The sequence below is a fragment of the Parasteatoda tepidariorum genome, chromosome X1, assembly GCF_043381705.1.
Source record: "Parasteatoda tepidariorum isolate YZ-2023 chromosome X1, CAS_Ptep_4.0, whole genome shotgun sequence".
NCBI lineage: Eukaryota > Metazoa > Arthropoda > Arachnida > Araneae > Theridiidae > Parasteatoda > Parasteatoda tepidariorum.
The window spans coordinates 54,420,578-54,484,830 of NC_092214.1; the positions used below are offsets into that span (position 1 = coordinate 54,420,578).

The following is a 64,253-nucleotide window of genomic DNA, read 5'->3' on the forward strand; positions in this document are numbered from 1 at the left end:
TGACTCATTTATAACGATTATCGCTGACAGAGAGTTCACAAACGCAGAATTGATGCTTGAAAGTTGTTTTCCAGCTTGATCACTTAATAAGAGGAGAAATAATTTTACAGAATACTAAAATGTTTCTAGAAAAAAAATCATTTAAGGAATCACAATTGTATTTCTAGGAATATAAATGATTTAAAATTATTCTTTTTTTGGACCTATAATTACAGTACAGAACCCGTTATCCGGAAATCAGAAAACCGGAAAATCAAAAAACCGGAACGAAATTCGATAAATTTACCTGCCATTTTTTAAAAAAAAATTTTTCTCTTCATAAGATTTTAGGATTTTTCTTTCTATTTTGAAAGATGTTTACCTTACCATCATTTTGAAAATAATCATTGGTGTATTACTTCATCGTTCTTTCTTCTTTTTAAGATTATTCCTAAATAGTTTTTTTTTTTTTTAGTTGGGTTTAACAATAAAAAAACGGCTTTTTGTAGCGATTCAGAAAACCGGAAAAATCAGTTATCCGGAATAGCGATGGTCCCGATCGTTCCGGATAATCGGTTCCCTACTGTATTAAACTGGAAAGAAGCGTCACGAAATGTTTTTTTAAGTATTAATTTGTATTTTGCATGTATGAGGAATTTAATTCTGAGGTACACCAATTATGTCAATAGTAAACTAAACTAAAAACCGTGAGGGCTCAGGTGATAGAGCGTTCGACTTCCAAAGAAGTGAACCGGGTTCGAATCGCAACGATGGTATGTCGGTACGAATTCTCGCATGGACCACAGTGCTGACGTAAAATATTTTCAGTGATAGACGGAGCATGGGTTAGAGCTGCTTTGCCGTCAGACTGAAACGTGGGAGGTTTTGTGGTTTTCCTCTCCGTGTAACGCAAATGAGGGTTAGTTCCATCAAAAAGTCCTCCACGTAGCCAAATTTCTCCCAATACTCGATCCTGGAGTCCCCTTGTTTTCTAGATTGATTTTAAAATTACAAGGCAGCGGAGTTGAACATTAGTAGTCGTAAACCCAAAATTGTGTCTGTTGCTCACACAACGATGATTATAAAATAAAATAGTAAACCAAACAGATAAAATCCAAAAAGGGGTGATTTCACATCACACATCCTACTAAGGTATTTGCAATATTCATTAAATAGTAAATAGTTATATCAGATTTTTTTAAAGAGAATTTGGCTAATTCAAATAAATAAGCATTTATTAATTTAAGTCAAACTTATTACCATAAATATTGGGATTTGGCACAGATTTATCTCGCCATGAAAATATGAAGAATCCATGCAAAGTTGGTCTGTTCCCATTTTTATTCTGGTATTATAAAAGTGTTGCAAGAAAATCATTTACGTAATCAAATGTCATCCAAAAGGGAAAATTTAGAGATCTTGATTTATTCAAAAACATTACACCATTCATACTACAGGGAAGTTTTGGGATTTTCTTAATGAGTATATTTGCAAGAATTATTACCCATTAACTTCAGATGATAATCTTTTAATTGGCATCTTTACTTTTTATGGTTATAGTTAAAAAACGATTTCTACGTCTTAAAATAATTAATAAGGGAATATATATATATATATATATATATATATATATGTAAAGAGAGAGAGAGAGAGACACAGAGAGGGAAAGATTAAATTCATATGAAAGTTGCTAAGAATTAAAGTACTTAAAAAAATCATTTAATGAGAGAAGTTTTAAACTTTTCCTAATCGAGTTAAAGAATTTTATTTAGTTTCAATAAGAAATCTTGTTTGGAACAATACAGTGAGAGAGTTAACTCTTATGATGGGTCTGAAACCAAGAAAATAATTCTCCTAAAGAAGCAGCATCTATTTCATACAGATGAAAACAAAAAAAAAACATCTTGTTAAGAGTTTTTGGAACTCCAGAAGTTTTCTAAGCAAATTAATTAATTTTTGTAGAGTCTCTGTAAAGGTCACGTTTTCTGACACAAAACATATTGTTGCTGACACGTCCAATAAAAAAATAAAATTTTTACTGAGAACAGATGTCACGGAAGAATTATAAAAGACTGAGGGATTTCTATGGTTTCACCGGATCCCCTATAGATTCTAATTTTGAGTCCTATAATGACCTTGAAACTAAAAAAACTGCGGTCACAAGCGAAATATCCTTTTGAATAAAGAAGTAACCCTATCCTGAAACAACAGAAGAAATTATTTTTAGAAATAGGCGACATACTCACAAGAAAAGCCATCAACCAAAGAAAAGAAGCATTTTTATTTTATTTATTGCCTGATAATTAAAAGCAGTGTAGCAATTTTTATTATTATTTTTCTTACTCTATTTCTTAGACTTCTGAAATTCGTATATATTTGAGATTTGCGCGTATATATATATTAGGGGGACCGGAAAGTAATATCGTTTCGGTGCATTTGATATTTGTTTTCAAGATTTTATTTTTAATCAATAATATATTCACCCTCGACCCTTCAATGAAGAATCGAAATAGATCGAAAAAAATGAATCGTGTTTTAGGACTACTAACGAATATTTGATGAGCAGAAACGACATTACTTTCCGGTCCCTCTAATATACATGTACTCTACCCCTACATAATGGAAAAGACAGTTTAAGTTTTTGACTTTTTTTTAAAATTTCTCAATAAATACTAAGGGGATTATTTTGTAACTTAAGAGGTGTTTAGCTTATGTGAATTTTCTCGTTTAGCAATAAAGTTTAAAGCTTTCAGAGATTTGAGGGACCTACGATAAATTACGAAGAAAATCATGTATTTCTAATCACCTTATGCCAGCTAATCAAGCAATAAGCTTGTAACTTGTATCAATCACTTTGATTGTTATTTGCAATAGCAGCACAAAATTTCGTAAACTTAGCTTAAATATTTTTGGAGATACAGACATTTTTATGAAGCATCAATTTTTTTGTGTTACGCTATTTTGCTATAATTTTCAAATTATTCAATGCAATTACACAAAATTTTTGGAGAAATTTAAAGCATCTTCCATGGGATTCACATTACTGGATACCTCTGAACACTGATATCTGAACAACCGTCACTCGTTGCTTGCATGAATTTCGTATCAGGGTGTATCTTAGTCTTTTTTTTTTTTTTTTTCTTTTTCTTTCAATTTTTCATCTCCTTTCTGCAATAATTTTAACTGATCCTTCGTAAACATATATTCGCCCATCGGTCATCGCATTCAAGTCATTGTTAACTTTTAAGCCTTCATTCAATAGTCAGTGATAGAGTAGACAGTGCAGTTGCGCCTACTACAGATAAGCTGCATCTTTCATAGGTGGTCTGCAGGAATTGCAGGAATCTTGTTTGATTGAAATTTTTAAACATTCATACAAAAGTGAGTCATAATTTGAACTGTTCGATTTCGCCTTCCACAAAAAAAAAGGGGTGCTTCTTTCATGGGTGGTCTGCAGGAATCATAGGATTCTTGTTCTAACATGCATAATAAACGGTAATTCGGTAATTCTTGACACGTCATAGGTCTGCTTTCAGTTTCAGTAGTTCGGGAAAACTGTCATCTCTTGCACGAAAAATTGTGTGCGCTAGCCTGAACAGAATTAGTTAAGCGATTTTTTCTCATTTTTTTATTTACTTTTTCATTTTTTTTTTCTTCATGTTCTAGAAGACGCTAGAAGAGCTGATATCTGAGTAAGAACTTTAGTAAATAAATGATCAAAACATGAGTGATGAGTTCCCTACATTCCTACATTGAAAGATGAAATAAAAATTTTTAGTATAATAAAAAGAAATTAAATCTCGAAAATTAGCTTCGCAACATGACTGTGGTAACACGCAAACAATTATAATTTTTTTAAAGTTATTTTTTAATAAATTATTGCAATAATAATAAATAGCAAGTAAGTTAACTATTCATTTGAGTCTTCTAGTTTGTAATTACGCACTTTTTTTTACATTTTTGTTGTTTGATGTAGTTTGTGTGTGTGTTTTTTTTTCGAACAACTAACTCATTTATAACTCTGAATTTCTGGGATTTTACTGTGCGTGTATTTTCTATCTCATTAAAAATTAAACGTATAGTTTGAATTTTTTTTCTACAAGACAACTTGCATCCTTCTCATGATTAAAGATTTTTGTAAACTGTTTCGTTGGAATTTTTTTTTAAATTAATTTTTTATTTTTTGAGAAACTTTGAACAATGGACACACGAGTTAGAAAAGTTCACGCAAGCTTCTTATTTTGGTGCCTGTTTTTAACGGATTTTATTTTTTTATATCAATTATGATATGAGACAAACATCTAAACTTTCCCATTTATATTTTTTCCATATTGTCTAGTATTTCTTTCGTCTATCTATTTTTAGTTAAAAAGTGATCAAAACCAACTATCAAAACAAAACTATGAAAATTAATATTAGGTCCAAGCACTGTCCTCATATTAGACCATAATTTATCCCACAAAATTTTGCACCTGTATTGAAATTAGTGATTTTCAGACTATAATTTAAGCTGAATTTAACATTTTCCAAATTTTATTGGTAAAAAATGTACAATTCTGAAAACTTTACTTTAATTATCATTTATGTAAGTTTATATTTAAGTTTTTAACAACAAAAGTTTTGAAGTCAAACAAAATGTTTCTTTTAGGAAATATAACATTATTCAAAGTATAACTTTTTCTTATTTTCAAATTTTGAATATGCTTAATGTGATAAATTGAGCGATATGCAATCTAAACCCTTATCTGATTTTATTTATTTAAAATTTAACAAGTTTTACAAACTGGTCTACGCATTTTATAACGCTTTGAAGCATAATATGGTTCAAATCTGCAGCAGCCTTAATATGGTATTAAGTTGAACAGCATCATACTTCTTAAGTTTGACTGATTGATGGTTTGGCCCAACTTAAACTGAAACATGGTTCAATTTATCGCCTTATTAAGATTACAACAAATTTGAACCTTATTATAATTTAAGGTACCGATATGATGATTCAGAGTCGATCCGATTTAACTGAGAGAGTACTTAAAAATAAAGCTATTATTTTAAGGGATGTACACGGATTATAAGTATGTTGTCAATTTTACATAACTTCTGATATTGTTAACTCTATCAGAAAATTTAAATTAAACAATATAATAATTTATATAATTATATCTAACATTATCCGATGTTATTTAAGGTATAATTTAAGGTACCGATATGATGATTCAGAGTCGATCCGATTTAACTGAAAGAGTACTTAAAAATAAAGCTATTATTTTAAGGGATGTACACGGATTATACACATGTTGTCAATTTTACATAATTTCTAATATTGTTAACTCTATCAGAAAATTTAAATTAAACAATATAATAATTTATGTAATTATATCTAACATTATCCGATGTTATTTAGTCTGCGACTCGGTTAATGGTTCGAGGATCTGAGGCCGACCAATCATCAAGCATGTAGCATTCTTATTTTATTTTTTTAATTATTTTTATTTATTTACTTTTTGAGAATGGTTGACTACTCGTTATATCTCTGAGGAAATTTTCAGTGCACAGCTGTGAAATTACAAATGAAAATTAAATAACATGCTATGAGATAAAATAGGAGCTTGAAAAACACTATTTTGAGAAAATTTGGTTAAAAAAAAAAATTTAAATTCTTCTTTGGTGTGTTTCTGGAAGAAAACTTTTTAAACATAAACGCTTGAGCGCAGCTTGTCCACTGTACTGTGTTGACACGGCTTTAAATTCTAATGTGAATATTCCGTGTCGTTGCCATTTATCCTTAATAATTACAATGAAAGCTTTCAATGCAGTGCAATATTTTGAAGCAAATAATGAATATTTAAATGGTTTTCTAAACTATAATAAACTAAGCAAACTATTTCAAAACTATAATCAGTTAGAACAAGCTTTTTTTGCACCTTATTATTTTTTTTTTTTTAATCACCGACGTTGGACAGACTTTACACAATCAATGAACAATGTGAGAAGAGGGGAAAAAAAGCAACACATTACAAACTGTTCATATAATGATGTGATTTTCTCGTTCGGTCTTTCTTTATAATTCAAAGGCCTAATCTAAAATATGGTAATTAATTAAATAAGATGATATTTTAAGTTACGAAATCAGATACAAAAATGTATTTTGTTTTCTGAATAAACGTACCTTTCTTTGGATGAGTTTGAACTGGATGGGTTTATCCTCAAATAATTATTAAAAATTACTTTTTCTGCAAAAAATCATTTTTAAATTTACTTATTATTTTTATTTAATAAAGGCCAAAAAAAATTTCGAACTGTGCGGTATACATATTTTTACATCATTTTGAAGAATGTTACATTATAAGGTAAAATACAAATCTCAACGAAATCGGTCAATCAGTTCCTGAGTTATAAAGTATTTAAAAAAAAGTCGCATATTTAAACTTTTGGCATTCCTCCACGGAAAAAATCGCCACTACCACACGGCCGAGCACCCATCAACTTCCACGTAGTTCCTTTTTATTTTATTTTTATGTTTTATTTTGTATATTTTTTTTAAATCTTAAAATTATTACTTAAATTCTATATCTCTAATATAATCAGATTTTGCAATGAAAGAAAAGCAGATTTTTAAAAAAAAATTAAAGCCTCTCATACATTTGAAACAACTTATTTAAAGCCTCACATAGTTTAAAACAACTTAAATGTATAGTACATCTCTATGATACAACTTAAATGTATAGTACACCTCTATGATACGAGATTTTACATTAATTCCATAGTTTTATTCGATCTTCATTTACTCGGAGGAAACATAGTTTACCGGGTATTACAAAAATTGATCTTAGTATTTTATTTTACAACTGTTTTGAATTTCTATTTAAAATTCATGTTATGGACTGTTTTTGATTCCATAATTTTTTTTAAATGTTATATTTCGATGAAAAAATATTGAAATATTTCGCCCAGATTCACGTAAAAAGAAGCTCTCCTGGTCTTTGGCTTTATTTGGCGCGATTATATCTCAGAGACAGTCGCCAAAGCCGGCTTTTCCCCCTTCACTTCCCAATCATTTGTCACTTTTTGCCTTGTTCCTCCTAAATTCGGAAGTAACTTTAACGTGCTCTCTACTTGGCTTAATTCATCGATCGTTATGACTCGGAAAAAAATCTCAGAGGTGAGTTTCTGTTTTCAAAATTAGTTTAATCAGTTCTAATTAACACTTTTATTTTAAATATAATCAATAATTTATTGCACACTTCAATCAATATTTACTGTTTCTTAAGCGTGCTCTCCGATGACATCTAATAAAATTAAATTTGTTCCTTGCTATATAAGATATTATACTTTAAAATTATATTGAAATTATTCCTATGTTTGATTTTTGAATAAATACAAATATTTCCCTAATTTTAAATGCACACAAATAAAACTAAACACGTGTTTGTCTAATTTTTCAAGTTCATGACGTTTGTTTAGAAAGATTAATCAACAATGAAAATCGTTAAAACTGAATTTTTAAAATCATTAATTTTTTTAGTTCAATAAAATCTGAATTAAATATATGCAATGAAAATAATTCGATTTTTGTGTATTTTATATTAAATTATTGTAATAAATATATCACATGTAAGTATTTTTGTAAATCATGATAGATAATTGGGAATAACTAAATATTTAACTTACCATATAGAGTTATAAAATTTTGTAATTGCAATATATATCAATTATTGAATAATCTAGCATTATTTTTAATAAAAATAGCCTTTATAAAGCTTGTGAATCATTTTACATAACACGCTCCTTCGCTGCATGGCTCATTAATATTTTCCGTAATTTATTTAAAATTGCAATGTTTTTGTTGATCTATTTATGAATATAACTAAAATTTCAATAGAATAATTTATTGGGAAAAGCATTTTCAATCGAGTGTTGCTATATTCAAGTGGATTTTAGTAAATATAATAATCAATAATTAAAATATTCGATGCAATAGTGAATAATTTTAAACTCCATAAACCTTTAAGATTGTGTGTTTTATTTTAGATCTAATTTGCTCATCGTCGTTGAGCTTTAAAAGACAAGTTTAACGTGAGTTAAATTTGTGTTAGTATTAAATGAAAGTTTCCGTTGACTAATCGATTAACTCCACGCGCTGAAGTTTTTTTAATTTTAAAGCACTCAATTGACTCCTAAATATGTAGATTCAAAGCAATTTTTTCTGCTTATCAATATCAACTTATTTAAATAGACAAAAAAAAATTATAAAAAATTATTTATTCCAAAAATTTTAAAATTTGTTATTTCAGCTTATTATTTATGTTTGTTATACATAATCGATATACATATGTTATAATCGATTCCAAATTTAGACACATGAATAATTCTGTTTTTGAGTATTAAGTATACATTACATAAAAGGCAGCATGATTTTAAAACAGCTTAGATGGGACATGAAAAGATAGAAAAAAAAGGTGGTGCATTCATGCAAAATAGCCTAAGCATTTAAACAGGAAACTACTATTGGTTATAATCGATTTATTTTTAATTATTTTTTCCTTATTTCAGAAAATTATATTTTTATTGATATTTTTTTCATATTGATACATAAAAATGCATATTCTATAAAATCAGCTAACTTTTTACAAGAAATATATTATGTGATTAATTTTCGAACTAGTGGTGATAATTTCTGATTTAAATGTCGCTAAGTTCACAACATATTTTGGAGCAATTACTTTTTTTATCATTATTTTAATTTACATTATTATACGTTTTTAAAAATATTCTAATATCAGGTTTAATTATTTTGATAGCACAATTGAATCTTTTTATTTAACCTTAAAAATGCGAAATAAATCCTAAAAAAAGATGTGCATATCGTGAATTTGAAATAATTGTGCAAGAAATAAAGCCAAAATTTCATCATTAATAATAATAGGAATTTAAATATATTGTTTTTAACACTTTATTTAGTCGCATTTTCTTTTTGAGAACATTGTCAAGTGCCGCTATAAAACAGTGTAAGTAAGCAAAAATATTTTGTTTAATTCGAACTTTTTTCTTTGAGATTATACATGCCATCAGATATTAAATAAATCCTTTACTAGTGTCTATTATGTTATTATTATTTACATTACATGATTAATTAAATAATTTAATAGCAATAAAATATATTATTCACTGGTGCCATTATAAGAACATATACTTGTTAATTTTTCCTAAATCAGTAAAGTCCATTAAATTCGAGATATAAGTGGAAGCCTAAGTTGAAAGAAAAAAAAGAAAAATCTTATTCATTTATTTTTCAAAGAGGCTGCTTCGCAGTAACCATGTTTAGATAGTTTTGAGAATTCCAAAAAAATAAAGCAATAAATCTGTGATGAGCTGACTTTAACCTGACTCACGCATTCTATGAAGAACACATGTTTCATAGAATCTTGCTTTTGAAATAAATCTCTCAGTTTTTTGAACATTTTCTTTGTTATCTGCACGAGTAAAATTTTCTTGCTTTCTTTCTAAAAGAAACGAGTGAAATTTTCTTGCTGCTTTTTTTCCAGAGAAAATTGTGAGCAATTTTCTTCCAAACTTTAATTTTTGCAGCTAAAATATTTCTATATTTTTAAATGAATGCTTCTTTATACATTTTTACAGTAAAAAGAAAATAAATTAAAAATCCCGATTTTACTTAAATTTGCAACTCCGGTAAAACGAAAACAATAGAGATAAGAATTATTGATCTTTTCGGCCTTCTGAATATCCCTTTTCTTATAGGGCTCTCTGAATAAAAAAGTGAACAACAAAAAATAAATTCTTAGTAAATTAACACACCTTCATCAGTCCTTATCTTTTTCTACTATGAATTGTATTGTAAGAAATTGCAAATCAACAGAGAACAAGGTTAAGAACTAAGCAGTTTTCGTTGGCACAATTGGGCTAAAGAGCAATCACGATATTGAAACTATGTAAGATATTCACTTCTTCCAACTCCTTGAGGGGGGAAATTACGTTGTACTGTCCCCTATTGTCAGTTAGTCTTACAAAGAATACTGACTAGCCACCCTCACGCATATTTCTATTCTGACATAGTTGCCAAAACCTGATTTGAAGAGAAAGTGGAGGTTGCTAAGCCGCTTACGTGTAAAGATGCTGCAAGTTCTTACATTTAAAAATTGCAGTTTCTTATTTTCAGAGTAGTAAAGGAGATGTTGCTTTCTCTATCCACCACCTGTAACCCTTTGACACAAAATTTTTATTAAATATATTTTTCATACTTTTCTCATTATTTGTATTAATCTAGATCAAAATAAATGGAAAATATTATATTTAGCATTTTAACAATTTATAGTACAGCATGAAAAATTAGCGTCATTTTCGGCATTCGAGGTAAAATCTTCCCAATACGGCTCACTTCTAAACAATATTTTTTCAAATTTGCACTTATTTAGATCTAAGAGAAACAGTTATTCATCGTTAAGATTTCTTTAATTTAATAAATCAATTATTGATAAATTTTTGAATATGAATGAAAAAAATTTCAAAATTTTTTTTGGATTTTATATTTTAGTACAAATGCAATTCCGATAATCTAACATATTTTTAGTAACTATTAGACTGCTTTTTATAATTAGAAAATACCTACTTGTAATTAGAGCGTCAGAGAAAATTTTTATTTACATAAAGGGACACCGGTGTTCCATCCGCGTCAAAGGTTTAAGGTCGTTTTTCTGGTAGAACGATGGTTTTCATTTTCTTCCTTTTTTAAGTCATACAATTTAAGCTTTTAATTTAAAGTTCAGAAAAAATGATTTATTAAAACTTTTCTGACAACGTAAATAAATATTTTTAAAAAAATGCGTACCAGAACAAGAGGAACAAAGCGAAAAAGATGTTTGAACGATATTCAGCTCAGTAACTTCAGAAAACAAAGAAACTACTAAATCAACCACACTAAAAATAACTTCTGAATTGCTTTTCAGAAAAAGTCATTTTCTTCGGAAATCTTCAGAAATTTTGAAGATTTCGCTTTTTCTTTAAAATATCTTCAGATTTTTCGTAGATATTTCATAGTCATTTTGAAGGTTTTAATTTATTTTTAAAATATAAGATGATTTTTCATATTTCTTGACGACATTTCACTTACATTAAAAATTAACATAAAGATTACTTTAAGAATTTGTCACCCAATATTTTTCAGATTTAACAGGGGGAATTTTGGGAGGGGGAATGTGTTTTTTCACATACATGTATTAATGCTCTGTTATTTGACTTCCCAAGACAAAAATACAGATGTAGTTAACATGAGTGAAAAGATTAAACTTTCTATATTAGATTATAATATGAAGTGAAATTAATGTGCTTTCCAAGAGTAAAAGAGAACAGTAAACGTTACCTCCTCCTTTTTTTCTGCTGCTGCTGCATTCTTTTTGTATTTTAATTAGTGTGTTATTTCTCTCCAATTAAAATTTTGTGTTATTTTTCTCCAATTAAAATTTTGTGTTATTTTTCTCCAATTGGGTATAATATAAAAAAAACACAACTACTTCCACTTAGTAGGAATAAATGCCACTATCCACATAAATCAATTATTAATCAAAAATCGAATATCAATGACTTTTCTTTATAATGCAATAAAATCTGGCGAGCAGCTATTTAAACGATCAAACACTTCGTTTGTTTATTTGTGGCTTGAAGTTAGGCTCGCAGAAAATGCCGTTCATGGGTTAAATTTAGTAGGAATAACACAACCTGTGGCGTAGGCTATAGTATACCCAATTAAAATTTTGTGTTATTTCTCTCAATTTAAAATTTTGTGTTATTTCTCTCCATCAAAAATTTTATGTTATTATAGTTATAGAGCGATCTAAATATGTTTATTTTTTTAATAATTATGAAAGACGTTCCGTTGTGTGAAAAAGTACACAAGTCAGCCAGAATGAAAATGTGAGGAAAGAGAAAAATTTTGAAATTCAGTTAAAATGTTGTTTCTTTATTAATTAAGAGTTTTCTTAAATTACAAACTTTCAAAGACTTGTTAAACTAAACTGGAAAAAGAAGTATAAGGAAAGACTTAAGTGGTACTCTATTTTAGAGAAATCTAAAGCCCACCAGGGGCTGTAGATCTAGAAGAGGAAAAGATTAAACTGATGCTTTTTGGATTTTAGTACTAAAACTAAACTAAACTCAGTGGCGCGACAGCCCATCGAGGGCTGAGGCCTACTGTGCTCATCTCAGTTTTCTTAGCCTTGGGCTCTAGGGTGCAGGAGCAGATGTTCCGGTCAGGTGGTCAGCCGAAAGCGCGGAACACCCAGTGTTTAGCTCCCAATCTTATCGACCCACTGAAGGGATGAAAGGCTGAGTCAATCTTGCCCGGCCCGAGGATTTAATACCACATGGTTAAAAAATATGATTGCCTTTATGATTAAAAAAATTAATATCAGTGATAAAGTTATATATTAAAAATTATTCTTTACGTGGAATTAGGTAGATTTAAAATCTCTTGTAAAATATTTTTTGTTAGTACTATAAGTCGTCCAGAAATATGACAAAATAAGAAGAAATAACGCACACAGTAAAAATAGCATTAAAGTGTTTTCTTCCCTCCCGTTTCAACTATCGGGGGCTTATTTTTCAGATTACGGCTAATCCCGCTTTTCAATTATGATGAGATAACGAATTACTTTAGGATGTCAATCAAACTTCTGACCTTTTTTTTTCATTACCAATCGATAAATCAATCGAGAAGGACAATATTTTCTTAAAAACTTTGTCAGTGAAAAATATTGAAGCTTATGAAAATTGATACTAGCTATTTTCAATACACTTGTTTTAAAATGTATAGATTGTTTTGAGTATGTGCTCCCAATGTATCTGATTCACATATTTTTGTCATCCAATTGCCTTACTAGTCATCTTCAATTTTGGAATTGCATTTCTGTTAAGGTTTTTAAGTTTTAAATGTAACTGTGGTTCATCGTCTGAATACATGAAACCTTGGTAGATTTGATCAAATCAACGTTTTATATGCGTTTGAAAATCACGTTTTGCTTCAAAACAGGCCAAGTCCTGTAGACGGTGAGTTGCAAAACCGGCCATGTCCATGTTCGCCGAATGTTGCTTTTAATCAAAAATTATTACTTATTGTTTTACGATATTTTATCATATTCACTAGTGAAGCTTGTAATTTAGTTTTCTGTTTTCCCTCACCCTACTATGAAGAAGTTTATGGCGACAATCATGGGTGCCACTTTTCAATCCTGAAGACTGAAATCAGTCTTGAGAAAAAGCCAGTGAGCCGAATTCCACACAGGGCGCTGGGCACATATCCAAGAGGTCGTGGGTTCGATCCTCACCGGCCGAAGACTCCCCGTGTAGTAAATGGTGACTGATGCACGTTAAATCTGTCGAGTCTCAAAGTCCTCCATGTTCCCACAACAAATCAATACCTCTGGGGGTACTGATCCAGGAGTTTCCTTGTCTTCTGGATTGGTTCAAAATTGCAAGGCTACGGAGTTGAACATTAGTAGTCGTAAACCCATGAAATTGGGTCGGCTGTTCAACGACGGTTATAAAATAAAAAATAAAATAAAATCACTTCCCAAGGGCCGGGAGAGCACTGGGCCCATGTCGAAGAGGTCGTGGATTCGATCCCCGCAGGCAGAATATTCCCCGTGTAGTAAATGGTGACTGATGCACGTTAAATCTGCCGGGTCGCAAAGTCCTCCATGTTTTCATAACAAATCATACCTCTGAAGGTATTGAACCAGGAGTTTCCTTGTCTTCTGGATTGGTTCAAAATTACAAGGCTACGGATTTGAACACTAGTATTCGTAAACCCCAAAATTGGGTCGGCTGTTCAACGACGGTTATAAAATGAAATATCTTCCCAAGAGCCGTTTTGGCTTAGGGGATAGAGCATTGGATTCCCAATGAGGTGAACCAGAATCGAATCCCAGTGATAGCTAGTCGATACGAATTCCGAACCTGACTCGCATCGACTACAGTGCTGAAGTAAAATATCCTTAGTGGTAGGAGGATCATGGGTTAGATTCCCCTTGCCATCTGACTAACCTTGGGAGGTTTTCGTGGTTTCCTTATCCATATAACGCAAATTCTGGTTAGTACCATCAAAAAGTCCACCATGTAGGCAAATTTCTCCCAATACTTGATCCAGGAATTTTCTTATCTTCGGGATTGGCTTCAAAATTACAAGGCTACGGGGTTGAACCTTAGTAGTCGTAAATCCAAGAATTGGGTCTGCTGTTCAACTACGGTTATAAAAAAAAAATCTCTTTCAAATATGTTTTCCAAATTCTTCAAAAAAAATTTCCCTAAAAATTTTTCAAATATTTTTGGTTAAAAATATTTTTTATCGGAAACATTTTTTGAAATTATTGCGAAATAATCAGATAATGATGTCAATAAAAGAATTGGAATAATAAAACTTCGACGTCTTCAGTGTTGAATCTGCTTAAGTTTTTTTTTTCCCTGATTTTTAGAATTGTTGAGAGAATCAAAATAAAACACTCAAATTTAGATTATTTTTAAAAAAAATATAATAATAATAAAATTTGTAGAGCTAGGACTAAAAATTTATGTTGAAGTGAAAAATATGCAGAGAGGAAAATCCATGCCCATGAGGATGGCTTCAAGAAAAAATTGGTAGTTTAATTTTCAGCAAATGGTGTAAAAAGAGATACCAGGTTTCGTTTTGTTTGCTGTAAAAAATAATACAGTTTTTTAAGGAAAAAATAAACGAGTCATTGATAGAATATTGATAGAAATAGTCATTGATAGAATATATGGGCCATTCTCAAGGAAAGATGCTTTTCGTGGTCATTGAGAAATATACTTCTGAAAATTCTATTGAACAACGCTAGACTGTGTTAATTAGTAAAAAAATAAGTTCAGTCTTGAAAATCGTTTGGAGTGGCATCCATGGCGACAAAGTCTTCTAATAATATGAGGACATAAAAGTGATCCCACCTCATGAAGTTCAATTACATGTACTTCAAAAATTAGCCTGCTACGATCTTTAATATTTTTAATAGCCTTAGGAGAATCCGGCTAAAATTTGAAAAAACAATCCTTTTAAAATACCGAATATCTGGAGTGATCTTTTGACAAAAAGGAGAGGAAAAACTGCAAACCAATTTTTTGTTTAAAAAAAAAAAAATTGACATTTTCTGCACTCTCGTACAGATACCTCAATAAGAAAAGAGAACAATGCAAACTTATTTATAGTTTATCATGTTAGTGTCAGCCATCTTTTATAAATACTTCTCTAAATTTCCAAAAATTTGACAAGTTGTATATACCTGTCTATATGATTTACGAACTTTTACTGAATCTATTCAAAACTTTTTCTTTGTGATTCTGAGTAAGCAATAGTTACACACTCCACCTATTCAAAGTCTCATTTACATTGTTTAAAATAAAGTTACAGCTTTGTTATTATAGTTCTTTTGAAATGGGCACGTGTATGTTTGTTAACACGCAGGCATAGTGTTATTCCATTGTAATGAATAGGGGAGGACGGAGGCACAGTGGACCACCCTCTTTTAAATCTATTTCTATCCAACTCTTTTTGCTCCTATGAAGTTTCGTAAGGGATAACATGGTACTAGTTATATAAGTAAAAAAAAATTGCATAGGAAGTACCACAGAAGCCATTTTGAGCAGATTTTATGTTTTGCGCTACTTTAGGTAATTATTTCACCTTGAAGTTTTTTTAATTTTGAAGAGATTGAACTACTCCCTATAATTACTGAATAGTATTTCTAGAAAAGTAAAGTATTGTTGTTTCCATATTTTTAAAAATTATTTGAACATTTGTAGTTCATGTAAAATTTCAGTATTATTTCTTTTGCTTACACGTGGTACGCAGCCACCATTCAATGTGCCTAAAAGTACAAATTTAATATCGTATTTATTTTAATTAAATTTACATGTACAAAAATTTTAAAAAATAATTCATAAAAATAATAAATAGCTTAATATTTTAATAAAATAATAAGAGGCCGGGATAGTCTTGTCGGTAGGGCGCTGGGCCCATGTCCGAGAGTTCGTGGGTTCGAACCCCACCGGCTGAAGACTCCCCGTGTAGTAAAGTGACTGATGCACGCTAAATCTGTCGAGTCGCAAAAGTCCTCCACGCTCCCATAACAAATCAAAACCTCTGGGGGTACTGGATTAGAGATCGATCGTTCTCTGATTCAGGTCAAAATTACAATTTGTGGATGTATGAATGGGTCCGCCCTATAAACGGTGGCAGAAGTCGAATTCTTGGCCATAGATGGCTCCACTGAAAAACAAGAAACGCAAAGTCTGCCTTAAATTTCAAGCAAAGTCTGTCTTAAATTTACCTTAAATTACCAAGCAGGCTTGCCCGTGTGGCAGGTGGCATTAGAAACAACAACATAAAATAATGAATTTCTAAAAATAATAAATATTAGAATTATATATTTACAAAGAAATAAAAACAATATAATAAATTAATATATATATATAAATAATTACAATTTATTATTATATTGTTATGTAATAATTATATTATGGTTCTTCCTGATCTATGCGTGTCCTCAGAAAATTCGAGATCGTCATTTTCCTGTTAGTCTTTGAATTTTTCATTAACAAATTTTAATATTCGATGATTTTGCTTTATTTTCGCTTAATAGAATTTCTTAGTTTCATTTCATTTTTGAATTGAATATTCTGATTAATTTTACTTTTTGGTAATTTAATTGCATAAAATACCCACTAGAAATACTCATTTCACTAGAATAGTAAAATAAAGTAATTTATGTTTCTTTAGTACAAACCACTAAGGTTAGTCCACTGTACCCTAGAGGTGGACACAGTGGTCCATTTCATGAGTGCACAGAATGTTTTTTTTTACCAATGATGCATTACAATGAAAAAATTAAGACATGATAAGAAAGGTTTGAAGAATGTTTCATAACTTTTTTAAGCATATTGCTTTGTTACTTGATCCCTATTCCATGTAAAAAATTCCGTTGTATCTTGAAAATAGTTAGTTTCCTTCAAACCTTTTACTCTTTGACACAGATGGGACATATTTATTTATATATTTTTTCTGACTCTCTAATTACAAGTAAAAATATATTTTGGTATTTTTTAATNGTATCCTGAAAATAGTTAGTTTCCTTCAAGCCTTTTACTCTTTGACACAGATGGGGCATATTTATTTATATATTTTTTCTGACTCTCTAATTACAACAAAAAATATATTTTGGTATTTTTTAATTATAATTAATCTAATAGTTAGAAAAGAATTCTGTTACATTATCAGAATTATATTTGTACTAAAATATAAAATCTAAAACAAATTTTGAATTCTTTTTCCATCCCTATTCAAAAATTTATCAATAAATAATTTTGTAAATTAAACAAAAATTAATGATGAATAACTGTTTCTCTTGATGTAAATAAGTGCAAATTTGAAAAAATATTGTTTAGAAGTGAGCCGTGTTTGGAAGATTTTACCTTTAACACCGAAATAGACGCCAATGTTTCATGTTGTATTTCATAACTATAAATTGTTAAAATACTAAATATAATATTTTTCACTTATTTTGACCAAGATTAATACAAAATTATGAAAAATGTATGAAAAATATGTTTAATAAAATTTCTGCGTCAAAAGGTTAAAAGGTTCTCTATAACATAAATCTTTTTATTTGGGAATTTTTAATTTTTTTAAAGCATTTGGAGGTCTAAACAGAAATGACGTTTCGTGAGATAGGGTAGATTTTATTTTTTAATAAAGTACTGCTTTTATTAAAGAGAAAAATAATCATGAGATTACATTAGTTTGATTTCTTATTTTGCACCAGGCTTGTACTAATAATAAAAACTATCCCTACGTGTTTCAAAAAAATATTTAATCCATTTCTGTAAGAGAGAATGCTATAAATACCGAATGAATTCTTATTCACATCTATCTCACTTAGGCGCACAATAACTAATATCGATCGTTCTTGCACTAATCGAAGTTGTGTTTTTCCCCAGCTCTTAAAACAAGTAACAAAAATTAGCTACGACTTATACTTAATTTGTTATTGCACATCAAATGGGAAGACAATTTTGATTCATTCTGTATAGATTTGATGGTTATCTGAAAGTTATCAGACTCAGGTAGGACTATGAATTATATTAATTCCCCGTTAATCCGAAAAAATTGTAACCATTGTCTGTTTGTTTCAACCAAAGTTAGGATTACCAAAAATTCTGATATAAATAAGTTTTTTGATATCCTATCATAGAACTTATCCTTGATATAAACTTATCACGCGCGTTTATAAACATATAGGAGTATATTGGATATGTTGCCTGCGCTGCTTCCCTTTTATCAGAGATATCAAAATACTTGTCTATAATTTTTCTTCAAATATTTTCTGGATTTTCTTAGGAGAAATTATATCTTCCGTTAATGAACCCTGCAGAAAAGTTTTTATGGTTAAAACGGACCTTTGCCAAAATAGTATATAGTTAAAACGGACAGTTTTNTTTTTTTTTTTTTTTCTCCCCTATGAGGAATTCAAAAGCGAACTTTTGTTTTGCGAAGGGTTAGTTTTTGTGATAAAAATATTTTATCACAAAAGCGAACCTTTCACTAAACTTTTCTTTTGAAAGCAAAGTTAACTTCTTTAATTTACAATTTTGAAACTAAAAATACTTGAAAGACATGGTTGTGTTCTTTTTTCAGAAAAGCAGGTCCTTTTCTAACATATTTATAATATGATGGGTACATATTATAAATATGTTATATATATGTAAGATATGTGATACACATTTATAATATGATTTCCCAATTTCACAAAAGTTAATCTTGCACAAAAGTCTAGAATAACATTATCTTTTAATATCCAATGCAAATCTTTCTCAATTTCTCTCCCTCTCTTTCCTTAATTACTAGATTTAGTAGCGTCTGTTAAATTAATCGATACAACCGAATTTACTCTTGCTTTGTGATATATTTAAGCAAATTTTTACTCTTTGGTTTTGTTACATTAAATTAGTACTAATACTTGTTTGACTCTTCTGCCATTGAAGTATATTCCAAATCGGCTGAACTCATCATATTCAAATTCAGTGGCGTATATAGACTTAGGTGCGAGATTTATAAATAACCTATCACTCTTTTTTTTTTAAATTTTAGTATCAAATATTTATATTTATTTTAATTTTTATATTTTAATTTATATATTTTAATTTAAATTATTTTCATTTTAATTAGTAAGGAAGTAATAATTGTGATGGAAAGGTGGAATTTAGAAAAGTACTAAATTAGAACATTGTATACACTTAACAACTTACCACATTTAAATGAATTTCATCTTAATACCAGAAAACTATTCACTTCATTACAATAACATATTCAGAGTTTAATTAAGGGTTATTATTATTTGAAAAATGAATTAAAAAAATATCTTATAAAAGAAAAAAAAAATTTTTTTTGTAATTCATACAGTGCGCACAACCCCTTCTTGAATAAGGGGCCGCATGCCCAAGTACCTGAAAATGCTGACGGCAATTAAGATAAATTTAGCATAAATATCAGTGTTTCAGATGCAGTCCTTTTTATCAGGCGACTTAGTAAAATGTTTGCCTAAAATTAAATTCTTTTAAATAATTAAAAACTTAAATTTTTTCTTCTTTTCATCAGTCAACTTAGTTATATATTTGCATGAACTTAATTTGTTTTATATGTTAAAACTCATTTAAAACTGAAAAGTACCAAATTGATACTTTTCAAAAATAAAATATTTCCTTCTTATCAAAACACAGATTTATCGGAAAAATATAAAGAAAGTAATGGTTTTTTCATCATATCACGTAATATCAAAGTTAATTTTAAAGCAAATCAACTCAATATTCTTAAATGAAAGTAAAAAACGAAAAATAGATAAATATTTTGCTGTGCAACATAAATGCAAATTATATTTTAATTAAAGAAATTGCATGGGCTCTAGAATTTTTTGAAATAAAATCATCGCATTATAGCTCTAAATAAGGTTAAGATGACATTCAGTTCAGTATATTTTTAGCTTTAGGACATTTATATTTCGTGAATTAGAGATTTTATGAATGTTAAATCTTAAAATAGTGCTTTAACCTCTTTTTTTAAGTTACAAAAAATTAGAAACAAATTTCAAAAACAGTAAACAATTTAGAAACCCACTTTCTAATTTCGCGTGTTATTACAATATTGTATTAAAAGTATTAATATTAAAAAAAATTTGAAAATATCAAACAGCAACTAAAAGAAAACAACGATTGAAAATTAACTTGGATTGACGATAAAATCGGCTTAAATAAAGAGCGTCAAAAGGGATGCTTAAAATGCCTGATTCGAAAATCGCAAGTCATTATAATAGCAGATTAAAAATATCAAGATTTTCGAAATCCCGTGAAAAGGCGTAGCAGTAACTGCTGGAAAAACGATTAAAAAAGACTCTTTAGATTTGTGTGCCTTTTATTTGCGGCCCAATAAAGGGCACATTTAAATACGCTATTCAGGTGTCATATTAATGCGTATGAAAGATATCGGGATTTGCAAAATTTTGTAGAAATGCTTAGTAATAGGTGCTGGAAAAAATGCTCCGAGAAACGATCCTTAGAAAAACGAATATAAGTCAAAACTTAGTTATGAGTTAAGCTTATTTATACGTACTTGGAGGAATGATACAGAAATAGTACCTAGTGAGAGAGAGTACTTAGAAAATACAATATTGACACAAATAAAACACGTCAAAAGTTATTACTATTTCAAACTAGCGAGTGATTATAATGTATATATTAAAAAGATCGGGATTTTAAAAAACACGCGGAAATCCTATAATAACCTCCAAAAACACGATCAAAAAGTAACTGAGATTATCTGTAAACTGGACACAAATAAAGAGCTTTAAAAGCATGGTTCAAATTAATACCATATTAAAGATGCAGTTAATTAGAACCATACACACTCCACATTTTCAAGAGTGTAAACTGTTTCATATTTTTCAGTTGTGTATAACTGTTAAATTGTATAATGGTATGTAAATTTGTTGTTTTCTATGTTAGAAAGGGAAGAAAAAAAATTGTAGAGGTTATTATTATTATTTTTTTCAGTATTGTTATCCTTTTAACCACATTTAAAAAATAAAAATAAAAATTTGGTTGTCCAATTAATTACAACTGTATTGAAATTTCTATTTAAGATTGATATTCAACTATAATGATCTTTATAATTTGCCTTATTTTTCAATAACGATGTCTTATATTTTTTTTAAGCAAGGGACGGTGGCTTAAGAAAAATAAAAACTACCCAATACTCTGCAACAGAAATAGAATTTGAAATAGAATTTTCAAAACAGCTTTAAATGAACCCACATCATTGAAAGTTTTGCCGCATCTTTCCTTAAAAATAAATTTTAGTCTTGGATAAATCAAAAATCTAAATTGTTTCAGGAAGAGGTATTATAATATTATAAGCAACTCGATTGATAATTCAAAAAGGTTGTACCTATTTTTAGAAGAGTAAAGTGTCTAGATTATCGATTTGATGCCACCAGTTCTTCCGATTTTGATTGAATTTCCTGAGAAAAATATTGATTATTTTTTACCGTTATTTGAATCATTTTTGTGACTTATCATTGAGAGTTATTTTGTTTCGAAGTAAGTGTAACAATTATTTGTTTAAAATTCGCATGAATTCTTTCCCCTTCTCAGGAAATAAAATACTCCCAGAACAATAAACTACGATTGTGGTGCGATTAGGTTGTTAAATTTAGTTAATCATTTGATTTGGATCGGTTAAAAATTATTTAGCTTGGCTACGGTCAGTGTGCGGGTGGGTGACAACTTGGATCAATCTGCGTAGGGACCGAGGGTGTGCGGTATTGGTCCTCGCTACACTGTGCTACCGTAAAGTGCTCGACTTCGAGCGCAGGTCGTCGGGCTACCGAAGCGGGGTGTCATCCCCTCCGTGGAGGATCAAAATTGTGATGGCATGTCTTCGGATCATCCTCCGGGATGTTTCCCAGACCGTCGCCAATAGCCCATTGTGCAGCTCTAGTGCGACGTAAATTAACAACAACAACAACAAATTATTTAGCTGGGTATTTTCGAAAATAACTTAAGGAAATTAAATCAGTAACTTGAAAAAATATTTCTTTAAATTTATGTTCCTTTCTTTCTTTCTTTTTTTTTAATAAATTGATTTCAATGCTTTAATAACTTCTAATACGGTAAATGTTGAGTAACTGTATTAACTGTAAAAAATAAAAGTACATATTATTGTGAAAAATATTTTCGAACAAATTATTTAACTAGTGAAGCATTGGTCTATTGAACTAGATGTATACTATTTCTTCTAAAACTTATTTCTTCAACTTCAATAGTTAAATATATATATATTTGGTTTCGAGGTTCTACAAATATTATGCTAATAACTGCAGTCGAAATTAATAAATACCATTGGGTGAAATATGGAAAAGAAAGTATAAATAAAAATATGCAATTAAGGTTGTTCTAGTAGGAGAAAACATTTTAAAAAAATTGATTACACAAATATTTTCATTTTTAAGCATCTCTCTAATTTATCCTTTAACGAAAATATTTTTATTACACTGACATTTAAGGAATCCAACTTGCAAATCGAGTTAATTGAGCAATCCAATTTGAAAAAAAAAATAAAGAAAAAGAATTTATTTATTTTAAATTATAAACAACTTCAATGTTTTTTTTTTTTTACTATTAAAAATTTTTTTGTTAGTTTCACATATATTTGACAAATACGCAAGCTTATTAACATATATATATATATATATATATTTTTGGCTTTGCCTACTCACACTAATATATGAGAGAGCAGCAATTATTATTGTTTCTAAATATTCAACAGTATATTTAAAGTAATTGTCTTAAAATCTCCATTCTCGTGGTACTTTTCTTCACTAGGCAAATACGAATTCCACAACCCTCTAGTGCTCTTTCTTGCTTTTTTTTATTTATTTACGTTTTGATTTTTCGTCAGATTTAGTTGATGAATATTTGATTTTATTATTTTGAACCAGCAACATTTGAGAATAATACAGCTTAACCGCTTCCGAATGTTATGCCACTAAACAGCATTGCCAATTTTTAAAATTTCCGTGTTTGTAAATATTTATTTCCAAAAGTTAGAAAGAGAAAAAGAAATTTCACATTTGATCATTTTTTTTAACTACTTATGTACTAAAATTCATACATTGTAATCATTTCATTACAGAAAACTATCTTACAAGTTATATGATATGATCACTCACACCGAAATATTTTTCATCCTAAACAACTTGAGTTCCTTAAACTCGGTAAATAAGAAAACCAAGCACGTATTTAGAAGTTTTCATCTTGCTAAGATAAAGTAATTTAAAATTCGAGGTGTATAAATACCCTAGAGAAGAGTTTCAATTTATTCAAGGGTCAAGGAGATGGAAACTATTTTCAAATGTGGTCTGTTTTCTTGAATTTATTTATTTATTTAATGGATGCATCATGTTTACACAACAAAATTTATTTAACATTTATAAAAATTATATAAAATAATTGAAATCCCTATTATTAAGCAATAACCCGCACATAAGAAGCGAGGTCATTTTTATATTATATTCTATTTATTTAAGCGTGAAAATCTTCTTCACAATTCAACAAGTAACAAAATTTTATAAGTTCAAAATACCGTTAAATACGCTTGCCGGAAATAGCATAAAATTTAATTAATTTCTTCTTTCCGTAACAGTCCTTTTATCCCTATCAAATTTAGAGCCTCAAGGAAAAAAAATTCATATTCAATGTCTTAAATTATTCTAGTAATCAAACAGGAGTAAAAAAAAATTCATCAAATAATTTTTAAACGCTTACAAAAGTAAATTACATAAAAAAAAAAAGTTCACATCTCCGATGTTATTTATAAACATATTTTTCATAGACATATTTTCATAATTTATTTATGTTTACTTCATTTTTTTTAACCTACATAGTAACGCTGGTATTCTATGAACTTCACTACCTTTTTTATTGTGGTATTAGCACTAAATTGTTATCTCTTCTTTTATAAATTGTTTGTTATTGTAGTTAGTAATTTGTGACTTTTTAATTTTTGTTGTTATTCGTAAGACAAAATTTTAAAAAAAGGAACTTCAGCTGAGTGTAGAATTCGTTTATTTGTAAAAACATTGAATGACATAGAGTAAAATGGGATAAAAACTGGAGTGGATCGAGAAGAAAAAGAATTGAATAACAAATCGAATGGTGGTTAAAACAAAAAAAGTTAATAAAATTTAAAAAAAATCTCAAAACTAAATAAAACGTATTTCATGCCTACCATGTCTTAAATTATTATAGTAATCAAATAGGAGTAAAAAAAATTTCATCAAATAATTTTTTAACGCTTACAAAAGTAAATTACATAAAAGAAAAAGTTCACATCTCCGATGTTATTTATAAACATATTTTTCATAGACATATTTTCATAATTTATTTATGTTTACTTCATTTTTTTTAACCTACATAGTAACGCTGGTATTCTATGAACTTCACTACCTTTTTTATTGTGGTATTAGCACTAAATTGTTATCTCTTCTTTTATAAATTGTTTGTTATTGACGTAGAAAAAAATTTATCATTAGTAATTTGTGACTTTTTAATTTTTGTTCGCATTCGTAAAGCGAAATTTAAAAAAAATAAAATAAAATAAAAAAATAAAGAAAAACTTTAGCTGATTGTAGAATTTGTTTATTTGTAAAAACATTGAATGATATAGGGTAAAATGAGATAAAAACTGGAGTGGATCGAGAAAAAAAAATTGAATAACAAATCGAATGGTTGCTGAAACAAAAGGAATAAATAAAATTTAAAAAAATCTTAAAACTAAATAAAACGTATTTCATGCTATATTAACCTAAACAAAACGGTGCAATTAAAAGTGTCTTTCCCATCTCAAAAAATGCATTTGAGGATTAAATTGCGTGATATTCTGTGCTAATAAATGGATAATATTTAACTTTAACATAATTAATTGTTAAATATAATTTATCTGATTTATTTCTCTCTCTAAAAATTACTTCTTATATATTTTGTGCGTTGATTTATAAAATACTTCCCTCTGAATTAAGCTCGAAATCAAGCAAATTGTTTGCATTTCTATGAAATTCGCTTATTGATTCAGCAATTTTTTTCTAAATTTAATTTTGATTCATTTTAATTGCATACCTTTCTTTTCAATCTTTGAAACTCCTCTCCCTCCCCCTTCCCTAGAATGGACTCTTTCACCTTCAATCTCTTCGTCTATTCGGCATATAGATACGATCAATAATCGAGATCTCGGAAATAATTATTTAAGAAATTATCTCATTCAAATTATTGATCATTTAAAGATATTTGATGTTTGTACTCAATTTTATAAATATCAAATTTAGTAAGTTGTTCTTGACCGACTTAAAAAGTATTTCCAGGGTCGCAGGTTTATTGATTTTTATAGAGCCGTAGCCTTTCTGTCTTCTGTTTTTCTACCTTCGATGTCTACCAGAGAAAGAAACAAATTTAAATCTGTAATTTGATCAAAAATATTTCTTTCAGATGATTTTGTAATTTGGAAACAAAGAAATATTCATCCAGAGTAATTTATTCTTCGAACTCTAATGATTACGCTGATTAAATGTATTGTAAAAAGAGTATCTTCGTCAAAACTAAAATTCACAGACATTAATAATTTTTGAAAATATTTAAATATTTACTCAGCTTATGAGTCTCTAAAACATGGTGATGTTATTTTTTAATTTTAAAATAATTAAGAAAAGCTTCTGCTACCATCACCGCTGTTTCAGAAAATTTTCGCGGAGCGTGCTTCTCACTGTAATAACTCAAACTATTTCACGAAACAATATTATAGTTAGCACATTTCTAGAGACAAAATTCTATGCATACAGTCTGATATAGTAGTTATGTGATTCTGGTGTTGAAATTATATGCATACGGTCATTAGCTTTTGAATTGTGTTAAGTCAAATTTAAAGATTATTATTCAGCGTGTGTAATTTGAGTTTAGCGAGGGGGAAAAAAAAAAAACAAAAAAAAAAAGAAAAAAAAACAAGAGAATCATACTTTTTATTTTAATTTATATTATTAATTTTTTTTTTACAGATTTGTTCTTATATGTTTGTAATGTGTAAAACATTTTAGTTTAAATTTCGAAATAGATTTGCAATAATTAAATGCAAGCTTATATTGACGGGTTTGGTGCGTCAGCGTGCAGGGGATGTAGCCCCCTAATTATGGAAAATAAAACCAAGCTTTGTAGTTATGTTTCAGATTATACGAGTTTTAAGTATGGATCAACACAAAAACTTCTTTTATAAAAAGAAGTACGAGCCATTTTTTATTTTAAGCTACATATTTATTATGTGATATTTCCGAAAACGGTTTTCTCGTTTTTTACCCTCATTAAGAAATCCATCGTTTAACCTCTTTTATATTATTTCAAGCGCAAAAATTAAAAATATTTGACTTCTTAAAAACATTTCCTTATTTGTGTTTTCCTGACGAAATGCAATTCAACTGCAAATCAGTACCTTTTGTTTCTTCTTCCAAAGTAACGAAGCCCAGTTCCAAGCTATTAAAATTTTCTTCTTATTCATATGAAACTAAACTGATGATATTATATCACTCAGCCTAAAATAAGTAAAAATTAATTGAGAAAAGTTGAGAGCTTTTGAAGACTTAGTTTTCTAGAACCAGATTAAATAACTTCAAAGAAGGGAGAGCTGATCACGTGTACTTGATTGTCTTTCATCTTTTGCGTTTTTAATTATGCTATATCTTAAAAGGTCTAATGAAATATTATTTTTGTATTGCGCCAGTTTATTCCTTTAAGAAAAATTAAAATGCCTTTTGTCGATGACTGTATTTTGACGCTTTCTTTAAACTATCATAGTCTTAAGTTGTTTTCAAACGCAACTAAAAATGTTTGTTTCTCAGTTGCAATTGAGAACTATTGTTTATGTCGTCAAGATCCCAATTTTATTAAAATATGCTTAAACAAAGCGAACGAAAAATATTACTAACTACACAAATAACTTCTTATGCACTAATTGAACTTTTTAAACTTTATATACATATTACATATACATATTACATATACATATTACATATACATATTACATATTACATATACATATTACATATACATATTACATAATTAGATATATTATACACAGTTAGTATACATATAGATGACACCACGGAAGTCCTCGCATTCCTACTTTGTTTATATAGGTAGAAAGGCAACAATACAGTAATATGTAACAAGATAACAATTAAAATAGTGTTAAGTAGGGTAATTTTTCTAATACTTAAAAGTTTCAGAGCCTGATTCGATAGTCTCATCTATTAGTTTAAATGGATTGCACATAGTGATGGTCAAGATCATTGTTAATCAAATTTATTAAATCAAATATAAAATTGCAATTCTCAAAATTTATTACCACTTTACATGGTTTTTTCTGTTCAAACGGGAGAAATTGAAGAAAATTATTAAGTTTTATTTATTGCGCATAAGCTGCAAGTATATAGAACTCATAAAATAAGTTAAAAATATAGAGAAAATCTGGAAAAATAAAGATTGATGAAAATAAAAGAAGAGAAATTATTAAAAAAATTTTTTTTTTTAAAAGTATGTTTTGCTCTGTGTTTTCAGTTTTTTGCTTGAAATGTTTTATTTCGTATATATTTTTTACTTAATTTGTATTTTCATTTGAAAAACAAAAATTTAAATCTAAGTAAAGTACCTTTACATAATTTAGATTTCACAAAAAAAAATCTACAAATGTAATGTTTCCTATTTTTATTCTCATCAAAAATCTTAAGAAATAAAATAAGTCTATTTTATCAGAATATTTTAGTATATATATATGCATTCAAAAATTTGATGAATGAATCCAATTATTACTTTTCTTCGAATGAAACAACGATTTCATACGTTAAAACACAAATTATACATTTAAGAAATGAATACGAAAAAAATGAACATTTATTGAAATGGAAAAGAAACTAATGGAAATAAAATTTACCTACTTTTGTCATAGCGCTTTTTGTTCATGGAAAATTCGTCAATTAGAAATAAATAGTGAAAGATGTCGGCAGATTTTTACAGTAAATTTTTTCGTCACTAAGTCAAAAAATAAATAAATAAACTTTTTTTTTCCATGTATTACACGAAAAGATTTTTCGCAAAGAGCTAACTTTATTTTGATCTATAACAATTTCATCAAACATGATTTCTTAATGATTCCATCTCTATATACATTTTTAACGTTAATCTGGTTCGTAAATAAGAATTGTATACTATGCATAGTGATCGCGTCTTCGTCACATTTCTTCTTAAATTTCACATTTCTTCTTAACTTTCAATCAGAAGAAATGCGTGCTCTTATTTCTAACTTTTAAAGCTAACTAACAACAAAAAAAATACATAAATAAATAAAACAAATAAGTAAAGAAAGAAAAAGCTCGCAACACGGTATGAATTATATCCGTGGTGTTTATATAAATGAAAATTGGTACTGAGATTAAAAAAATACTGTGCTTCCCTTATTTTGCAACCCGTCTGTAGTGGAAAATAGGGTACAGTAAATTTAAGTACACATTAAGACGAATAACTCCATAAAGGAAGGTTTAAATTATTTTAGCTTCATATTTTCATTCATAGATACTAATTATGAATATTTATAGCCAAGAAGTTATAAGTTTATACAAAATAGGGCTATGTAGTTTGTAGTTGGAAAAATACCTCCGACAATTTTTAGTTTTTTCCCCTTTTTTAAATAAAGTGCTAAAAAAATTTATTGAAGTACATTATTTATGTGTAAAAATATTAAAAATTTAACTGTTTACTAAAACAATATTCTTTAGAATATTGTTTTAGTATTTTTTTACTTACAGTTTACCACATGGAATACTTTGGCTGATTTTAAAAAGGGACATTGTGGTGTGAACCTATGTTAAAACATAGGCGGAATTTAAAGTTGAAAACATTTCGTCCCAAAATATTGCTTTCTCCCCCCATCCCTNCCCCCCCCCCCCCCCCGGAAGAAAAGAAACAGTCGAAATTGCATTTTTATTTTATGAACAATTAAATTCAATCAGTGAACAAAAAATTTATTTAAATAGTTGCTTAAGGAAAAAATCAGAAAAAAACTTCCTTTTGAAAGGCGTAATAATATTTTTGAATAAGTTATATAATGCTAGTACGTCAGAGACATCTAACCAATATTAAGCAGATCTAAGGATTTAAAATTTTTATCTACTCTCTTTTAACTGAGGATTTTAAACTAAAACGTTAATCCGCCTCGAATCTTTCACTAGAACGTCATTTTGTCGTGAATCGGCATATTTTTACCATTAGAAAATAATAAATCGTGATTTATTTCCCTTTATGATAAATATGTTTGAAAAACACATATTTATTTTAAATAAGTTTTACTTTTTGTTTACAATATAGTTTGTAAATATTTTTTTTCAGGCATAATTAATTAAATTTGAATAAAATTTCGATGAAAGTTTACTCAAATTTAATTTTATGTAATACAGTAAATATTATTTAAAATTAAGAATTATTACTACAAATTATTAGTTTTAAGTATATCTATATATATTTATATATATACAGAGAGAGAGAGAGATTTGGAATTATTATGGGTAGTGCTATGAAATTTAATATATTTGTTTTATCAAACTTAGTTAAATGTCATTTTGGAAATGTATCAAATATTAATGTAAATTACAATTTACTCTATCTCTCTTTCTCGCTGTATTTTGTATGTGTGTAGACGACCACGTACCACATTTTAAGGAAAAATAAGAGTGACCAAATGCAATTTTTAATGTTTGCGGCGTCTTAAATTTTATTTTCACCTCTTAAAATGTTGTAGTGCTGCCATCTAGATTCTGAAAAAAGGAACTTATCAAAGCGATTTTTTTTTCCCCTAATTTATACACATCTACCTCTATTCTACATAAATATCTATGATTTTACTTTTCAAATAAGGTCGGAAGAAAAGATAAAACTGAAATTCATCCAGCATTTGTTGCTGTTTTTATTTCGAAATTATCGTTTTTGCCAAGCCATTCAAGTTCAACTCTTAATCAGAATTAAAAAATATATTCATAATTAAGAAAAGTGTATTCGTTATGCATGGTTTTCTTAAGTGTAATCAATAATATGTAACATTTAAAATAATTTTAAATTAAAATAACTATTATTATTAAACTATATGTTTAATACTTTCAGTTTGAATTGGAATGTAGTAAGAATTACATAAAATTTCGTCGTAATACTGGAAAATTTTATGATTGATGGATTGAGAAAGAGATAATAATACATTAAACATAAATTAGTAACCGAAATAGATCCAGAATCCATTGTGCCATTGATCGACACGTGTCTACTCAACGAAGTAAATTAAATTCAAAACAACTCGCCAGGAGGTTTCCCAATTGGTGTCACGCGAGCATTTATTTGGAATTCTACATTTACGTATTTGAATATATATACATTTAACTTTATTGGACCGATCAAATAATACGTAAGCACCAAACAGTAGGGAAGGGTGTCTGTGATTTGATTATTTTTGCAGACAAGGGAAGGGGTTGAATGGTATGAGCAATTTTTAAGAAAGATATTTTTTTAAACATTATTTTCAAAATTTTTCCTAAAATGCAAATATATTTCAAAAAATTTAGGGGGGGGGGATCGCGTAGAAAAACTTTCAATTTAAGAAGGACAAAAATTTCTGTGAGAAGTTTCAGAGTTTAACAGTTTTAACCTCTGAAGAAAAACAGAAACAATTCTTAAAGAATATTCTAATCAATATTCTATAAAATGAATTGAAACACGATTTTTTTTATCTTTGCAAAGTTACAAATATTTTTTTTTTTAAAAAATCAAATTATTTTTTAATATAAACTTATTCAGTAGTAGATTTTAATACCTGTTTGAATATATATATATATTTAATTTTGATCTAATTCTAAATAAATAATCTGTTTGCATTTTTTTTCCACTTTGTTAAGAAGAAGAAAGTCTTTCTGTCCTTTTCTTAGCCTAATCTATTTTAAATTTGTAAATGTACAAAATTAAATTAAAAACGACCGAAAATTTTTAATAAATTTAGTATTTTAGATTTAAAAATTTACTGTTATACTGTCCGTTGCTTTTATTAAAATACAAATAATAAATTTCAATTAATCATGAGAAAAATTTCGGTTAAAAAGCCAGCCTTTTTCATTTAATTATTTTAATTCTTTAAAATTAAAAATTCTATATTTGACTATTACATATTAGTTTTCTCTTCATTTATAATTCATAAAGGTAATAATAATAATAAATAAAAGGAAGCCTCTGACCAAATAAAAGTAACAATATTTTTTCTCCAAATTACCTAGTAAATCCGCTCTATACGACTTTCAAGGAATGGGGGAAATTGAGATGAAAAAATTTTACTTTTTAAAGCGTCACTAGATGGCGAGATGAGTACAATCAGTTCATTTTTGGAAGGTTTAAAGCGTAGATAAAAAGCAGTCTCGTATCTCCTCCTCTTTTCCAAAATTTTTCCATAGAGCCAAGTATTGAAATGCCATCTATCGAACTTTTTCTTAACTATTATGCTCCGTATTTTAATTTTACATTTTAAAGATACCTAGCGCCATGTATCTTTCAAATGTTACAGATGTTTGCTCACTCACAAATATTTAGGTTATATTTAATTATTTATCATAATCTGATTAAAAATACGCAAGACACAACTTAGTGAGTATATTTTTTTTTTGAATATTTTTATTTACGCATAAAACACGAATTTGCAAAGAAATTATTAATTTAAACTACTATTGTTATTAAAAATTTGAATTTTAATTTTTTTTTCTCTTTATAATGCGTTAATTAAGTCTCGCAAGAGATTTTTTTATATTGGATTATCTGTTTTAAAAGCCAAAACTGTGCTAATTGTCCAGCCAAGAAACCATAATTAGAAAAAATAATAATCTTTAAGTTTTGAAATTTGACAGAGTTATAGAGAAAAGCATTCTAAATAAACATACTCTAGGATTTAAATTGATTAAGAAGGATAAATTTTTGAGACAGACTTATAAAAAGAAGCAAAAAACTGAGGTTTCAATAAATAAAAAAAAATATACAGAAAAAACTAAATAAACTTTCCTGCAAAATATAAACACTGCAAACACACTTCTATTGAATTATAATTGTTAGAAATAAATGGGAACCTATAAAAGTTTTTCTGTTCATGATTTTCTTGAAATATTTTTCAATTTAAAAAAAAAACTACAATTTTCTAATGAAGCCTATTTGTAGAATTCAGTGAAAAAAGGTAAGAATATGAATGATACATTTCTAAAATCTCTTGTAACAGTTCGAGGAATGAACTAAAAATATTTAGTCTATGATATTTTTACTATATTTTGAACAATGAGGATTTTTTAATATTTCTTGATGTTCAAATGTTAGAAAAAATTAACTTCATTCTTACATATATTCTTTTAATTATGTAAGGGACAATTAAAAATAATTGAAAGCTTTAAAATCATGATTTCAAAATAAAATTCCTTTTTGCTGTTTTATCTTTGGAACAAATTTCTGGTCCAGTTATACTATTCAGCATGGATCTTTTCTCAGATGCCTAAATTTTGAGGGATACAAGATTTACTCTTTGCACTATAATGTCCTTTCTTATAGGACATCAAATATCTCCACTCTGACATTTAAAATTTTTATATCTTAACTATATTATCATTTGTTAGTCATTATATAAAAATATTGTGTTATGCATTTTTGTGCTTACATTAGTTTAAATAACATTTTAATATACTGAGTGCAAAAGATTAAAATGCATAATTCTAAATGTTCTTAAAATTTCACATTTGGAACAAAAAAGAAATTGAGATTTCTAATTATTGAAGCCAACGTATACCCACCAGTCCTGTGCCTGCAATACCCATGCTTCTCAGCAATAGTGCCATAGTTCATTTTATTTAAGACAGTAAAAAAAAAATTTAAAAAATTCAAGTTAAAATTAATCCAAATTTCAAAAAATATTATTTATATATTTTTAATATAATACATGGATCATTTAAAAAAAAAAATGCATTATTTAATTTTTATTTCTTTGTGTAATTTTAATTTCTGAAATAAAATTCTAAATAATATTTTTAAGCATCCAAATTAATTTTCTATTTGTCTTTAGTAAATGTGTGTACATAGAATTTAGTATTTTTAAATAATACCTTTGCAATATATTTTTAATGTGTTAGGTACAGCTTCATTGCTTAGGGCCCACCTTCTTTTTTCTTATTTAACTGCAATTAAACCAAATGTTCATTGAAAATATTTCTAACATATTAAGTTGGGAAAATTTTGTTTTATGTAATATGCAGCACAGTTTATCTTATACATACTGTTTTAAATTTACTTTTGAATGTAAATCAAAGGTTTTACTACTTAGTTACCATAATTAATGCATTATATTTATGTTGAGCTGTAAAAATGGTTCAAAAATCACAAATCTGTCAAAATTAAAAATCTTTCATTTTATTTTATTTTATTTATTATCATTATCATTTTTTTTTTCATCATTAAACTGACATGCTTCTTTTCAACCATAATTTTTTTTCTTCCAGAAAACTCCTGAGGCAGAAGAGAAAGATGTCAAAAGAACTCTTTTATCCAATTCTTTAAAAGGTTGTATTTCTTCAAAAACTTCTCAACTGCCAAGTGTTAGTGTACCTTTACCTTTACCAGAAGATACTTCATCTACTGTTAGTACCGTAAGTGATCTTGAAAACAACCGCGGAACATGGGGAAGACAGCTGGACTTTTTCCTATCATGTGTTGGGTATGCAGTTGGACTTGGAAATATATGGAGGTTTCCGTATTTGTGCTACCAAAGTGGTGGTGGTAAGTTCTAAATACTTTTCTGGAGTAAAAGAAAATGAAAATCATACAACCTCATGGAAAGTTCATTATCAAAAACGGGAAGTATGTCTAAAAAAATTCACATGTGTGTATAAAAATGTGCCATAGGCGGTGTTGAAATATTACCTAAGCATCTAATGGGAGGTGGCATTACTTTTTTTGTTTGCTAACAAAGGGGAAATAGTTGCAATGCTTTTGTTAAACTATAAAATCCCCTTATTTTCAAAATTTTATTTGAACATAATTAACAATAAAATTGCATGAATTTTTTTTATTCAAAGTTAGACTAAAAATTAAATTTGAAGAAAAAGTTTAAAAAAAATTTCTTCAAAGAGTTTTAAAGATCAACAGTTTTGAACAAGGAATAGAAGCACAAAATATACTTAAAGAATATTCTACTTAAAATTTTATAAAATGAATTTAAAAATAAATTTTGTTTTATGCAAAGTTACATCTTTTATTTAAATTTAATCCGAGAATTTTTTCACTTAATTGAGAGCCAAAGTTAAGGCGAAAACCAAGTTGCAACTTTCTTACTTAAGCATGGGAAGAGGTTTATAATTTGCTTATTTATGCTAACCAAATTTGCAAAAATAAGCAAATCATAAACCGTAAAGTTTGGAAAGTCCAAAAAACACTATATGTAAAGTATTTTCATAAACACAATACTTTTTAATGGAATTAAGAAATTGAAAAGAACATTAAAACATATGATTTTGGCATATACTATTCTGCTTTTTTGCTAAACACATAGTCCTTTTTTGTTCAGTTTTATGTAGAAAATATGTATTTTCTTTAATGACCTGCCTTGTGATCACTGAAAACGGTTGCAACCACAATTCTTAATGTCTAATTATCTTTAATACTTATTTCTTGTAATTCCCAAACCAATAGATATCCTGGGTATTATGCAACTGCCCTTGGTGTACATTTTTAAAATCATTAAAGAACTATGCATACTAGGGTTTTAAAACAATTGTCAATTTTGAAAAAACAATATCTGCTCTTTCTGACCCCATTCTTTTTTTAGAATTTGTCTGCATTTTTTCTTATTTTTAAATGAATGCTTCCTCTTTGAAATTAACACCTTTTTGAATTTTTCTTCTCTACGAAATTGTAAACTCTTTAAAAGTGTCCTTGATGTAACTGTAATTTCCTTCCCATCCCAGGCAATTGTGCCTTCTTCGCTGTTGAAATTTTCCAAGTAAATTTAACTCATACAACATTTCAAATCAATTTTATTTCAATTGATATTTATTTGAAAAACTACCTTAATTTTTCTTTATAGGAATAAAAAAAAGTTTTTCATTGAAAGGTTGTGTGGCTCCCAGTCCCCAAAATTCTCTTTATCTATGGCATAATGGTGTATAACTATCTACCAATAATTTAATGTTAATGGTTGTCAATTGTTAATTTTTTTATTTTTTAAAGAAGGTAGACTATTTTTTTAAGTGACCTTAACATATCTAAATGAGGCTAAAAATTCATTATCTATGCCACTTTCAAAGTTAGTTTTTTTTTATAGTAAAGTGTCAATGTTTTTTTTTTTTTTTTTTAGAAACTGTCTTTATAGCTGACAGAGTGTCAGAGCATCTTCAATTAACAATATAACTTTTGATTATGATATATTTGTTTCTTTCTTGTAATGAAGGTTTCCATTCAGAAAGTAATTCAGTTCATATAAATTCATGTTATCTTTTTTTACAGGAGCTTTTCTAGTCCCTTACATTATTTTCCTGATTATCTGTGGTATGCCATTATTCTTCTTAGAAATGAGTTTTGGCCAATTTTGCAGCCTTGGACCTTTAGCTGTATGGAAAATTTCACCATTATTTCAAGGTTGGAATATAATGACACAAACTAATGTGTAATAAGTTCTATGTTAAAAAAATGTGTGTAATAATCTTTTTTTTTTTTTTTTTTAAGGTCTAGGTTATGGGATGGTGCTTATTTCTGGAATTGTTTGCATTTACTATAATGTCATAATTGCTTGGACATTGTATTACATGTATCACTCCTATAGTGTACAATGGTCAACTTGTGGTAATTGGTGGAATACTCCTAACTGTGTGGAAGGCACAGCACGCTATAAAAATAATACTGTCATTGATAGCAACTCAACATTAAATTATGAACCCATAACACTTAGTTCAATAACTACAAATTCTACAAAAACTACATCTAGTGAAGAATTTTGGTTGTAAGTAGATTTAGTTTTTATTAATTTTTTTATTTTTTTCAAATTTCCTTATAACTAAAAATGTATGTTTCAGTTTACGGGTATGGAAACGTCTGCAGCAAATAGTAGCCTTTTAGTTGCCACATGCAACTAAAAGGCAACTATTTTCAGCCTGAGGCGATGGCAAATTTTTTGGCTGAAAAGGCTAAAAAAGCAACTATATTCAGGAAAAGGAGATTATTGGGAGACTTTACCGTACTCCTAGCATTAATTAACTGAAACTTAACTGATTCTTATAAATTACATCCATTAATTTATTTCTTACTTTTTTGCTCAGAACTATTCTATTAGCAGTAAAAAAAGCTAATGATATTACTATTTTTCATTGCAGATTTAATGTGCTTCAACAAAGTTCAGGTATTGATGACTTGGGAGGAATACTTTGGCCTCTTGTTTTGACATTATTCATAGCATGGCTTGTGGTGTTTTTGTGTCTTTTGAAAGGAGTTAAGTCGTCTGGAAAGGTAATCTATAATTATTTATATTCCTATAAATAAATAATTAGAACTCTCTTCTTAGTTTCCAAAGGTTATAATAATAAAAAATCATGTTAAATACATTCATTTAAATACGTTAATTCTGTAACTTTTGAAGGCTGCGTAAAAACTTTCATTTTATCCTGCAGATATTAAATGTTTAACCTGCTTCTTTGACTATTGAAGTTTGGTACAGTCTAACAAATTTCAATCCTTGTCAGTTCAGTCACTCTTAATTGAATCTCACTCAATTATCAGTCACTCTGCATCAAGAGATGCTTGTGATATTTCTTTGTGTTCAGTTTTTCATTATGTTAGGTATAGTTTAAAACTGTTTGCTCAGTTTATCTAGAGTATTTGATATCATTAAGTTTTTTCATAGTTTGGCTGATTCTTGTTTTTATATCATTGAACTCTTTCTGTCAAAACTTCTAGCACAATTTGAAGGATCCTTATCTAAGCTCTTAGAATGTACTATTTACAAGCATTGTCATTATTGTTAGTACAAATAGTGTAATTCTTTCTTTATTGGGTCACATGAGGCTAAACTTTCTTGACAATGGATCTTCAAAATGCTCAAACAATCAGTAGAGAGCATCAAAAAAAAATCACTAACTTTCTGTAATATTTATATATTTTGTAAGCATAGTCTCTAGACTAAAACAAAAAAAAAGTAATCTTCAATCTGCTTGTCTGATTTTAATGCACTGAGTATAATATTGTTAAAGTTTTAAACAAGTTGTAAATGTGAGATTAATCATCATAAATTAAAAGATCAATTGCTATCATTTGGAAAGTCTGTGGGGAAGAATTTGATTAAAATTTTAAAAAAATACCATTTTAAAATGCTTTTAACATAGATTGCTTACTAAAAATAAGTAGACCATTTTTTAATTAAAATTAGTTTATATTTTCAGTTTATCTGCCACCTTTGTAATGATGGATTTAGAACTTAAATGTTTTTAGATCACTCCCGCATTCTATCAGCAAATATTTTGGTTAAGCTTACATATTATAAATACAAAATATTTATATTAAAATTACGTTATTAAAATTCTATGATGCTGACTTTTAAAGTATAACTTCTATGACTATAATCTGCTTCACAAAATGATGAAAACAATAGATAAAATGTGAAGGTCAACTGAAGAAAAATATTTAACGTGATGTGATGGTTACCCTGATTTGGTTTGTCCCATTAAAAACACTTTGTTCTCATAGGAAACTTCCTAACATTTAATGGGGTTGTATCCTGTAGTCCATTATTGTAGCTTTTGTACAATATAAAAATAATTACTGTAAGAGAGTTATTATAAAATAAAATTTTAGCTTTAATTGAGACTGAAATGACAAAATTTAAAACCTTTTATTAAATCTTCTATTAGTATTATTATTCCTATTTTAGTTACTCAATTATTTATTTTTATGCATGTATAATATTCATTTCTGAAGAACGTTCTTTTATTTAGGTCGTTTATGTTACTGCAACTTTTCCATATGTAGTTCTTGTGTGTTTGCTAATCAGAGGTATTACATTACCTGGAGCAATGAATGGAATTCTTTTTTATCTATCACCACGTTGGGAGCTTTTATTATCATTTAAAGTATGACTACTTTATATGTATTCATAATTGTAACATCTATTGAAATTTTTTTTGAAACAGAGACTTGTAATGGTCAGATATCTATGAAATGATATAAATATCTTTTGATCTAAAAAATTTGTGCCAAAAAACTTCCCCTGTACTATAATTGTTTTTCAATTTGAGTTTTTATTTTATTTTTGCTCTAATATTTAATATGATTATGCTTTATTTAAAAGATTTAAATAATGAATAATAATTATTTTTATTTAGAATACATGGAAAAAGCAAGAATGTGATGATTAAATTATATGACTTATTTAATATTGTTCCTAAATATTATTAAACATTAAATTGAAAAATAAGTATTTGTCTTTTTAATAAAGCTTGCAAAATGTGTCCCTAAACAAAGTGATCATAGCAAGCCTTACTCCTGTAATCACTAACCACTTAGCATAACACAGACTGATTACAAAACAGTCCGATAACTCTGTAACTTCTTAATCTTTATCCAATTTACTTAAACATTTTACAACCTGCATTACATTCGGTTTTTTTTTAAAATTATATAAAATAGTGGTATATTGAATAAAGAATGACGCCCGGTGGCTGAGCGGTAGCGCTTCGCTCTGTCATGCCACAGGTCCCTGGTTTGATCCTCTGGCCGGGGCAAGGTTGACTCAGCCTTTCATCCCTTCAGTGGGTCAATAAATGAGTACCAAGCATGCTTGGGAACTAAACACTGGGAGTTTCGCATTCGACTGACCACCTAACCGGAACATCTGCTTCTGCACCCCAGAGCCCAAGGTCAAGAAAACTGAGATGGGCACAGTAGGCCTTGACCCTCTATGGACTGTCGCGCCACTGAGTTTAGTTTAGTATTGAATAAAGAATGCCTTGAAAGTTAAAAGTTTTTCATTTAATTAATAAAAATTACAGATAAAAAGAAAACTCCTAAATTAAATGCAAACTGAATTAACATTACATGCAATGGTTTTAAAATTTCTAAATAGTTTGGGTGAAAATTTGTAGAAATTGTGAATTTCTTTCAAAACAAATCTTTCATTCACAGAATTCACAATTTCTAATTATTAATTTTTTAATTTAAAAATTTTAATAGATATAATTTTAAAAAAATATGAATTTCACGAGGGAAAGATTTGTTTTGAGAGAATACCTTATAAATATACCAAATTTGTCTTCTAAACATTTCCTGTAATTTTACCCGACTATTGTATGTGTATGGGAGCAATGATAAAAAGACATGGGTCAACACTCATACTATTTCAAAAATTTTAATGTTTGTACTTTGTTAGGAAGAAATTTTAGAGAACCAAAAAAAGAGGCCTTGTTCCATAAAAATATTATCTTTCCATATTTTTTCTACAAAAAAAATTTCAGAACTGCAACTTGCCAAGTTGTTCAATTATTTACATTTAGTGTAATTTCACCAGTCAAAAAATTAAGCTTATCACTCTGTAAAATTACTTAAACTCCTTACTATAGTAATAATTTTGTGTTGCTGATTATTCAAATTTCTATCTGTAAGTTAATATTTTAAATTTTTATACTTCATGAATAGTTACTTTATAGCATAAATATTTTCATATAGTGAAAGAGAAAGTGAAATAAATATAGTAATTAAAAAACTTAAGTTAATGTTTCATTTATACACTTGGTATATTGCCACAAAGTGGATAAATAAAATCAAGAATCTTAGATGACTTTCATTGTTTAAAAATTTAATAATTAGACTTCCTTTGTAAGTTTATGATAATGTTATAAAATAGTGTCTCAGCAAGTTTTGATAATTTTTACTTGATTTGATAACTTTGATTAAATTTGATACATTTTTATTCTTACAAACTAAAAATAAGTATTCTACGTGCTGTCCACTGAAAGTAAATACAGCCTTTGTGTTTATTTAAAAATGTGTGCTTTCAATGAGCTATTCTTAGGATGAAGAGGCAAATTACAAACAGAAATTATCATTGAGTAAAGTAAATTAAGTAAGGCAATTTGCATACAAAACCTTAAAGTGCAATTTAAATGCCTTTATTTTTTTTTTAAATAACTTATCCATTTTTAAGTTAGTTGGCAAAACTCAAAACAACTTAAGTTTTGCTTGATCTAATAAATTTATTTTTATGTATAAAGTGCAATATTTTTTATTGGAGGGGCTAGAATATGCTTATTATTTTCAACTATAGATTGTGCTGTTGGGAAAAAATTGCTTTACTTATTTATTATTTTTTGTTTTATTTACCAGTGTTATAGTTTTTAAAATTCAACAACTTAGTGTAATTTCATATAAACTTTTTCCCTAGTATGTTATATCTTGTCTTGGCAAATTTTGAATACATGATTTTAAGATATTCACATGTAAAAGTAAATTTATGAGAGTGCTGTTCTTGGAAGTTCTTTGGAATGAATTAATTTTGCTACAGTACCTTAATTTCCTTTTAAGTGTTATATTGTTTGATATTAAATTTTAAAATTGTTCACTAATACACTTCATCATTTTTAAGATATGTTAATGGATTTTTCAGAAGTTAAGACATAATAGACCCTGATATTCCAAGCTTAAAAAATATTTATAAAAATAGCATGCATGTGTTAATAGGACCTAAATTTTACATTAATGTGTACCTTAAAAATGCGTAATTTTATGTGTGTAGGATTCTCATAGATAAATTTTAAATAATATACACTATCACTATATTAGCCCAAAAAATTTTGTGCATGAATCCTTTTATACTATTTAGATGACCTTTAATTGATAGTTCAAACTTTATTTCAGGTATGGGGTGATGCAGCAACTCAAATATTCTACTCTGTTGGAGGTGCATGGGGTGCTGTGATTACTATGTCAAGCTACAATAAATTTTCAAATAATGTTTATAGGTGAGTATTTATTGATACTTACTTCTACTTGAAAAATAGTTGTATCTTATGTAATTTAAATATTCTTATATTTTATTGTTTTTAATTTCCAGAGATTCTATACTTATTCCAATTATAAACTGTGGTACAAGTATTTTTGCTGGATTTGTTGTATTTTCAATAATTGGATTCATGGCATATGAAACTGGCAAATCAATTGAAGAAGTTGTTTCACAAGGTATTAAATAACTGCCAAAACTTCAAATTTTTTATTTCAGAATGTAAATTTCCTACTTAATAATTTATTTTTAAATTATTATCTTCTCTAACAAAGTAAAGAAAACTGTTTACTCAGTATTGGTTGAGACATAAGTATTCTTTAAATAAAAATTTCAGAAACTATATTTAAAAAGTTTCTAGTGTAACTACTTATTGAATAAGAATGCTTTAAAAAAAAACTTTTTTTAATGACGTTTTATTATTAAGTTCTGTAAAGCAGTATTAAGTACGAAGTGAGCCAAAAATTGCCTTGAATAATTTTTTTTTAATTATTTGATTTTTATGTACTAAAAGATGCAATTTTAACGTTTTAAGCCCTACATTACTTGTCTTTTTAAGTATAAGTCTTTTTTCCAAAATATTAACTTAATCATCTTTATAAATGGCTGTTCAAATATAGTAAAAGCATGTTTTTAGCTATTTTTAACTTCCCATTTCCCTTAGCAAAAGTAAACAAATCATAAACCCCCATCCTCTTGAGGTGTTTATGTTGAATTTGAATAACTTGTTAATAGCAACTCTCTTGAAGAGAGACTGAATTATTCACTGAAATATGCTATGTTTTACAAAACTCGTGATTTAAATCTGAAATTCTGAAGCTGTAACATTCTTAATTAAAGTGTTAGTTATTAGTAGCAAATATTCATTACATTCAGAGATAAGTTTATTTTCTCTTTTTTTCATAGAGATAATTTTTTTCCATTATTGCAATACATAAAGTTTGACCCTCACAGTTAAGTGGGCACACATTAAATATGTTATATAATTAGTTCAGATTTTTTATCTGTGCAAGAAGATGCAAAAATATTTTTCTTTGAATAAATATACTTTTCTTTAACAAATTTTGTTTTTGAACTTTATAATGGGTAACTAAAAATATGTCATTAAAAAGTTGTCTAGAAGTAACTACCAACATTTTTTTATTAACTTATGCATCTTTTTTTTTTAAATAAAAAAAAAGATTTTTATCATTTAATATTAGTAATATTAGCTTCATTTATGTGTTAAGCCTTTTTCTTTTATGAAAACAAATATGCTCAAGTATTTAAAGAAAATAATGATGTAAACGTTAAATGACACATGCATTTTTAACTGTGACTTCATCAGCTGAATCACTTATCAGCTGGAAATATTGAGGTTAGGCTTTTTTCTTTGTGGTTAAATATTTATGAGAGTAAAAAAATAGAATATGCTATATCTCAAACATATATATATATATATATATGCCCGAAATTAAAAATACTTAAATTATAAATTTTGTTTTAGACTGAAAAATGTATTAAAAAGTTAGCTTTTTATTGCTTAAGAATATTAAAATCTTAATAGTGAAAATGAAATACTATTTTATCTTTACTACTTAACAGCAGTGACTTTTATTTTTAGGACCAGGTCTTGCATTTGTTGTATATCCAGAGGCTGTATCCAGATTGCCTCTTTCGCCCTTGTGGGCATTTCTTTTTTTCATTATGCTTTTTTCCATTGGTTTGGATAGCCAGGTAAAGAAATATTTCTATCCAAGTTTTAATTTGTTTCAGTATAGGTCCTTATCTGTCTCATAGAAATAAATCCTATATAAGTTGAAAGAATTTCTCAAAATACAATGAGAAGTATCTGTTTCTTAGTAATTCACTTATGTTACAAAAGCCAGATATAAATCCTTATTCACCTCTTTTGCCATATTTTGGTGTATGATTAAAAGTCAATGATTCTACAAAGAATAAAATTTAAAATTGGAATTATTTTCATAATAGAATTTTTTGAAAACATGCCTTGTGCTTTTAAAATAGACACCTGCATAAATAAATGTTTATAAATTTTTTTAAAATGTATTTATTTTTCTAATTAAAGTTTTTGGAAAATATTTGTTATAAAATTCCATTTTTTATGTATCAGTTTTCTATTTCTCCAAAATCTTTTACTAAATATGATAAAAACAGTCTCTGATTTAACAATTTTTTAATCTTTTTGATTTATTTCTAGCTGACAGATGACCTATTTTTGCTGCAACATGTTTTTGCTTAAATGTATAGTTCTTTGAGTTTGATTATTTTTATTTATTAAGTGATTTCAATTCATTTTTTTTTCTTTTGAGAAAAAATGAATTGATTTACTTGTATACAAGTTAACTGTTTCTGATTATTGTTTCCTTTTACTTTTATGAGGAAACATTCAAGGATCATTTTACAATTTTAAACTAATATATAAGAACACTTAAAAAAATTAATTCTGAAATATTAATTTTGTCATTGCGGTAAAGTATTTACTTTATTTACTTACTATATATTCACTGAAAATTTTTTGTCCTGTTCTTTATTATTTGCATCTCTAGTAGATACTTTATTACATTCAATCTGATATTAAAATTCAGATTTTAAGTAAACTCTTTGTATACATTGAAAATGAGTAATATCTATAAAAAAAAACTGTGTTTCTTAACTGAAGAAAATATTAATTTTGGTATTTTACATACCTTTGATTTCTGAGAAAATCTGATAAGTGAGAAAATGAGCCGCTTTTGTTAACATGAAAAAGTTGATATAAAAAGTTTTAAAGAGATAAGCTGATAGATACAATAGCAGTGTCTTTTAATGTCTCCAATTTTAAAATGAGATTTCTTCAGTCAGTTGTGGGTACCTATATAAGTAATATTATTTTTGAAAAATGAATTTTTAGTGTGAAAGAAATTATAAAATTTCATTAAAACGATTTTATCACTTATCTAAATTTAAATAAGTATTTATTAATGATTAATTAGCTATTATGTTCATTCTAGAATCCAGTTTGAAAATTAAAAAAATTAATAAATAAATTAAAGTACTAAAATTATTGATGTATCTTCAGAATTTTTTTTCTGAAAGTTTTGAACTATCTTTTTGTTTACATATTTTCTTACCAAAAGTTCAAGTTTTAAAAGATTATTTTCCTGCTTTTTAATTGTTCAACCTTATCATTATGATACTAGTGCAAGTAGACAATTTCTTCTTTAATCACCTTTTTTTATATATAAAACGAGATGAAGAAACCTTGTTTATTCTACTAGGAAGTATATAATCAGAATTCTGATTTTTTTTTCCTCTTTAAACTATGTCACAAGTTATTGTGAAAGGCTGGGGTTCCACCCCAGGTAACACCTTGAAGTTCACTCAGATCCATTGTTGTCATTGGTTGGAGGTAGGGTATATGTTCCCCTCGCTAATTAGAGTTCTCTAAAAATCTCAATATTTCAGACCAATAAAGAAAATTTTCGTGAATTAGCATGGATTTAAATTCCTTAAAGTTAAGAACAAGAAAGAGAGAAAAAGTTATTAATCTTTTTGCAATTATTTAAGATTTTTTTTTCTGTTTGAGTGAATTACGGAACTATTATGACTGATAATTGAAATTAGTTGACTGTTATTTAATTGACTGTTAGTTGAAATTTAATTTCATCCCCCTCAAAAATTGAACCCCTGTGATGTCATGCAATTGTTGAACTTTTACCCTCTTAGTTGACAGCTGTTATGTGAGTACTTGACTTTTTAAATAATATGGCTGTCTGAGAAATGTGTTTTTACGGAAATACAGCTATTTTCTTTTTCGACTTCAAAATGATAATTTTAAGAAAGTTGTCATTGAATAACTTCATAACCAGATTTTCCTTATCTGTAATATAAATCAGTTAAAATTTTTTATCTGCTGATTTCTAATCACTAAGTTAAAACAGTAGAGGTTAGTAATTATATCGAAAATATGTAGAGTACTAATGAGGGCATAAATATTCATTCTAAACTTTTGAACTAAAAAATGTTTTTTTTTCACTATGATAAATAGTCAATAGTTGTTTTGCTTATTACAAGCAGTCTAATTTTTTTCTATAAAAATTTAAAGTTGTTTACGGAATCATCAAGAGATTGTGAGAGCTGTTACAGTTGTCTAGTTTCTATAAAAATTTTAAGTAATTTTCAATTTTCTTTTTTTATTATTTTTTCATTTATTTATTAATTTTCTTTTCTTTGTTAAGAGTTAATTTTCAGTGAATATATAGTTTACTAATGAAATAGGTTTATGGAGACTTCTACTGTACTTTTTATACATTGTCTCATGAAATTATTTTTATATCGAAACAAAAATTTACCATGCCATGGTTCAAAAGCATTCTGTTGAAATCAATGATTTGGTTTTTGCTTTTCAGCAGATTTTTTCCTACCTTTGGAGAGAGAAACTGACTGTGATTTCCAGGGTTCATCAATCTTGTTACTGTATTATATAATTTTGTTTAAGTAAAGAAACATAATATAGCTTTATTTTATTGTTTCTTAACTGGAGAACACAGTCAGTTTTTGTTGACGGGGCCAAAAAGGTTCCAGCGGTCTCACTGCCGATTCTTCTGCAGCAGCTAAGGAGGTACTTTTTAGCTATGGTAAATATAAATCAGGGAAAACAGAACAAAAATTATCAAACTAAATATCTACTTTTAAAATCGACAAACTTGTCTAGAAGACATTATTTAACACAATCCATTTATTTAAAGCTTTCAGCTTTCTGTTTCATTTTAACTACATCACAGAAAAATTCAAAAGTACCTCATAATATTAGTAACTAACACAATTAAACATGTTTTTCTTTTGAAATTATTAACTAGAACAATTCTTAGTTTAATCAAAAATTTAAACTAATTATATTTAAAGAAACATTAACTTATTAAAACACACACAGTTTGGATGCAAATTTCTTACATACTACCTAATATTATTTTTTTAAATATATGAAATTTTGTAAATTTTATTAGTCAGTGAACTTTAAAAATTGCTAATTTTTAAATAGCCAAAAAAGTTTCTATCCTGATTGCATTGAAGCTTTTCTTTATTTTCTTTCTTACCATTTATAATTCATTATAGCATTTATTTCATGTGATGTTGTATCAGTTCTAATTTTTGAAACTTTTTGATTAATAATGAATTAATAACTAAAAGGAAATTGTGGATATTGGAATCGCATACATTTTTCTGCTTTATATAAATGTATGCCTATTCTTTCATACAACAGGAATTCTATGTTTAATTGCTCAAAATTTACTAAGTTGAATAATGGAATAAAATGAAGCTTAGAAGTCTGTATTAAATGGGTAACATATTTAAATTAAAAATCAGTTTTTTTTAATCTAAATTTACTCTTAACATGAATATTAAAGCTTTAATCAAATTTGTTCATATATTTTCCTTACATTTTGGTAAAAACTAAAACTATTGAGGAAGGAACACTGATTTCAATCAATTTCTTTAGTAAATTCTAAATTTTGTTACACAATAGTTTTCATTTAGAAAAATAAAGTGTTTGAAAGTAGGTCTTATGAAGTTTCAAAACACAGAGATATATTTCTACAATATAAATATTCAATGTGTTGATTTTTTTTCTTTTTTATTGCAATGTTGGGATTAGAAATATAATAATTCTTTCATTTTTATATAGGGTGTTTCATAAAGTATTTTAATTGCACATAATTATTTGTTTTAAAAGTGTACTGTACTTATTTTTTTCACTATCTCTTAAAAGAACATCTGATTAGAAGATCATATAGAGTCATGGAGAAGATAACTTATAATCAAGGAAGCCCCTTTGACTCTTTGCTTTTTTTCAACTAAGCAAAATTTCACTACCTTAGGGAACCCTAGTGATCTCATATTTTATTTTTGCATCAGACTCAGTTTGTAGCAAAATGTTTTACTTATTTGCTCTACGTACATAACTGTTTTGTTTGGCTAGGTAAAGCTGCTTTAAGTCTACATTTCAACCTCTTTTGTTGTCATGGATTAATTCAATTATGAGCCTGTTCTTATTACTAAATTTCTTTTTTAAAAATAAGGAATACAACACAGACATTGCTTCTAAACTTTGTTGAATCTGTGGGTGTGATCTTGCCTTTGTTACAAAAATTGCTCATTTAATATCATTATGTTCAGATGGTCCAAAATATGATATTGATGTGTCACGATATGGGAATGAGCTTCTTGTGATTGAGTTTTCCTGTTATCATAATACAGGCTTGATAACATTTTAATATTATTAATTCAAAGTATATGTTGAATCAAATTAAATGCATTTTAAATTTTACTTCAATTTTGGCTAATTTATTACTCCTTAAAAATCTGTATTCTTCATGAAATACCCTATATTTAAAAGGTATCATAAAATCAATTATAAGTAGTTTGAATTTTCATAAGGGAAATAATTTCTATAAATTTTTTTCTTTTTAAATTTTATATTCATCAGTTAAGTTGAATACTCTCATTACCAGACATTACTTTTGACATAGTGTTCCTGATGTATTTAAACAGGCTTGTCTGGCCGTAATGATATTTGTTAGCATGTAAAAATCTAGTTTAGTTTTGGCTTTGATAACAACTACATTGTTCTTTTCTATTCCCATGGTTTTTATTCTTTTTCAAAGCATTTAAATTTTGATTTCTATTTATTTTCTATCTTAATTAAAAATTTTAAATATTGCTAATATAAACAAATGTTTTTGCTGAATTAGAAAAAAAATATAAATTAGTGTTTTATAGTAAACTAATGTTGTACTTGAAACGTAAGTGTTAAACTCTAACTTAATTGAAACATATAAGCAATATCTACAAGAAGTAATTTTTTTTTTATGTTACTTTATGTGATGTTTTTATTATTTGCTTTTAGCTTATTATTTATATTTTGTTTGTTTATTTTAAGCTATCAGACAATAGTAAAAGATTTATATGAAATAAGTTTTATTTTTATAACCAATCTTATTACCTAATAAAATAAGACTTCTAAGAGAGAATTTTTTTTTGTCTTTACCTAAAAGTCAGTTACTTGATAATATTTCTTAAATTAAATTGGCCAGTTAAATTATGTAGGGCATTTGATTGCTACTAATATCAACATAAAACATTTGTTAGTGAATAAAAATCTATCTTTCCGCCATTAATTTGCACATTTACCTTGATTTTATTAAGTTTGCAAAATTTAATTTATTTCTTTTTAATTTAAAGTTTTAGATAGAAAATTTATTTGATTGCTATTTTATCAGAGATTTTGTGATAGTTTTTAAACAGGTCTTTAGTAAAAGTCAGTAAAGATGTCTCAAGTTTTGTTTTATTTATAATAAAGTATATTCATTTTAAGATATTTTTATGCTGATAAAATAATTTATGCTCACTTTTTCACTTATTTAAACTTTTTTTTTCAACATGCATGATTTATTTATTGTTAATATTTTGAAATGAAAAGTTAACATGTTTAAAATACAATAACATTTTAATTTAAAATTATAATACCTATTTATCTTCGTATAATATTTTATTTGTCCTCTAACAGAAACATTTGCAAACACATAAAAAATTCACTACATTTTTCGTCAAAAAAAAGTTATTGGTAGCTATGGCAGATAGAAAATTTAAAATTATTTCATAAATATTTTCAAAACTAAATATCAAAAAATTTAAGCATATTTTTTTTTGTTACTCTGCAACTTCATTGCATGTCATTAAGTATTTCATTTCATAACTTTTCTGTATTTAATTTATTAGCTTGATAATGTTAAGGAATATGTATAAACATTAAAAATAAAAACTTATTTATGTCATGAATATAAAAAATTCTCTATTAAACATATATTTATATTGAGCATTTAAAACTGTTAAAAACAGCCTGAGCAAGATACTAGAACTATTATAGTTTTAGAGGATTTATCGCAATTATTATTAATTCTTGAAATTTAGCTTTCATTACTGGAGGACAAATAATAAAATTTTTTATTTCAATATCATGGTTTTATTTTTTGTATTATGAAAATAATAGTATCTGTTATTTTTGTTTTATTTATGTATTATATATGCAGCATGTAAAATTCTAATTTTGCTTAACTTTTATTTTAAAATTACAAATTTATATAGTTATAAATTCGTACAGTTATTATTTATCACAATTCAAAATATTGTAATGTGGATAAGTTGGCAAGAATGTGTTTTAATATTTTATAAAAAGAATTTTTTAAATGACAAAAAGTGAAAATATAAATTTAAATTTTTCAGTTATTTCTTTAAGGTTATTAATTATAAATTAAGTTTTTCTAACATTTAATGTATTATATCAGTTACAAAAAAACTAGCCACTTCCCCAAAACCACTAAATTAGTGTTCTGTTCTAAAGAAGTTTCGCATAGAAGATAGGGAAACTGTCTAAGGTATAGGAATTTCAAAATAAAAATGCAACTGTTTTTCTACTGTTACGTTTTTTTAATACTAATTTTAATGTTTGAGAATTTTAAACAATTGGAAATATATTTAATTGTTGTTTTAATTTTTCTTTTTCAAAATTTTCTTAATCATGGTACTGTATATTGTTTTTAATTGAAACTCAGAAAAGAACTTTTAAATTATTTGACTGAGAGTAAAAGTTTTGCTTAATTTAAAACTTGTATGAAAGTAGAAGTGAAAAATAACTGCATGTTTGGTAGTGAGTAAGATTTGTATATCAAGAAAAATACCCTCCAACAACTATTGAATTGCCATAGTTTAAAAAATTATTGTTCAAGGTGGTAGCTAAAATAATGTGTTATAATTTATAATTATTAGAGTTTAAAGTACTTTGTCCCCCAATACGCCCAGATAACTTGAGTCAGTGAGTTAAGGATTGAATAGTGTTGATTAAGTTAAGTTATGAAAAACATCTATACAAATTAAATTTTTTGTAAAAATTTTTGCTTTTGTTTGCTACCACTGGGGGAAATGTTTGTGTTTAAACCTCAAATAATGGAAAAGGACATGAAGAAGACTTACTTTTTGTTCAGAGTTTTTTTAAGGCAAACAACAAAAAATTTTATTTTTTGAATTATGTATTTTAACACTCAGATTCTGACATCAAAGACAACATTCTTCTGAAATAACTGAAATATTTCACTTTATTATGTTATTTTTAAGTACAAATTATTATAATAATATATCATTACTGATTTATATTTCGGCTTTTAAGGGTTATTTTCGTGGATTCCTTTCTCAATCTAAACCAACCTCCCAATTTAGCTTTTAAAATGTTCTACTTCATTTTAATGATAAATACCTTGCATGTAATACATGTAATTAATCAACACATTTGTCAAAAAAAACTATTTTGTAAGCAATAAATTTGTTCATCTGAAATATTAGTACAAATGGACACTTTATTGAAATACTCAGTTAATATTATTAAAGTTTCATACATTTTTGCCTTTCCTCATTACAATAGATAATATAAACTAAAAAAAATTACCAATTTTTGATTTTTCAGAAGCTATAAATTCTTAATTTCTGAAACATAGATTTGGAAGCTTCTATCTTTTGTTGATTAGTGTCATTAAGTTATTAGGAAAATAGTTTTATTTGCTGCATTACTTTGGTGGAAAACATTTAATTGTATAGCAGCACAAATTAGTGTGCATTAGGTGATTCTTTAAATGCCTTTATATGTGTATTTTTATAATAATAGTATTAGGTTTCTGTGCGCCTTTTGGAGGGGACGTCATCATGAACTGCAAGTCATCACATCATTGTGACAGTGTAACTTTTTGTGCACTATTTATCACTTTTTTTTTATTTTTGTATAAGCTATTATGTACATGAATTGCTTACTTTTAAGAGTGGTCAGTTGATTTGTTTAATTTATTTCAAATTATACATAACACTATTTTAATTCTTAAAACTTTATTTTATTAAATTTTTCATAAACACCAAGTACAAATTTGTATTCATTTATTGTTTTTATTCCAACAAATATCAACAAAAAAACTAAAATTAAGTTTTTGTGACTTCAATTCTCTTTTTAGTTCTTTTAAAAACCTTGTTTGTTGTATTTAAAGTAATTTTATGTTTCTTGTAAAATAAACAAGGTTTTCATTTTTTGTTGTTTCAATAACAATTACTCTTTGAATACTCACAAAAAGTTTAGCCAAAATTACCTGTTTTAAAGTTAGCTTAATAATAAAGAATAAGGCTTTAACATAAAATTTGTAACATATCAAGTTCTATACAATATAAATCACAGCTGTTTTTTGACCTTGTACAGCTTAATAGTTAGAAAATTTTAAATTTTTTTTTTTTTTTTTTTTTTTTTTGAGACTTAAATTTTCTGCTCTTTGGACAATTTTTGTTTAAAAAAATTTATTTCTCCTAAGCCTTGATTCTTTACTTGTTTCCTATAAATGAGCATCGCTTCTTAACCAAATAGATAACTGGTCTTTTGCTGAGGGAAGCAACAGACTCTTCTCCTAAGCGTCAACGTTAAAAGGATTTTTGAAATTTTATTTAGTTTTTTAACTTTTCAACTTGTAACTCAAATTGGAGCTAATGACTTTTTTGTGATTTATTATTTTGGAAAATACTTAAGATACATTATTTATAAAGAAAGAATATACAGCAACAGTTTTTTTATTTGCTGCTTGCAACAAAGTATAATTTTTAACAATCATATTTTAACTGACCACTGAGCATTCTGTTAATTTTTGCATCATCAAATAAACAAGAAAACTGCAAATGATTACTGAATGTCTAAATTAAGTAAATAGAACTCATGCATTTAATACTCAATTATTTTGATATTAAATATGAGTCATTTTATCATATTACTATTTGTATTTTTACTTAATGATATTAATTCAGTAATCAATATCGTTCATAGTTCTTGTGGCTTGATGTGTGCTTGCATGTTAGTCATATCTGTGGTCAGCATTAATTTTTAGCTTCTCGCAGTCATTTGATACAAATTTTAAACCCATTTACTTTTTGCTGATAGTAGCTTTCAATTTTCTAATTGCAAACTTTATAGCGTTTTTAACTCTAGATTGCTTTAACATAAAATTTTAATAATGCTTTAGCCTGCGGACCACAGCATATGACATGTTTCAAATCTTCTTAGTAGTCTTAGCCATTATTTGTTTAAATGAAAATACATACAATGCTATTATCTTTCCAGTTTGGAATGTTTGAAACTATGGTTAGTGCATTTGTGGATAAATTTCCTATTCTGCAAAAACGGAAGGCCCTCTTTACTGCTGCATTATGTTTTGTGATGTTTCTGCTGGGTTTGCCATGTGTTACACAGGTAAAGTTGTTTATTATTAAGCAAAAGATTAAATGGTGACTTTATTATGTTTTCAAAATATTTTTTTATCTATTTTATGACACATTTTTATTTATTTTAAAAAATAATAAACAATATCATAAGAGTTTCAAATAGGTAAGAATACTTCATAAAACATTTAAAATAGTTTTTTGCAAAATTTAATGAAACAATTAGCAGTTACGTGCAGATGATGGCATAATAGTAGCCCTGATAGTATAACTGACATTGACGTGCAAATTTGCATTTGTAGTTGCATGTTCGAGGAGCATGATAAAAAATTTAACGTGTTAAATTACTGGAAACATGTAATGGTCTAAAATGGTAATGTTCATCATAAGTTATTGAAGGTTTTGCTTTCTGAGGTTTTATTTTCTAATTTTTTAAACCAACATATTTATAAAGCAAATTTTAAACTTAATATTAGAATAGAGCAAAATAATTAATAAATGATTTAACCAGAGAAGAAAAAAGTTATTTACGTGTAGAACATGAAAAATTATGGACGTCATTTTGTAAAGGATGTTTTCAATAAAAATGTGTCAATGATTCATCTTAAGTGATGTTTAAGATAACCATACAGGACATTTTTGACTGAATTGTAGATCCATTGCAAGAGATAGTTTTACAGTGAAAGAGATAATATGAACAACATAATCATATGAGATAATATTCTTCAATTGTATTTTTAGTTTCATGTGCAGAAGTTCTGATACAAATTTTTGTGAACAACTTAAAAAATTGGTGAACCAAATCCAGTAAAATTTTACATGAAAATACATCAAAGTCAAAAACAATGATTAAAAAGTTCATGGCATGAGCTAAAGATCATGAGTTAATTGGTATCACAGCAAGATAGTCCAAAATGATGTAGCAAAATGGAACTTGTAAAAGTTTTAATACAGTAGACCCTTGATGGATCGTTCCTCTTAAAACCATTCATTGCAAAGGATAGATTTTAAAAAATGATCAATGCAGGTCAACATAAAATATCAATTAGTTTGAAAATGCATTAAAGTAATAAAGAAGTAATGGATTTAAAAATTTGGTAATAAATTTACAACAAGTATCAAAAACGTTTAACTGAAAAAATTATGTACTTAATGCAAAAATATTTTCAATGCAAATGAAAGATGAATTAGCATTTATTAATTCAAAATATTGTATCTTTGGACATTAATTATAAATTGGTGTGATTACAGAAAGTTCCTTGTCATTTCAAAAACTTTGAGGCCTTCCAATGTTTGCTCTGGTTGAAATTCCTTTTTTTTGTATTCATTGGAATCATTTTGCACTTCTTTAGCTTTTGCAAGCATTTTTTTAACCAACAGCATGACAAATTTTAACATTTCCATCAACTGATGCTTAAACATAAAACATGATGCTTGAGACGTTTTCCCATAATTTTAAAAAATCTTAACTTTTTCTTCACCATTATCATTATATCGGTGTAACCGTTATTCTTTTCTACATGGAATAATTAAAGAAATTTCGATGCCTGTAGAATTTTGGAACAATAGTTGCAGGAATCTGATAGTTTCAAAAATTATTAACATTATGATATTAAACTGATATTAACATTAAAAGAATAGCATTTAAGGATAGGACCATTAAAATAAAATATGAAAAATACAGAAACGACGGATCTAGGTTATATTGTTTGGTTTAAATCCATCTGAGGGCATTGCAGATCTCTCATTAAATTCTAATTGTGTTTATGAATTTGGCAAATGTTTTAGAACAAATCAGCTTTTAGCCCAGGAAGTTTTTCTCTGCTAGGAGAGAAGTCATGAGCTGTAATATCTTTTCCAAGACCACTCAAGACTTACTTGTTGGTTACACATTCTGTAGATCAGGCTGTCTACTCCATCCTTTATAAATAGCAAGCATTAATTCTTATGGTCCTGCTATCCTAGTATTAGAACACATCTTTGCATTACTCTATATTTCTCATTTTTAAGATTTTTAATGCTCCTTTTCCCTCTTCAGCTCTTGTGTTTAGATTAAATTTACAGCATCATTAGATTTAATTGCCTTGAATGTATAATGATGTTTGAGTTGAGAATTGTTAGCAGTTCTTTCCTCTTGTGCTTTCAAATTTTACATTTATTCCAATTTAACCATTTTCCATATACTTATGTTGAGGATTATAACTAAAAACTTTACTATTTTGTTTTTATTTAATATGTAATTTTATAAAATATCATAAAGCATATGATTTATATGCAAAATCTGAGTCACTTCTTAAAATTTTTTGAGTTATTTATATTTATAGTTTTGAAAATATAATTATTTGTAACAACATTTTTCTTTTAGGGTGGAATGTATGTCCTTCAATTAATGGATTGGTATAGTGCTGCGTTTTCTCTCATGATAATATCATTGTTGGAATTAATATGCATTTCATGGATTTATGGTATAAATACGAATTATTATTACTAATTTACTTTCATATTAATCTACATCTTGGTATTGGTCATGTTGAAAAATAGATTATTCCAATTTTTAATAGGTTCAGTGGTGTGTTGTGGCTGGCACTAAGTCAGTCGGCTTTTATTAAGTTTATTTATTTTTTTATAAAATTATGAAAGCAAAAAAGAAATTTAAAATCTTTTTTAATCTATTTTAAAAACTATGTGATTCATATATCCTTTTTCTCATCAAAACATGTTCGTAAACTCAAATTAGACTAGCACAGTTTCATTTCCATTTTGGTATGACTGTTAACTTCTGTCCTTTTCTTAGAATGTTTGCAGTCAGTAAAAAGTTTTAAGTCTTGATTTTTTTTTTCAAAGTAAATGCACAATGATTAAATGTAAAATTTTGTTCTGAAGTCAGCAATTCAGCGATTCATCCTTGACCAATGAGAAATAAATAGAATTTATTTTTGTTCTAGAAGGCAATTTATCAGTGCAACATTTTATTATAATATGGTAGTGAGATGAATAAGAAAAACTGAAACTCTTTTTGCAACTAATATCCGATCATCCTCATTACTTACTATTCTTTGATTGCTTGTCCACATCTTTGTTTGATATTGTCTTTTAAGAGAAAATCAATATTGATAAAAATAATCACCCTATTCCGAACTTCATAATGAGTAAAACAATTAAAAACTGCAATTTTTTTAATCTGATTTTAATGTTACAGGAATCAGCTTACAGCTTGTCAAAGAAATTAAGTATTAAAAATATACTTTTGTATTTTAAAAGAAACTAAAAAATTTTATAGTTTTATACTTTTAAAATACCACTTTCAACAATTAATATTTTTTTTTTTATAATTTAAAATTGTTTGTTTAATTAGCTAACAATGGAGAAAAAATGCAGTATCTCTGATTTTTGCATTGTATTGAAAAAATTTTTAGAAGAAATGAAAATTTTTTTCCCCTAATATGTGTCTCAAATCATCTATTTCTAATTCATCCACATAAACTGAAAAAAAATTAATGAATTGATAGATTATTTCTATAATATATCTATTTTAAGTGATAGGGGGACAAGTTATACTTTAAACAAAGTTTAGAACTAATATTGAGGAAATATTAAAAAAACATTCAAGAACAAAAAATTTGTGGTGTCAAAATTAGTTCGATATGTAATCTAAACCAAAAGTAAATTATATCAGAAAAATATAAAATTAAATGTAAAACATTTTTTTAATCAAGTTTTATAAAGTAAAATTTATTTTAAAATTCAGTTAAAACCATTCAAATTGCGGATATTATTACTTTTGTACAGATTTTTTATTCTACATTATATCCTCTTTTTTTCCTGATTCTTCTCAGTTTCTTCTACTGATAAACTGACATGACAGAATAGATTTTTCGTTCGAAGAAATGCAGCCCCACTTTAAGGCTTAAAAGGAACAAAATAATAAAGGGAAAATTTTTTATAATTTATGAATAAAATATTTCAGAAAAGTTAAACTTAAGAATTTAAACTATTGGTTAAGAGTATCCTATTCTTTAACATTAAAGCTTGAATTCTTAGCATACTTCACTTACAAAACCTTTATAATAGCTTTAAAAAATTATTCAAATATTCAGTTCAAACAGATCGTAAGATTAAGAGAATAGGAGGCTCTAGCAATTGAAAGTAATATGAAATGAATCAGTTGCTTATCACATGAAAAATAAATTAAAACTGGAAAATGCAAATAAGCAGGGTGATTTATAATTTTAGAATCCTTACAAAACATGAAGTAAACCATGCACATTAGAATTTCCTAATTTGTATTTTAATAAAATACAAAGAAAAAAATATTCAAACATAGATCAATTATTATTAATGTTTGAAATAGTTATATAAGTTCTCATCTAAGACCAATTTATCAAGTGAAGAACTGTAGCTTCAATTTCAAATAAAATAGTTTTTGATTATTTATGTACCTAATTTGCTCTTGACCTCGATAGTGAATGATCACAGTTTGAAATTATTTATTATTTCTATTATTTTTCACTTACTATTAAATTTTGACCCCTAATGTGCATAGTTATTTTATTCCATTTTTTAAAGAACTTTTCAAATATTCATAAATGTTTTTATTAATTAAATATTCATTAAGAAACACTTTGCATAAGTTTAAACAGATTATTATGTTTATACTGTTGCATAATGTAAAAATAAACTTGTAAATAGTAATACTTTTTATTCTTCCAACTGAAATCAAGTTAATGTTTTTTCTCTTAAAAATACTCATTGTACTTAAAATTAGCTACACTTAATAGTAGAATATCAATATTTGATACCTATACAAGTACTGAAGTTTTGCTCATTTATTTTGGAATAGTATATTATGATCTGAGGGAAACTAATAGTAAAGAGATATGTTTGAATTTGGTTTCAGCTAGTTTAAACACCAGTGATCTTTATAACCAGTCAAAAAGTTTGTAAAAAATTTAAATCTACTCAAATTTACAAAAATTACACATTTTATATTTAAAAAAAACTTTAAAATGATTTGTCTAAAGCCATCTTATTTTCTCAGCATCAAACCTGATTATGCTTCGCTTTTAAATGAGTTTTAAAAAAAACTCTTGTTTTTTCCTCCTTTAAATAAACTATGGTCAGGAAAATAGCTGTTAGTTGAATGAAATAGTTAGTTTTTGCAACAAAAAAATTTTTTTAATTGCCAGATTCTTTAAAGTTTATTTATTTAAATTACTGTTCTGCTTTTTATAATTAAATACAACTGAACTGGGTTCGAACTTCAATGATCCAATTGATATATTTTTATAAAAAATTACTCTTTGTTGTCTTAACCAGCTTAAATATAAATATAAACATAAAATTTATTTCTAAGCATGATAAGAGCTTTTTAAGTATAGCATAATTGTTATGTGTTAATAAACTTTAAAGTTTTGGGGTACTAAATCCACCTAAAATAGTTTATCTAACCAGTAAAACCATCAAATAAAATTAATAACAAGAACTGCTTATTAAATAATTAATTAAAGGTATAATAATAAATTTAAAATGTTTACTTACAATTGTGACTTCGAATTTCCTTCCCTTTTTATTAAAATTGAATTATCTAGTATATAAACACATCATTGCTAATTGTATAAGTTTATATATATAATCTTGATTCTAGGTGTGGATCGATTTATGCAAGACATTTCCTTAATGATTAAAAGACCTCCACCTACTTGGTTTAAATTATGCTGGTGTTATATAACACCTGGAACTATTATTTGTCTTCTATTGTTCATTGTCATAAATCATAAACCAGTTACTTATGGTACCTATGAGTATCCAGGATGGTCAATTGCTTTAGGATGGATGATTGCATTGTGCTCTATCCTTCCTATTCCAGTTATTGCAGTTGTACAAGTATTAAAGGCAAAAGGAACTTTTAAACAAGTAAGTAATATTAAAAAACACTGTAATAAATTCATTATTTCCTTTAATCAGAAGTTATATTTACTAGAAACTATTGCATTTATGTGATGAAGACATCCCATTTTATTAAATAAAGCCTGATGAAGAATAATAGAGGTTCACTACACTCACAAACTTGCACGAAAATTTTTGTTTTTAGTGTAAATTTTTTCTAGTCAACCATTCTTCTCTTATAATAATCAAATTACGAAAATCAAATTGCCTGAATACTTAAGAGTTTGTTCTTCAAGGAAGGGGAAAACTTTTTTATGTGTTCAATAACCTATAATATGATTGCTTGTAAATACACTACCCCACAATGATTGACCTATCTATGTGTTTCATAGAAAGAGTTTACTTTGTTTAATATTGTGTGATCTCCAACAAAGAGTTGAATTATTTTAAGCACTTATCTCAGATTTTCTTTGAAACACTCTAACATGTCCTATATAAATGTTTGCTGGGTGTTAAATCAGTGCAATAGGATAGCTAAAAGGGATACAGTGTTCATAAGCTTCTTTGGTATTACAAAATGCTGAAAATTTTAAAAAATTATTTTTGATAAAATAAAGATAGTGAATATAAGTAATTGCTCTTATTCATGCTTTCAATAAAACTATCTACCAAATATAAATAAGAAAAAAATGAAAAATTCTCATTGTGGCTATTGAATAAGCAAAAATGCTTTATGCAGAGTGCTTTGAAACTCGTGGGCAAAAATTAAGGGATGATACCAAACATTTGCAACTCTAAATTAAAGCGAGCAATTTCCCCCATATAATGCATGAGAATGGGGGAGGTACTAAACTAATTTGATTTTAAAATAAATCATGTGCACCACTTGCTATATCATAGATGTAACACCTACATTACTGCTTTTTTTTAGCAGTTTCTGTAACTTTTGAAATTAAAGAACCATTAAAGAAATATTTTGTTATTGGAAATCATCAGAATATTTTTTGTTATAGTTTGATAGAAAAATCTGCCATTTATTTAGGGAAAAATAGTTGTTAACCACTCTGTCTTTTTCTTTCAGAGAGTGATATCCTGCTTACAACCAACTTATGATTGGGGTCCTGCTTTAGAAGAAAATAGAATTTCTTACAAGAAAAGTCTTAGCATTGTAAAGAGTCGGTTTCCACAAAATGTTGAATTTGGAAACTTGGGAAGTTGCGAGAAGGGCCAGTCAGAGGAAATGTGCATGTTTCCTAAGGAAGATGTTCAGTTAAACTCTGAAAATAATCTTTGAGAATTATCGAATGTGTGAGATTTACTAAATAAAGTAATGATGTGCTTAATAAATTGGAAAGTTGCTGTGCAACTTGGATACAAAGCGATTGAGTGGCAGAGCCAGAAATGAAGGCTAATAATCTCATTGAAGATTACATCAAGAAAAATACATTTCTTAGTTTTCTAATCATTTACATAGCTTTTTAAATGACAATTTTTCTTTTTAAACATTTTAATAATTTTTATATATTTTTTTATATCTCCAGTATTTAAGTTTTTTTTCCTCCTTATGGAGTAATTAATAAAAAATTTATACTTTTATTTCAAATAAAAATTAAAAACAATCGCTGCATAATTTTAAAATCTTTTGACTAAAGAGCTGATAAATTAATGTGTATATTATGCTCTTTTCTTGCAACTATGGTTTTATTGAAACTAAAATTCCAATTTTTACTTCTTGGACATAAAACTGTTAAGTTAGGCTTTAGTAAGGCTTTAGAATTTGTTGTTTAAAATAGCATTGAAAGGTATAGCTGTTAAATTAGGTTTTTTTCTTTATATGAACAAGATTACAAGTAAAACTAAACATGCCCTTGTTTAAGACGTGTGTCTGTGGCATTGAAACGTTTTCTTTTTTTTTTGTTTAGACTCTACTGGAAATGCATTAATATTTCGAAAAGTAAGTTAGAATTATGTTAATCACTATTACAAGTCATCTCTCCTTTTTTTGTCACGTCTAAGTAATATTACTAAAGTATTTTAGTTGTTCAACTCTTTCTTAGAAACTGATTTCTCAACTGTGATATGTGGTTTTAGTTGAAACAAATTGTCACTGTTTGCCTTTCTAATGTAAACTGTGTTTTATACAAAAAATTAAATAAAATATTTCAATAACTGATGGAAATTTGTTCTTCTCATATTATGGTTTTATTCTTAGGATAAACAAACAAATGAACAATTATATACACATTTTAGAAACAGTTAAAAAATGTCCTCATTGCCATTGCCAGCCACTTCTTATACACTGTCTAATAGTGAATTACTTATAGAGTTTTATTTACTTAAAAATACATTGATACTTTTACATGTAACTACTATAGGAACTTCCGTTTCATTTTCAAATGTTCTGTCAAAATAAGAATTACATAATAATTGATATTGTCAAAAATTAAATACAAAATTTAAAAATTGAGTTTAAAAATTAAATTTGCATTATTATCATCAGGACTATGTATCTAATTGTCAAAAATTAGAAGCATTGTCATGACATCAGCACATTTTTTATTCATTTTAAATTAATATGTGAATGCAATACTTTGCACCTTCTACAATACTTCTGATGCACAGATACCCTATTCAGCTTAAAATTTCTGTTTAGTGTAGGATAAACTTTCTTCGCTATCCATAGCGCTGTTGGCATCTTCAAAGTATTGCTAATTTATTTCTTATATAAATATACATATCTAGCTAACAAAGTTTTTTTTTATCAAAATGCTATTGTATTGGATTACTAGCTGTATACTGTATGGTGCATTTACATTGAATGAAGCCTATGGATTTATGCATAACATAAAATTAATTATTTTTGGAATGGTAAATTTAGAATTTTTTTTAATTATCTGGAAATATATATAATGCTAGTTAATTTGACTCATTTTAGAGGCATTGGTTTGGGTAGCAAATAGTAACATAATTCTCCTGTTAAATTACATTCTTTGTATTAAACCTTAATGATAGAATGCTTTTTGTGAATTTTGTCTTATCTTTAGTTGAATTTTCTTTAAAAATAGTCTAGATATAATACCTACTGTTTAAAAAATTTTAATACCTCGATTATTTGTGTTCATGCCCTTTCTACTTTAATAAATGAACTAACATGTAGTTAGGGTGGGGGGCATCTGACTTTAAACACATCCTCAGAGGGGTGTCCAATTTGTGCTCAGATAAATTCTAGAATAATATGTATTGATAACTACACTAATATGAATCACAATTACAAATGAATTCTAGAAAAACATGTATTTCAATGTCATTTCTATCTCATACATTCCACTATTCTGAAGCTCTAATTGATACATAAATATAATGGATATATAAATAGATATTTACATTTCAACATTAAATTTTATAAAATATTTTTAAGTAAAAGGGGACAAATGAAGATATTCTAACATTTTTGTGGCATTTCTTGCATTTGGGAAGAGATGTGAAATTGCGAATTTTAATTTCTTGCTTCCCTTGGGATTGCTATTGGAAAACTTGCTCAATTTTGTTAAAAACTCCCTACCCCTACTCTGTTAATTAATTTTTTTCGATAATTTTAGGAACAAGAATTTAATTTGAAAAAGAGGAACTATGATCTTCATTTATAATAGATATTGAATGAAATTCTGGTATACTAATTCCAATTGGCAATTTAAGGGTGCAATACTTCTACAAATTTTAAATCTATTTTACACAAAATTTTAAAAGGCTCTCTATTGTAGTTTTCATTGAACGGATATTTTTTTAACATTACTTTAAAAAAAATAGCGACATGTTGAAGGAAAAAGGACTTTAAAATTACCACTAATCATCCAATTATTTAAAAACTTTTATCACAATCAAAAACCTCATAAGTGTATTAAAATCTACAATAATAACCTTCATAATGTTGAATTTTCGACCTAATTATGAAATCCCTAATAATAAAATACCAAATCTCCTCCGGTTGATGCTTTCGTAATATTTGAACGACCCCATATGCATTCGAACGGTACACCAAATTCAAAAATTAAACTACTTCTTAAATTAAGTCTTCAAGAAATGTTAATAATCCGTTACATTTAGTATTTATATTTTACAGCATATATGCTAAAAGTTTATTTGGTACATCGTGCTTTTTCTTCGGACTTACTGCCATTCAATTTATAGCGAATACTTATTCTAATGCATGTGAGTATTACACACAATCCAGAGAAAATATTGAGAAATAGAAAAATAAGAAATTTATTTAAATTGGAAAATCGCGCTATATATTAAATATTTTTTTTGTGATACACAAATGTATCCACTGATCTTGAAATGAATCCACTTTTAGCAAAGTATGGGGTTGACCGTTCTCAATATAAGTGGAACCGGTTTTAGGGTATTTACACTATTAAACAAAATTAATGCTCACTTTTCTTAAATAAAAATAATGAAATTTGGCTTTTCTGTTATCGCTTTGACTGCATTCAAGGGGCTTACTTCAAACATTGTTTCTTGGGATATTGAATTGAAGAAAACGAAACTACTTTAAGGCTGAGCTGTTAAATTATGTCGTAAATGTAATTTGTTTAAAATTGTAAAAAGCATGTATGTTTTATGACTTATTAATATTTAGTAAAAGGTATGCTATTATAGCAGTTAGTGTAATTTATTGCAAAATATAGTTAAATTCGTGCTGAATACGTGTATACATGCACGTAAATAAATTGTGTGTATATAATATACATTTATTATGTATAGAGATGTAGAGAGAGATAGAGATATGCATAGGTTATCGATTAGGTTATAGGTTATATGCATCTGTTATTTCAAATAATGCTGTTAGGTCAAAGTTTACAAAAAAAATGCTTGACATTTTGAATTTAAATTTATCTTTTGGGGTGTTTATTACTGCTTGAGTCTTGAAATTGCCTACTCTAAATTAGAAAACAATGTTAATATGGTTTTTCGAAGCTCTGTCGCCAAGGAAAATAAAAACCCAGAATTTAAATGTCTTACACTTGAAGCAAAACGATTATTTTATACTATATGTACCATCTTTATGTTAAAAGCTGGGCTTTAGAACTGACCTTGTGGCCAAGGAACTGACAAATAACTTAAATATTTTAAAAAATAACGTTTTTCAAAAATCGCCAATTTGGTGACATTTTTCCACTTAAAGGAAAATTATCAAAATCACTGCTTTAATCTCAGTTTTGGCAAATTTTCATGAGTTCAAATAATGCCGCATTGGAATAAGTTATAATGTATCGAAAATAAAACCGCGAACTCTTCATTTCCAGAAAATTGTGGCTTTTCTCCATAATGACGTTTTGCGCCATTTTTAGATAAGCATCGATAACGCTAGCTTTAGATAGACTAAACTTATCCTAACTGTCACGAGTAACTAACTGTTGTAAACTCACAGCCAATTATGAAAATAGCATATTATTCGCAAAAAGCATTTCATATGACGACGAAGCCTTCGAAAAGCAACCTTCAGCAAAAAGTCAGAAAGCTAACCATCTGTGTAAATATGCTGCTCATCAGAATGATAATTGTTGTAGATCAGGGGTCGCCAAACTTTTTTGATCATCGACCCCTATATAATTTTTCGAAATCTCCATCGACCCCCACAAAAGTAATTTTCTGTTAATTAAGATAAAACTTTTAGATACTGTGTTTGTACATTTATTTTATGATTTTAAACATTTATTAAAGTAATAGTACATTGTGTAACAATAGTTTTATGAAAAATATATTAATATTGAAATTTAAATACCTTATTATTAAATAATAAGTAATTATGCATAAGTAGATATAATAAGTAAAGTAACTAAAGATTTACTGCTTCTTGATC

General features: G+C 27.2%; 1 protein-coding gene across 2 annotated transcripts; it reads left to right on the forward strand.

Annotated features, from left to right (window-relative positions):
- Positions 1–6,978: 6,978 nt before the first annotated feature.
- On the forward strand, positions 6,979–60,563 carry LOC107450096 (sodium- and chloride-dependent glycine transporter 1). 2 transcript variants are annotated; one of them, XM_016065820.3, is made up of 13 exons: positions 6,979–7,138; positions 33,693–33,969; positions 35,695–35,826; positions 35,914–36,187; positions 36,558–36,690; positions 38,172–38,306; positions 41,086–41,189; positions 41,282–41,406; positions 42,831–42,943; positions 52,407–52,535; positions 54,870–54,969; positions 58,149–58,417; positions 59,472–60,563. In XM_016065820.3, the coding sequence occupies exons 1-13, from the start codon at positions 7,115–7,117 to the stop codon at positions 59,682–59,684; spliced, it is 2,028 nt and encodes a 675-aa protein (XP_015921306.1). In that variant the 5' UTR covers positions 6,979–7,114; the 3' UTR covers positions 59,685–60,563. The 2 variants fall into 2 exon arrangements, with proteins under 2 accessions (XP_015921306.1, XP_042898063.1); XM_043042129.2 differs by lacking the exon at positions 35,695–35,826.
- The last annotated feature ends 3,690 nt before the right edge of the window (positions 60,564–64,253 follow it).

Bases quoted from the DNA above. Each gene is read 5' to 3' on its own strand.
- LOC107450096 (XM_016065820.3), top strand. From the start codon at position 7,115: ATGACTCGGAAAAAAATCTCAGAG. The intron at 41,407-42,830 runs GTATTAAATAAC...TTTTATTTTTAG, and splicing joins TGAAGAAGTTGTTTCACAAG to GACCAGGTCTTGCATTTGTT. The intron at 52,536-54,869 runs GTAAAGTTGTTT...TTTTTCTTTTAG, and splicing joins GTTTGCCATGTGTTACACAG to GGTGGAATGTATGTCCTTCA.